A 72,089-nucleotide genomic window follows, 5' to 3' on the forward strand; every position below is an offset into this window, starting at 1 on the left:
CATGACCCTCCGATGATTGGTTTACACCATTTATGTTTTCTTTAGAGAGAAAAGAGAGGAGACTATTGCTCATCTTCAATCAAGGAAAAAACTTTTTAAAATAAATGTGTTATTTGATAAGCTTTCAACTAGGGTCCTTTCAGCACGTTACACTTAGTAGGTGAACAACTCATGGAAAAGAGACAATGATTACCAAGTTAAGAAGTGTTAGGTCTACAATGAAGTCTTACGAAATGGAGTTTACAAACTAATATAGTATAATATGATACGTTAGACTTGTTTTACAAGTAAAAGAGTTTTACAATCTAACAGTCATATCAAGTCCAATCTAACAATCATATCAAGTCATATAAATTTGTAAGTTTGATCATTTTTTTTCTTTGTTTTTCTCTAAACTCATCTCATATAATCTAATAATTATAATTTTTTTTTAAATTTCTATATAAAATATAATAAATAATTCAATTTTTTTAAATTTTAAAATAAAAATAATATTAAAAAATAATATTTTATTAACTTTCAACTTTTATCTTATGTTATCTCAATTTACATGCACAAAATTTTCGAACGGAGTTACCAAAGTTTTGGATACGTCTACAGACTTCCCTGTCTATTCACATGATGATTTGGTCAGCAATATTAAAACACTGCAATAAAATGGGTGAATTTTCCAAGAAAGGAGATAAGCTGAATAGGAAAGAAACAATGACCAAATCTTCTAAGAGCATTCACATTGGTTTCATCAAAGTTATCTTTAAAATTTGATGAAAAATACAAGTTTTCCATAAATCTAAAACCTTCCTATCCATAATCCCACATTGGATTAGCTATTAAATTCATCAAAATAATAATATAATATTATTTTTTTAATAATAATATTATTATTTTTTTTCATTTTTAGCAATTAAACTAACTATAGGTACATTAATAATTTAATTTTATATTTGGGGCTGACCATAAATCCAAAACTGAAATGAAATTAACATTGTAGGAGAAAAAAAAAGAGAGGAAAAATAAAGTACAACAATTGGAAATTAAAATGTAGTACAATAATTGGTTGATGAGTGTATAGTAACCCTTCAAATTTAAAGGAAGCTATAGATTTACTGTAACTCAAAACTCCTCATTTCTCATTTGATGAATCCAATGCAGCTATGATTTACACATATTCATCATTTTATACATTTGGCTTGACTTTTGATAAAGCCATACCAATGCTCTAAGGAGCTAGTTGGATTTTTATTTAAATCTTGTATCTATTTATTTTTTTAAAAATAATTACATAATATTTATAAATATAATTATTATTTTTCTATAAATAATAAGCTCGTAACGTGCATTTCTCTAGTGTTTTTTCAGTAATATATCCTCTTTAAAATGTGTGGTAATGAAACGGATCGGGTTATGGGTATGCATAAATGGGAAACGGGCTTTGAGTCCTCTCCATTTCCATTTCCCAGTTTGACCCCAAACCCAACAAGAGCCCTCCCACAACCCCTCCCTAGGGTTTTAGAAAAAGTAGAGCTTTCAGAATCTTAGATCCTCTGCGGGGTTTAGAGAGAAACTGACGCTCTCGGATTCAGATATTTGTTTAATTACTTAATTGGATACAATGGCGACGGCCCTGAACGTTCCTCCAGCTACCACCACCACTACGCTGCCGCAGATGAAGAAAGAGGAAGAGAAAGTGGATTACTTGAACCTCCCTTGTCCTATTCCCTACGAGGAGATCCACCGCGAAGCTCTCAGTTTGTCTCTATTCTATTTCTCTTTCTTTATCATTTTTTTGTTAAACTTCAATCTTTCTGTTTCTTAATTATTTTCTTGCTCTTGCCGTGCTTTAAATTTCAGTGGATGTCAGCTTCCGCGGGTAGTTTTGGAAGATTTATTTGGTTTCGTATGAATTTCGATCCGTTTAAGTAAATATTTTACTGTTTGGACGTATTGAATATCATTTTTTTGGGAGAGGGGGGGACTTCATGTTTATTTGTTTGTATGAATGAATTCAGATGGACTTAATCTCGTATTATGGTCATTTATAATCAGGAGGCATAGTTGTATAATCTGTTGAATGCGCTTTATATTTTTCTTTGTTTTTGTTTTTATTCTTAACATATGCAAAGTGAGAGGGATATGGAGTTTGTGACAATATGCATTTGTTTCGGCAGTGTCTTTGAAGCCAGAACTATTTGAAGGAATGCGGTTTGATTTTACCAAAGGTCTCAATCAGAAGTTTTCATTAAGTCATAGGTAGCTTTGGCTTGATCGTTTTGATTTCAGTTTTCTGTGCACCTTTTCATTTTTTTTTAATATCTATTTTTTATGTTAACGGCTTATTGTTGACCACCAAGCAGTGTGTTCATGGGACCAATGGAGATTCCCTCACAATCTTCTGAAACAATCAAAATTCCTACCGCTCACTATGAATTTGGTGCCAACTTTATAGACCCAAAGGTAACTGATCTCATATTCAAGGAAATTATTTATTTCATCATGGATTCTGATTAAGAATATGCTGTTGGCCTGGATGTATTTTATGCAGTTGATGCTTTTCGGGAGAATTCTGACTGATGGGAGGCTCAATGCGAGAGTGAAGGGTGATTTAACTGAAAATCTTTCTTTGAAGGCTAATGCTCAGGTAAAATTCCAGTGTCGGATGAGCTATTATTAACCTTTTCTCATATTTTTTTCCTCCTTTTCAAAAAAAGAGAAAACAATCTCCGACAGCATCCCTTATAAAGTCTAAGTCATTTGTTTATCTTTTCTTGTGCCCTTCCAGCTTACAAATGAGCCACATATGTCACATGGCATGGTTTCTTTTGATTACAAGGTTAACTTCTCTTACTTAAAACATTCTAATATTTTTTCATTGTGCTAAATTGGCATATACTTTATTTATTTAGTATTGTTTCCTGATATGTCATATGAGTGTTTTAGACTGCAGTGGCACCTTATTCACCCAAAATGTCTGTTAACTGCATAAGTACTAAGAGAGCTAGGCTTTCTCATTTCCTGAAATTCATAAATGGGCATAAACTTATAGTAGAGCTTGTGTACTTTTCATGAAAGGTTCATTAAGGGGTTAAAGATGCAGATTTTCTTGATTATGCTTAATTAACTATTCAGTTTAGCATGATCTTCCATGAAAAAGCTTTTAGCATGATGTTTATCTAAATTTATTTGGACTAATATAGATACCTAGTTTTTTTCTTCTTCCAAGAAGTGATAAAAAATATATTGGAAAATTTTTTGATGGCTATTGATTCCACTAGATATTCATGTGCTAATAATGAGGAAACTCTGCATTGAAGTGTCACGGGGTACACACACTGTTCGAATACTGTTATCTTAACTTTTGTTTTACTTTGAGCTGTACACACACATTGATATTCTAATAATTGGTAATTGAAGGTGTGAACTAATTTGATCGGTAAAGTATCTTGGCATCATACCAAAGGCTAGGATCAGATCCTGCATTCACTCAAGTTTGGGAAGTTTAAGGGTAGGGAGGGCTATTCCCCCTTGTGTAGTCCTGTAACACCCCCTTTTGTGTAGGTTAGGACTGTTACATACTTTTGTAATTATGCCCGATAAAGAGACAACTTGATAAAAAAATCTCTAATTTATTGAAAAAATAATCTGGAAAAGATGCAATAAAACTGTCTTGAAAAATGTTTAAATAAAAATTCTCTTGTAGCAAGAAAATTTAAAGCTGTTCTTTTTATGTAAAACCACTTATTAACTAGTATGAAAATCCCTTGAAACATGATCTATGCCTGGCTGTATGCTCGTCAACGCTATCTTTTTGACCTGAACATTTACAAAACATAAAAAAGCTTACAGACAAGCAAAATGAGTTGAATACTCAATGAGCAGTACATCATATAGTTATACTAACATGATGTACTGCTTACAGACAAGCAAAATGTGTTTATTGAAAAAGTGCATACCATATATTCATACTCATACTAACATAAACATGTAACATGTACTATGCTTAACTCATTAAACTTGTCTTTACCTTTCTTTCATGGTCAGCACACCTTAACCCCCGTGTGCAGTTGTGCACCAGTTCCACTGCCTATGCCCACTAGGGGAATTGCTTAACTTATCATAATATACTTTGGTGGACCACGCTTAGGTCCTTGGCTTGCACATCCACCCACGATTGCATTGGTATCATGCATCTCTTATGGTCATTCTTAAAGCTTCTTTCATAACTTGTTTTTTTATCTTTCTTACCATGTGCATATAGAACACGTAATGACATAGCTCATCGTGATCATAAATGATAACATATCATGATGCATGTAAGACACATAGTAATGTGACATTCAAAAATCACTTTCATTATAACTTGATACATAAAAAGGGGCTTTCAATAAAGGGCCATGCACACATAATACTTTACAAACATTGTTTACCATACACATAAGGTTATGATCATGCTACTTACCTCTTTGCTTCAATTAATAAAAAACACGTCAATAATCACCTACTTGAAGTTGCTGAAAAGGGTTGGGCTTGATAGGGTGAGACTGGTTTTGTCAATCTCATAAAATTGCAGCAACTTTCCTACGGTTTTCTTTAAAAAGATCAAGCAAGAACCTCAAGACAAGAACCTCAAGAAAACAAGGCTGACATCTTCCTTGGTATTTGCAGCAATTATCTAGGGTTTGGGATTGGTTTTCTTGAAGAACATTCACATGGTATTGCCATAAAAACTTTCCAGACTCACAGCAGCCTCTGTTTTTCTAGTTTTCAGTCCATACAGTCCTTTTAATGAGACCTGAAAAACCTAGTAACTCATAGTTTATTTAAAAGAGTTCTATGAATCCTAATGGCTAGGATTTATGGGGAAATATGTTTCTAGTACTTGGATCCATTTAGGAGTCAGCTGATTTCTACTTCTCCAGATCTGGAACAGCTCAAATCCTATATCAAGAGAGTCATAGCAGGCTGTAACAGACTCCATTAGTGCAAGAATTCTTCTAAAACAACCTAAGTGGGTATAGCCTTCATCTAGAGGGTTTCTTGGCACCTAGTCTGGATCTAACTTATCCAAAATGGGCTGGTTTCCAATTAGCACGAATTTAACTGCCAAAACTCAAATGGGCTTTAGCTAGAAAATACTTGAGCTTATCCTCCCATATAACGGCCTAATGGGACAAACCTAATCCATTTTGAATCTAGGTCCATAATTTCATATGCAATCGTAGCTCCTCAATACTAGATCCTCAAATAATACGTACTGGCTAATGGTCCCAATAAAATAATCTTCCTTATAGCCTTAACAAAATTGGACCCATGGTCCAAACTTATAAAATCTTTATCCAAACCTGTAAATTTTGGTCCTGGATGTTACAAGTTCATTCTTTAGAGAGAGAGAGAGAGAGAGAGAGAGAGAGAGAGAGAGAGAAGGAAAAGAACAATGACCGATAATTGACTTTCTTTAAGAATTTAGGAAGACTTTTTCCTCTTGGTTGTTAGGGTAGGTGGTGAAGGAGCAGATGAAGTTGGTGTAGTCATAGGGTTAAATATTTTTAGACCAAGATGAGTACTGCCCCAGATCTCTAAACTCAAAAGACACTGCCTCCCTGTATAGGAACAAGATTGAGGATGATTTTGGATTAAAGACCTACTAATTGTGTGTGACTTACTAATTTATTAGAACTTACTTGCAAACAATATCCTATTATCCCTTGTGAATCAGGTACTTTTGAAGCTCCTCCAAATTAGTTGATCTTGGATTGAAAATTTGGAATCTTTCAATTTATTGAACCCCTTGTGTTCTGTGCAGGGCAAAGACTACAGGACCCAGTTTCAACTGGGAAATGGTGCCTTATTTGGAGCAAATTATATTCAGGTATAAGATCTTCTGGAATCATGTGATGTTTTTATTTTTTTTTTATTTTAAAAAAACCTTTTTGTGATGGAGTATGATCAATTTTGTGATGTCTATGCGTATTTTTATCCTCAATAGCATCCTTGTTTATAATTCTATTTGAAGGTCTTTACATCACACACCATCCACATAAAACATAATTTGATTTGTAAAATAAATTTTAAAATTTGAATCCTACAAATCAAATTATGCCATGGGGATAGTGTGTGGTATAAAGGTCTTCAAATAGCACTTCTCGTCATAAGTAGCATATTGTATAGAATTTCTTGATCTATGGAAAGGCCAGCCTGAAATAAAATGATCCATGCAAGATATCCCTTACTGCTGAAATGAGGTTATGGAATTTGCAAATATTTCACTATCCTATTGAGATCATTCTTGGTCCTCCCCAAAATGGTTCCGGCAAAAGATCACTCAACTTAAAATATTGTCAATCATACAGAGGCAGGTCACATAATTGACACTTAACCGACCTAATCCAACATGCTTAGAATGTTATACACACATCCTTTCAAGTTTAATGGTGTCTGACCTTCATTAATTGGGTCTATTTTGTTCCTTTATTTTCAAATTTGAATTGTTTTAATTTGTTTTAAATGTTGTTTTTGATAAGTGATAAGAATTTAATTTATTAGTGCTAATAAAATCTCTTTTACCTATCAAACCATTTCTGTCATTGATCTGTAGGTTAATTAACTAAGGTTCAAACAACAAGACGGTTGTCTTATTGGAAACCTATGACATTTGGTTTCCGAATTTAGGAAACTATCTGATTTGCTTGTACCAGTTTGCAAAAAATATTGAACATACGAATGTAGATAATGGTGAGTGTTTTTTTGTCTAATCTAGACGAATTGAGTTGTCCTAGTTTGCAGTGGGTTGTATGTGTAGGAAGCCCATGCTTCTACTTTTGCATGCTCCTCCAATTTGTTGACTAGAAAAATTAACTCAAAAGTTTTCCTTTTTAATTCTTCTGGATATAACAAACTTGTAAGAAAGAAAGGACTATCGTTTAAAGATCAGGGCAGTGGAAGGCTGATCTATATACTATTGTCATGATCCTCCTGGAACAACCACATAATACACAGGTATACTTACAGGCTACTGAGAATATGCTTGGGGAAAAAAGGTCATATTATTTTCTAGACATCGAGTTATAAACTTTTTGCCAATTTACGTTTGTGATTTTCAATTTAGCAGCTTCATAGTTTGTTAATTGTGGTGGTTTACCGTTCTGTGAATTCAATTCAAATAAGAAAAAATGATTTATTTTGGAACAATATAATACCATTATTTTATTATTGACCTTCACCTCAAAAAATTTATTTTATTATTGACTTTGATTCTAGGAATTGCAGATATGCTGTATGCTATTGTTTGTAATTGATCTGCTTTTGATAGTAGGTAGATCTCTCGTATACTTCCTGTGTACTGGGGTAACACCCTTTTTCATCATCAATAAAATATATATCTTACTCATAAAAAGTAATTGATATGTTTTTGTAATTCTCTTTTTATTGCCACTCATAAATCTCTCATGGTGAGAGAGAGAGAGAGAAAGTGAAGACGAAGTATTTTACTTAATGAACTTAATTATTTCAGAGTGTGACCCCCCATTTGTCTTTTGGTGGTGAAGTATTTTGGGCTGGTCAGCATCGGAAGTCTGGTATTGGTTATGCTGCTCGATACAACACGGACAAGATGGTATGCTGGCTACAGTTTGTTTTGTTGGTCTTTTGTTTTGAAATGTACAGATTCTTGATATATTTATAGTAATTTAGTTATCTTGCTATTTTAAGATTACTTAGCTGCTCTTTCTCTCCAACTAAGAGTTAATTCCTTCTTGTTTATGTTGGAAAGTTCTTTACAATAAAATGCCATAATTGCTTACTCGCCTAAAGAGCTAGGTATAAGATTGCATGGAGAACCCTTTGAGTCAAGTCTTGGTAACAAAAGTGTTCGGTACCAAAAATATTGCATGGGTTTTGCATGATTATCTTTTTGCTCATACATTTCCAATTTTATCATTTTACTATTGGGTTTGTAATTTTTTCCATAAGAATACTTGTAAAAAATCTCCATAAGCATTCTGTGTCAGACTTTTTTTAATTGACATGTAGCGATATGCCACTACAACATGACAAAAAGATATAAAAATATTTAAAAAATAAAGATATGTAAAAACATAAAGATTATTTTTCAAAAATTAAAAGAATTAAAACTCTACAAAATTAATTTTAAAAAGGTGAATTTAGAAACCAAGAAATACAATTTTTAAGGTTTTTATTTTTGTATATATTTTTAAATGATTTATGTTTTATACTGTTTTTAGATTTTGTTAAAGGTTTTTATATTTTTATATTATTTTTTTTCCACATGACATGTCACACCAGATTTTGATTAAATTATCTATTAGAAATCTGACAGGATTATTACTGAAAAAATTTACTAACCCATGAGTGAAATTATAAAATCTGAAACCCTAGAAGAAAAAAATATCATGCAAAACCCAAAGACCGTTTTTGTACTTAATCCAAACAAAAAATTATGTGACTTCAGATGTACTGTAATGGTTTGCATTATTAAAGGGTTGGTAATCTTACTTTATTGTGGATTCTTTGAAACTGTTGTTTTCAACCTTTCCTTGCTGATATGTGATATTTGGGCCTTTTTTTCTTAATCCTGAAAATACAGTTTCCCAGTAGCTGCCTAGATTTTGGAGTTACTTCAGCAGGCTAAATTTCTTGGTCGTCTTTTTCCTTTTCCTTTCCTTTCCTTTACTTTTTTTTTTCTTTTTTTTTTTTAATTTTTAATTTTTTTCTGGTGGGGAAATGTGGAGCTTCTATATTCCCATATTCTGGCATGGAAAATTCATGTGCGGTAGTGGGAATATATAAACAGAAGCTGCGGTAAATACGTTTTATTTTTCTACAGACATCTATAGTCATAAAACTCTTGTTGTAGGGCTGACTTCATCTTACTGGGAACTGGAAAAATTCACGTTTATTAAACTCACATTCCTGTTCATACTTCTTTGTGACCACATGTTTGTATATACATTATTGCTTGATGGCCAAACATTTTTCATTTCTTGCAATCTATTCCATAGTGCTCTATTCTACCTCCTTTTTATCTGTTTGTCCTAATAAGCTCTATAAGTGGGAGTAAAATTCTTTTAACATTTCTTTCAAAAAGATTTTATATATATATATATATAATTTTTATAACTGGGGAATGTGGAGAAAAGTTTGTTCCTTCTGAGGGCAGCAGATTAAGTTCAGGATTTTTTTTCCTGGGTTGTATTTACCAATTTCCCTGCAGGTTGCCACAGGGCAAGTTGCTAGTACAGGATTGGTTGCTCTGAGCTATGTTCAGAAGGTATCTGAGAAGGTGAGCAAAGATTTAGCTGTAGAGGAATGTGTTATTATTGTTGCCAAGTTTTATTTCTTACAGTACTTATCAAAAAAGTTTTATTTCTTACAGTGTTATCTTTCTTTTAGGTTTCTCTAGCCTCAGATTTGATGTACAACTACATGTCAAAAGATGTCACGGCAAGCTTTGGTTATGATTACATCCTTCGACAGGTAGTTTCATCTCTTGTGAAAATGCTCTGACATCCTGGAGTTGGTATTGTCCTTTCATTCATTGATTAGATGTTTTATATTCCATGTGTTGGGTTATCAAATATGACTCATTATTACCATTAAGATGTGAGAACTAAGACTAACAGATTTATTCAGCTTCCACTTTATAATGGATATTTTTCATGTCAGTATGACTCTAGGCCTAGGTCATGGGCTGGTTATCGAAGTTCTCAAACCAAATTGCTCTTAATTGTGATGATGGCCTCATAGGATATATTTGCTTATTATGCTTTAATTAGGTGGATACAAATACCACCATACCATCTGTGAATGATAAAAGCTGGATTCTGTGCCTTAACTCAAGTCGTCATTCTGCTTGACTGATTGATATGGTTCTTACAGTGCCGCCTTAGAGGGAAGATTGATTCCAATGGCTGTGTAGCTGCCTTTCTCGAGGAACGATTGAATATGGGGCTAAATTTTATTCTTTCGTCGGAGGTGAGGAACAATTATCACTGATTTTTCCTTACCTGAACATCATCCGCTTATACCTGCCTGCATATTGACAATTTTTTGGAATGATTGTCTATCTTGCAGCTAGACCACAGGAAGAAAGATTATAAATTTGGGTTTGGTCTGACAGTTGGCGAGTAGATTCGAGCAAAACTTGGTGCTGTTTTATATCCCTCATTTGTCGGTGGCAACCTTGCGGGCTCTTGCTTTGTTTCTCCTATTGTCGCAGATCATAGAATCAGTTTTGTACTTCTTCTATTTCAGGCAAAGTTATTGTGGGGTAGCTTCAGATGCTGCCACAATTCAACAGATCATCATATTGATTGATTTGGAGTTGCACTCTTTGTTACCCTTCAGGTCTTCGGAATGAGATCGAATAACGAACATGAAGATATTTTAGCACTTTTAATGACGTGCTTATTTTGCTTCTTTATTTTTCTTGCTCAGGATATGGAAGAAAAATATTTAGGAATATTTATACTGTATTGATGAGTTATCATAAACTGAAAACAACCTCGATACATCAGAATGGATACAATCCGAAACAAAAACCCAAAGTTAAAAAATTATGCATAAACAATGAGATTATCATGGTTTTTTCGAGACAAATTCTCGTAGAATCCAAGGTATTCCAATTGTTTGAGGAAGGTAGTCGATGGATTCGCTTGACTTTGGAGATGTCCACGGTGAACTAGTTCAGTAGACCCTGGAGTAATGCTTGACTGGAGATAAAATGGAGTCTTTTGCAACCTCACGGGATGGTAATAGAAGATACATTGCATAAAGAGGTTCCAATTCTCAAGGTCGACATATAGCATTGGTGGAATATAGCGTTGGTACTAGAAGGAATTTTGTTTTCATACCTGAAGAAATGGATGGTAAATGGTGGAAAAAAATGGTGGTTGCTATGAGGGAAGCTTATGGCAGCTTGGAAAATGGGAGAAAGATTAGTTTGTTAAGGTATCAAAGTCCTACCTAGAAAGTGTCTATGAATGCTCTGCCTAAGTTCTATGCAGAGGCGGTTAAGTCATCGAGGCTTGATGCCGTGGTAACAAAATGAAAACATGTGCTCAGGGAAATACAACAGATGAAGTATATAAAAACTTAACCTAGTTACAAGTGAATTAGAAAATGAAATAAGGAAATCATACACTAGTTCCATTCAACACAATTGCCGAAGCCCATAGAAATAAGGTATTAAAAAAAAAGGTGTCTAAGTTCATCCACTAAACATTTCTTATCTTGAAAGCATCGACCATTTCTTTCATCCCAAATACACCCCATAAGGCATAAAGGGATCATATTCGAAACAGTAGCAATTTGCAAATTACCCCTTCAACCTCTCCAGCAAGCAAAAAGATTTGTCACCCTCCTTAACAATACTTAAGCCAATGTTTTGAATTTCGTACGGTACCAGCCGGTACAGTTAGTATTTCTCGTATTAGAATAGTGACCGATACAAAAAATGCATACGTTTCATACAGGGTCAAATACTGGTCGTACATATACATTTCGGTCAATATCGGCCGGTTTTCGGTGTACCGGCCGAAATTAGTGGATTTTTGTAATTAATGTAAAAATTTTGATTATTTTCATAATTTTTACTCAAATTCTCACATCTAAAGACTATTTTCTTAATTTAGAAGTATTATTTAGTTTTATAAATATGTGTTTTAACTTTTTAAGACTTGCAATGATATTATTTTGAAATATAATTTATACATATATAATTAATTTCTTATATATAGATTATTCCGAAACGGTACTGATACTAAAATATTTTCGTTCCAGTGCCTTAACTAAAACGGCCACCGAAATGGTATTCAAAATATTGATCTAAGCCATTCCACTTCTTTTAAACACTCCGTACCATAACATCCTATTCACCTCACAATGTAATAATAAATGATCTCTTTATTCACCAACTTTCTTACATAAGAAGCACAAATTCAAAACAATTCATCCAAGCTTCTTGAGATTTTCCAAAATCAAAATCTTTCCAAAAAAGGCAAATGCTAAAGAATTCAACCTTTAAAGGCACCTTATTCTTCCAAGGAAAAGAGTGTACCCCATCCGGCTTAGACAACAAATTGTAAAAAGAAAGAACTAAAAACTTCTTATTAGTGTACCTCCAAACTATTTTATCACTTTCATCACGCCCAGGCTATGTAGCATACAATAAGCCAAACAATTAAAAAACCTCTATTTCCTAGTCTTTAATGGCTTTAGAAAATTGAATATTCCAATGGGATGAGCCACTAGAAGAGTCCAAAATCTTAGCCACTAAAGCATTCGAATGTTGAGAAATATGATAGAGACATGGAAAAAGAACACTAAGAACCCTGTCTCCATGATAAATCATGCCAAAATGGAAGTTTGGATCCATCTCCAACCACACAAAAAAATAGTTATAAAAAATCATCCCAACTACTCCTAATACTTTTCCATCACACCATGAGTACCTTTTACCTCATTAAAAATCCATCCCCCCCCTCCAAAAAAAAAAAAGCACTCCCATATTTTGAATCAATCATAGCCATCTATAAAGATTCACAACCCTGATAATACCTCCATAACCACTTGCCAAGTAATATTTTATTAGGTTTCGTTTGGTTACACAAACTATTTCATCCCATCTCATCATTACAACTTTTCTAAACTCATACACAAAATACAATAAACAACTCAACTTTTAAAATCTCAAAACAAAAATAATATTAAAAATAATAACCAAATAATATTTTATTCAATTTTCAGTTCATCTTATCTCATCTGTGTAACTAAACAAGGAAAATATACTTAGCTATCTAAACCCCAGCCCACCATACGACAAAGAAGTACAAATTTTATCTCAACTAATCAAATGAAACTTAGCTTCCTCCCCTAAACCTCCCCACAAGAAGTCTCGAAATAACTTCTCCAATCAATTTGCAACACCATGATAAATAGGAAATAAAGATAGAAAATAAGTAGGAAAATTAAACAAAATATTTTTAATAAGATTGATTCTTCCCTTTTTGATAATTACAACCTTTTCCATCCCACTGACCTTCTCTCTACCTTCTCCAACACTTCATCTCATACCGTATTGGCCTTGAATGTTGCTCTCAAAGGAAGTCCAAGGTATCTAATTGGCAAAGAGGAAACCTAAAAATCCAAAATGCTTGCCAATCTTCTTATATTTCTCACCTAGCCCACTGGTGTCATCTCAAACTTACTCAAATTTACCTTAAGGCTAGACACAACCTTAAAACAAAAGCAAAAGTGCTCTCAAAGATTGCAAATGACCAAGATTCACGTTGCAAAATAACAAAGTATTATCTACTAACAAAATATGAGAAACCATATTCAGAACATCCTAATGCCCTCACATCATAAAACCTAATAACAATCCACCACCAACCACTGCCCCCAATATACGACTAAGAGCATCCATCATAATGAAAAACAAAGAAAGGGATAGTAAATGTTAAAAAACCCTTTAAAAGAACCATTGACTAATACTAAAGAACAGACAATCAAAATACAATATTTTATCCATTCATGCCACTTCCCTCCAAATCCACATCTCCTTAAAAGATAAAACAGAAAATTCCAATTAACATGATCATAAGCTTTCTCCATATCAAGCTTACATAAAATATCTAGCTCACCCAATTTCATTCTACTATCCAAACATTCATTTGCTATTACCACAAAATCCATAATTTGTCACCCTTTAACGAACGCATTATTAGATTTTAAAATAATAATCCTCATAACATTACTCAAATTGCCCAAGACTTTAGAATTGATATAAACCCCAATAACTAGACTAATGGGGCGAATTTCCTTCACATCAAAAGCTCCTTCCCTTTTTGGGATTAAGTGCAATAAAAGTTGGGTTAAGACTCTATTCAAACTTACCAAAAGAGTATAGTTCATGAACTACACTCATCACATCCTCCGTCACAATGTCCCAACAATCTTGAAAGAAAGCCATGGTAAAACCATCCGGATTAGGAGCCTTATCTCTGAGCAAAGAAATTCATCATCTTCAAAAGGATGTTCAAGCCATTGAGAATTCAAAGGATCAATGATATAGAATGCCAAGCCATCCAATTTAGGTCTCCAAACATGTTACTGCCTGAAAAGCTTCTCATTGAAAAGGAAAATAAGCTCATTAATGTTAGACTAATCACAAAAAATAGCATCATCAGCTGCAATACACTCAATAGCATTGTTTCTTCAATGAAAATTTGCCACCCTATGGAAAAATTTTGTACATTTATCCACTTCTTTTAACCAAAGAGCCATTGATTTCTATCTCCACAAAATCTCATCCATCAAGATCACCTTTTTAAGTTCAACCCCAACTATTCTTTTTCTCAAAATCTCATCCTCTAAAAGAATACTACCCTTAGCTTGACCCTCCAAACCCTACAATTCCTCAATAAAAGACTCCTTATGTCTATCAACGTTCTCAAAAACTTGCTCATTTCATTCCTTCAAATCATTTTTCAAAGCCTTTAACTTTCTGGCCATTACGAAACTAGGGGTATCAAACAGTTGATAGGAAAATCACCATTGTTTTACCATATCTTTGAAACCACTAGCCTTAAGCCATATGTTTTCAAACTTGAAATATTTGCAGATCCCACGAATACCACAATCCAAGAGAATAGGAAAATGATTTGAGCAAATACAAAACAAGCGCTTTTGCTATACCTCAAGAAAGTGAGACTCCCAAGAAGAAGAAACCAAAAACCTGTCCAAATGGGACCAAGTCCAATTGTTGGACCACGTAAAAGAACCCCTCCCCCCCAAAGAGGTAAATCAACAAAATCAGCCTAAAAATATACTCAGAGAACTCCCTCATCTCCAGGGTAAAGCTAGAATCCATCAAATTCTCACTCAGAAATCGAATGACATTAAAATCCTCACCAACACACCAATGCACGTCCCCCCAACTAATTAAACCAACAAGCTCTTCCCCCAACAAACTTATACTATGGTCCACATTTGGGTCGTAAATTCCAAAAAAGGCCCACTCTAACCATCGACTACATTTTTAAAATGACGAGCCATGAAAAATTTCTCCAAACATTCCTCCTAATTCTCCACTACCTTTCTATCCCACATTACCAACACACCACCCGAAGTCCCACTTGAAGGGAGAAAGGCCCATCCCTCACATAAACTTCTGATAAGACTTCTATCCACCCAACGAAGCTTGGTTTCCTACAAATATGCAATGTTAACCTTTCACAACCTCAACAAGTTCTTAATATTAAAGCATTTGTTAAGACCATTTAGCCCTCGAAAATTCCATGATAAGATCTTTGGCTTCATAAAAAAAAAAAAAAAAAATCCCCCTACCCTTGGATCTACCACGACTAACACTACCTTCCTTCAAGTCATAATTAATAGAACATGTTAATCTCTTTAACTCTCTGTCTCGTTTTGAAGCTGATTTTGTAGTCGAAGAACAGTTCGACTTGATCATAATAAGCAAAGCCCGAAAATTGCTCTTCACCTTCACATGAAATACCGACACAATTTTGAATTTGTTTTACTTTTCTTAATACCCATTTTAAGGATTTGGAACCCAAATCAAACATCAGGGCAAGAAGCATAAAGGTATTGGATTGAGACCTTCTCTCAATTGTTGGTCCCAATCTTCTTAACAATCCCCATCACCTAAAATGATACGAGATCCTCCTAGCACCTTATATCCCTTAGTCCCTCCTGTTTCACCACTCTAGAAAGAAAAGAAAGATTAACTATTGCCTGAAAATACTCCTTGCCTTCCTTATCAAAAGACGAAATATCTCATTTTTGAAAACTACTCCTTACTCAAGGTTTTCTTCTAACAAAACCACTATTGTTGCTCTCGACTCTTGGCTATAGCTACTTTACTATAGTAGCACCAACAAGTGATCAATCATCACTAATAGACCCAGAAACAGCAAACAAGAGAGTCTGGGGAGGCGATGGCACTTGAACAAGGACAAACAACTCCTAGAAGCCATAGATAACAACGACTCCAACATCCCTGTGCAACTATTCATCCCAGCATTCATCACCATCATTGGTGATAAGTTCTGTGGTGGATCTATTAGGGGAGGAGGAGTAGACGATAGTTTCTGGAGAATTATCGAAGACGAAGCTCCATGACCCATTAAACTAAACCCACTATAAGCTTAGCTTGCCACTATAAAACTTGTTGGGCCAATTTCATAATAGGCCTAATTTTATCTATTCCTTTAAATAGAAGTTTAGTTACCTTGTAATTAGGACCAGTCAATTGAGAAGGCCTAGGGGCCTCAGAAATGTAGCCTTTCATTGATGACTCTTTGTCTTCTCCACCAAGCGTACCACCCTCGGGAACAAGCTCTGGGTCAAAATTTGCATCATCTAGGGATTTTAAATTCTAAAGTTCCTGGTGTCTCAAAGTTTGTCAATTGCTTAGAGTGTCATTTAATTGATTTTCTTCTATTTCATTATCAGTTTTTATATGTTTGAATTCAATTGTTTAATTGTCACAATCGAATCAATTGTTTGTGAATGAATTAGTGAGAAAAGAAGAGAAATAAAAAGAAATGAAAAGAAAGGAAAAGAAAGAAAAAAAAATTCAAAAAAAAAATCGAAAAAAATGAGTATAGAAAAAAAAATATTTTTTGATTGAGTCTTATCATCAAAGGGGTTGAATACATATCATTATAATTGGTATTTTGTCTTGTATATTTTTTAGTCTTGTGTCATTTTATTCCTTCCTTGTTTCTTACTCTTTTATTTTTTATTTTTATCTAATTACTAGTAAGAATAACACAGGGTTGTATTGTCTTGATTGAATTCAATTAGTTCTTAAAGAACTTGAGTGGAAAAACTCTTAAGGTAAAAGGCAAGAGAGTGTGAGATTATTATCAGGAAAAAAATCAATTAAGAGTGAAATACGAGTGAAGTGACATTATTTGAATGTAAACACATATGAGAGTGTGTGGGGTTTTTACCACTAATATTATTTTGTGCAGAGCATTATAATATGTCACAAGAGTAACTCACCACTGAAGAAGATGACAGACAATTCATACTTTGTGTTGCAGGTTATGTAACAAAAGTTTGAACGATTGAATTTGGTGTTAGGGGAAGTGAGAGATAGGATGGATTAACGAGGTGCAGTGATTAGAAATCTATAAGATGGGAAAGATAATAGGAGACATAAGCCTAGTATTGAGAATGAATATGACTATGAAGAGTATAGTGAGTCTCTTATTGCCAGACGTGCTCTTAATACACAAATCAAAGTAGATGAAACATAGTGGCAGAAAGAGAATATTTTTCATACTAGATGCCACATCAATAATAAGATATGTATTATGATAATTGATGGAGAGAGTTGTACTAATGTAGCTATCACTACTTTAGTTGAGAAATTGAATTTACCTATCTTGAAACACTCTAGACCATATAAATTGTAGTGGTTGAATGATTGTAGAGATGTTAGGGTAAATAAGCAAGTGCTAATTTCTTTTTTAATTAAAAAGTATAAGGATGAGGTGCTGTGTGATGTAGTGTCTATGCATGCTAGCCATATTTTGTTGGGGAGGCTGTGGTAGTGTGATCGAAGAGTGATCCATGATAGATTCATAAATATGTACAGTTTTGAAAATGATGGAAAACCAATTAGACTTGCTCCTTTAACTCCAGCACAGGTCCATGAGGATCAATTGAAGTTGAAAAGTAAGGTTGATAAAAAAAAAAGAGTGAAAGTAAAGTTGATCAAAAAGGAAAGAAAAAAAAGAAAGGTTAATAAAAAAAAAAAAAAGAGAAAATGAGATTGATCAAAAAAGAAAGTTCGAAAGTGAGGTTGATCAAAAAAAGAAGAAGAAGAGAAACTAAGATTGATAAAAAAAGAGAGAATAAAAATGAGGTTGAGCGAAAAGGAAAGAGTGTGAGTGAGATTGAAAAAGAAAGAAATAGTGAGGCAAAAAATGAGAGAGAGATATATGAGAGAGAAAAAAATGAGAGTGAGGCTGAAACCTCAAAAAAAAAAAAAAAAGAGAATGAAAGGAAATAGAAGAGTGAAAAGAAAAGCGAGAGTGAAAAAATTAAGAAAAAAACAAAGAGAGAAGTGAGTTTTTATGCTAAGACAAATTTTAATACTAAGAAATTTAACGAATCTTTACGTAGTGTTGTTATCTCTTTATTGTAGGGATATGAGGTCGCATTGCCTAATGATGTTCTTAGTGGATTGTCACTTATTAGAAGAATAAAGTATTAAATTGATTTTGTGACAATATTGGAGAATTGGCAACATTACCTTTGCCCAAAAAAATTTGTCCTATATACCTAACATAAATCCTTGATACACTTGAAAGGATAAGATAAGTTGTTGACTAGAATGTATACTAGGTGGGAGGAATGTATTGAGACTTTTGCTCATGTAATTAAACACACACATGGTCAGAAAACTGTCGTGGTTGTTGCAATATCAAAGAGGTATGTCATTGTCTTCATTTTAGAAGCAAAGTTTTTGAGATTTGAATATGATAAGAAATTTCATGCTAATGATTATGATTTCGCTGGTGTGTATGAAATACATGAGAAAGCATTATTTAGTAAATGCTATAGATTATATTAGTATTTGTTTAGATAGAATAGACTTTGTAAGCCTACTAGTATTATGCGCGAGTTGTTTGTGCATGAGTGTGATTTGTTGGGACATTTTGGTGTAAAGAAGATTTTACGCATATTGCATGAACACTTTTAGGATATGATTTGCCATTCATTGAGGTCGCATATAATTGGAGTGTTCATTTTGCTAAAAAGAAGAATTTAGATGTGCTTTATGAATACTTGTGGAAGTATCATTTGCCATTCATTGACTTGTTGCATGAATATTTATTTTGGCCTAAGATGAAAAAAGACTTCAATCATAATTGTGGCAGATAAATTATATGTAGAAAAGCCAAATCTAAAATTTAGCCATATGGATTGTATACACCCCTATCCGTTCCTAGTGAGGCATTGGTAGACATATTTATGGACTTTATTTTGGGGCTACCTAGAACAAAAAGGGATAGATATTCTACTTTTGTGGTTGTGGATAGATTTAGCAAAATGACATATTTCATTATATGTCATAAAAATGATGATGCCACAAACATAATTGACTTGTTTTTCAGAAAGATAGTGCGATTTCATGTTGTGCTTAGAAGTATTGTTTCTGATAGGGATGTTATATTTCTTAGTTACTTTTGAAAGGTTTTGTGGGAAAAATTGAGTACTAAGTTTTTATTTTCTATTACTTGTCATCTACAGATGAAAGGCTAGACTGAAGTTGTTAATAAGACCTTAACTTAGCTATTACGTATTGTTGTTCATAAGAATTTAAAAACTTGGGAGGATTGTTTGCCATTTATAGAGTTTACATTTAATAGGACCATGTATACTACTACTTCATATTCCCATTCTGAATTGTTTATAGATTTAATCCACTTACTCCTTTAATTTGGATACTTTTGGTTGATGACAAAAGTAGTTTGGATGGACTTTTTCAAATTCTTGATAAAATTAATGATAATTTATATCAAATAAATATTCTAGGTAAATATCATGTTTCTGCTATTTTCAATGTTACTGATCTTTTTCTCTTTGATGCAGGTAGAGATTCGAGGTTGAATCCTTTTAAAGAGAGGGAAAATGATGGGCCCCAAGGTGGACCAAGTTTTAAAGATCCTTTGCAAGTTTCAGATGGGGCAATTACAAGATCAAGAGTTAGAAAGATCAAGAAAACTATGTAAGGATAAGTGAAATCTACTTGAGATGAGTCTAGCAAGAGTCCAATATTTAAGATGAGTTTGAGAGAATGAGATCTAGTTCTCATCTACGTGATACAAGCAAAGGAAGAGTACAATATAAATTATGACCTATTATTATATTTATGTGATTGAAGGCCTTAGACTTGTTTATCTCATTAAAATGACTTATTTTATTAGTTATAGGAATTAGTCTAGAATAATTGGGCTTGAGGATGCTTGGTCTGCATATATTTTATTTTGTTGAACTAGGGTTTCAAGAGGATTTCGGTGGCCGAATTATTGTAGCGGCACTTTAGCCACGCACTATTCACTTAGAGGTATTTTTGGAAGATGGAGATTTATTTTAGTTTAGAGTTTTAATTAGGTTTTAGTTTAAATACTCTTTGTTGCCTCATTTTAAAAAGTTTATGAAAATTGATGAATTTTATTCATTGTGAATTAACCTTATTTCCTTTTATTCTTGAAAGAGTTTTTGAATTTATCAAAAGTAAATCACAATATTTGTGTCATTCCTCCTTTGTAATCCGAGTTTTTGAGACATGTTCTCCAACGGATCTATATTTTAATGTAATCTAGGGTTTTAAAACAAGTTTCTCAATGGGTCTAGATTTTTTCATCCATTAACTTGATTTTGATTTTCTTGGATGAGTTTTTAAATTAACTGTGGGTTTAAGAGATTCAAATTCCGTGAATTCACATCATTTATGGTGTGGAGATTGGATCCTTAAGTAAGCCTAGCCAACAATATACATCATCGTACGAAGATAGGAGGCTTCAGGAATAGAACTCATGGATTTATCTAGTGGCTCTCTTCAATGGAATATCATTTTCCTTAGAGCTACCCAAGACTAGGAAATTGACACATTTATATATTTCGTGTATAATTGTAGAGTGAATAGATAAACTGATATAATTTTGTAGTCATTGTCCAAGAAGGGGAGATTAGAACATTCCCATGGAAGACTAAGGCTCACCTTAGATAATCTAAGGAAACCCCGACTCATTATGTTGGATTGGTGTTACATGTGCAAGAAAAGTAGGGAGTCTGTAAATCACTTATTATTTCATTGCGATGTAGGCATGAGTTTGTGGAATGATATCTTTGCTAGAGCGGGTAGGGCTTCATTGGGTGATGCCATGAAGGGTTGATTTTTTGGTCAGCTGGTAAGGCATCTAGGGTAACTCTTAAATTGCAGCTATGTGGAAAATGATACAAATCTGTCTATAGTGGTGCCTATTGATGTAGATGAATGGTCGAGGTTCTGAAGATCATGAATGGACAATGGACAAGATTAGAACTTTTTTTTCTTCATTCTTTATTTCGTTGGTCAATTGTAATAGATTTTAATATCAAGAATGTACATGATTTCGTTGTATCTTACTCATATATAGGTGTTGCCCTTGTATATGTCTTATATACTTGATTTTGACTTTTTAATAAAATTCCTATTTACTAATAAAAAAAATTTATGCATATAGCTAAACCTTACCATTTTTTTTAATGGGCAAAATAAATTATTTAATTTGAAAAATATATAGCAACTTAGCAATAGTGGGAGGTGGAAACTTTATCAAACATTAAGAACAAACCTTATTGTTAAAAAAGCAAATTGGGATCTGGAATTGAATAATTTGGATCATATAAAGGTCATAAAGGTAGTTTTTTACATTGCAGAAGAATCTATCGACATTAGTATTTGAACTATTCATAGTTGGGGTAGTTGTTGAGGATCTCATCTCTTGCATCGTTGGATGATGGACATGGAGTTGGACACCAAGAGCCTCCCGATAAGACCTCCTGGTAGGGCATGTGTATGGAGGTGGATGATGATTAGGCACATATCCGAGCCTAAAAGCCTAAGAAAAAAAGAAAAGAAAAGAAAAACGATGTTACTTTAAAATGGCTAGAAAGCTAATTGATAGTTACTTTAAAATGGCTAACATAAAAAAGATGTTGAGATTCAAGTTGGTCAGGCAGTTGGAAGGTAAAGCCAATAGAGGCAAAAAATATTGGTAGTCATGGGAGGATGAAGATGGGGCAACACCTCCAAAGATGGTGATGGTATGATGAGTTGGTGGACTAAGTACTCTAGATCAAGGCTTAATGGCTTGAAGAATAGGGAAAAACTAAGGAAAAATAGGAAGATAAAAATGAAGAAAATGGAGAGATGGAGGGGAGAAGGGGAAGATATATGGTTTATTAGAGAAAAAGAAAGAGTGAAGGGGTAGAAGTCGGCTTAGTATTTTTTATTTATTTATTTATTTTGGGATGGGAAGAGTTGTTATGGGTACGTGTATGGAACGTACCACGTATACATTTTGATAAAGAAAATTCTATACATCATATTACCATTCTACTTACATCCCATTAAGTAAGATGTAACATATTTACCATCATTGAATAATCATTTATTAAATACTTATATCATCAAATGGTGATAAATGAGCCACATCATATATAGTGAGATGCAAGTGAGATGGTGATGTGATGTATAACATTACTTTTTTGATAAATAAGAGATTGATGTATAAGATTTAAAACTTGAACATCTTAAAAGATCCATTCTATATTTTTTAAACTTTAGTGAGCAATTGACACTACAACAATAGTGACTTTTCCCGACACAAATTTTTGCTAGGAAAAGTCTTATAAATCGTTGCTAAAACCTTTTACTAGCGATTTATACATCACTGGTTGTTCACCGGTATTATTCCTTCACTTCTAATTTACTACAATAGAAGTTCAAAATTGACACTAAAAGGTAAGATTTTCCAACGATTTTATTTGTCGCAAATAGTCTTGAATATCGCGTAGAGAGGATCTACCATTCAGTTCAAAATCATTGGAAAATACTAATTCCGACGATTTTTGTGATACAGTAGCTCCAACCTTATGAAAAGAAATATATGTTGCATTTCCTTATAGGATATTTATGCATGAATGTAACATGAGCCGAGTAGTAGATGCCATTACAAATGAAGTAATATTTTCATGGAGGGAGAGCAGCATGGTTAAACCAGAACACAATGAGAGTTGAATCAGATTCGACAATAACAGATGAAAATCCATGTATAAACAGAATTCAAGAGTTTGTTCCAAAGCATTTAATCATGTGGAAGTGTACGTTCTATTTCAAGAGCTGGTCGGTCCTAATAATGAATTCAACACATTAGGGGAAGAACCAACTACAACAACGTATGGACGAACTCTAGGAGCTATCGAAGGTAGAGGAGCCTTAAATGTATAAGATCAGATATTTAATGATTGTTGTAAATTCTCCATGAACCCTTCTATTGTGCCTCTTATTGGTGGGCGTGCCTTCTAGTGTAATTGTAAGTGTACGAGATGCAATCATTTTAAAAAATATATTTATGGATTTATATAAAAATAAATTAATTTTTTAATAATGACTTCATCTTTTTTTAAAATAATTACACGACGCTGGTGTACTTCATAATTCTATATATACTCATTCATTAATAGTAACTTTTGTGATATTATAAAAAAAAAATAGTAACTTTTGTGGAGTCTTTTCAATAACAAAAATTTTATGTGCAGTCATTTTTGTGCATTCTTTTGTGCACTCTAGTGATATGATTGGTTGGATATTAAAACAAAATTAATCCAGCCAATCATATCAATGGAGTACGCAGAGAGTACACAAAAGTGATTATATGTAGCATTACTCTTTCAATAAATAGACTAATTGCATACCATAAAAGAATCAACTTCATATCTCAATTAAAGTGATGTGCATTCATTCATCTTATAATTATCTTTTGTCGCTAACAAATTGGTTGTTATATTCTCTTAACACATTAATAGTTTAATAATGAGAAAGGTCCTCTCATCTTCCACTAAAAAATCCCATTTTAAAAAGGTATGTAAATAAAAACCTGCAACGAAAGCAATGGGCTGGGGTGGTTTCTTCCGGTTTCGTCAAACGTTGATTCTTCCATCGCCAGACTCCGCGACTCGTTCTCTCTCTCTTCCTCCAAAACAGTATCTCTGTCTCTTCCTCCAGAACAACCAGAGTTTGGAAAGAAAACGAAAGACTGAGCCATGACTGTGGCCCCGATGAAGCTTGTGTTCGGCCTTCTAACACTCGTCACTGTAGGAATGATTATTGGTACAGAATCGAACCCCTTCTTTCATTTCTCACATACATTATGCTTTATTTGCCAAAATCCTGGTATCTGTTCTCCCAAGTAACCTTTACTTTTACGGTCAAGTTCTTATGTTCTTTTCCTTTTTTATTATTTTTTTGTTTGAAGAGTGGAAAGGATTCGGTTTAATCTTCAGCTTGGTTGTTTGTAAACGTTCGTTTTCTTTTCTGAGCGTAAATTAAGAGTAAACAAAGAAGAGATTTCATCTATGCTTTCCCTCCATTTTTATTACCACAAGCATACCTTTCAGCTCTAATACGAGTTATTAGGTTTCTATAGCTTAGAGTGAGTGAGTTTAACATATTAAGTGGATTATACTATTTTTGTTGCCTTCCGGGTTTATTCCATGAATTTCTTGGCCAGCATTAGTTGTTTGATAGATTTCCGATAAAGATCAACGATCTTGATCACTCGTCTACGGCCATCCAAGTGATTCTTCATAAACAAACTCGGAAAGTAAAAGCCGCTGGAGGGAATTCAACAAAGTTTGAAGGGAATTTCACTGAGTTTCATTGGTTTCCTGTAACCCTGCTCCCCAATAAAATCTTTTTTTAGAATTTTCGGGAACCAGTGTGCTCATAACCTAAATAGTCTTGGCCTCTGCCTTGCCTCCCTGGGCTAAGTCCTGTCCTGCGGTCCCATCCTCATAAAGATCACCACTTGGGGTGGTTAAGACAAAAACATACAAAAGTGAGTCGAATACTCAATAAACAACACACATCATATAGTAAACATAATAAACAAAGGTTTCTTGAAAAATATGCATACTCATAAATACATACGTAAATATCATGAGCTTGTCTTTCACTTGTCATAGGCTGATATTCACTGTTGACTCCCGTGAGTTAGGATTAGCGAATTTAAGTAGATTCCATTTTTGCATGTGGCCGCGGGTTGTGGAATTCATACATAAGGAAGATACACTGGGTGCACTACCAACATGTATAACTTGGCAATGCATTAAGCCCATAACATATAATACTGTCTTCATATCATAACATAGGCCATTACATATCTTATCATTCATACTTTATCATAATCATATTTGCATACTTGTCATCATAGATTTCAAATGAAATTGCATCCTTTCATAAAATGTCATGATATATATTTCCTCACATAAAACCATGAATTTTCATAACTAATTTAATGCATGAATTTTCACATTAATCATGGATTTTCATAAAATATTTAATGCATGTTTTGCAACTAACGTGAAACTTATGCATAAATCATGGCATTTACAAATTAATCATGACTTGGGTACATAAAAAGTGGCTTCCAATGAAGGGCATACATGCATAATACTTTTATAAAAATATGTTGCTTACCGTTCATACGTGTAAGGGTATGATCATGCTATTTACCTCGTAGCTTTAATCTAGTATTTCCAGGGCGAAGCTGATTACCTATAAAATAGGTACGTAACTTACATAAATTTCTAATCAAACACATACTTCGTAATTAAAACCTGAAATACTAAACTAATTTGTATTTCCTTAAAGCCTAAGATCCTTGAATCTCTAAAATAGCGTCACTCTCCAAATATTCTGTTTTTCACATCATTTCTCCAAAATCATGTGATTAACCCCAAAATTATTTTTTTTTGATAAGTAATAATTTTATTGAAGAAATAGGCATAAGCCCAAGTACACAGGAAGTATACAAAGGATAAACCTACAACTTCCTGAAAACAAAAAGAAAGAAAAAAAACCAAAAAAACTAAAACAGATTCAGGAAATTATCCACCATTACATAAACTTTCGCCCAAAAACCCAAAGTACCCATGAAAAAAACCCTAAGATCTTCCAAAGTGCGTTCATTATCATCAAAACATCTCCTATTTCTTTCTATCCACAAGCACCACATGAGACAAGGAGGAATCATCTTCCAAACAGACGCTGCCTTCTTACAGCCCTTCAAACCCTTCCATCCTACCAATAAATCCACCACATCTTTGGGCATCACCCAATGCAAACCTGTCCAACTCAGAACCTCATCCCACAAGAATCTAGCCACTTCACAGTGAAGGAAAAGATGATTTACAGATTCTCCATCCTTTTTACACATAACACACCAATCAGAAATAAACAGTCCTCTCCTTCTAAGATTATCAGTTGTCAAAACTTTGCCCATAGAAGCCACCCAACAGAAAAAAGCAACCTTGGGAGGAACTTTCACTTTCCATATACTTTTCCATGGGAAAACGCAACTACCATGACTTGACATAACTCTATAATAAGAAGAAACTGAAAACTTAGCATTTCCAGCAGAAGACCATGCCATGCTATCCTCCCTTTCAGTTACCAGCTTAAAACTGTAAAGTTTAACCAACAAAGCCTGAACTTCATCCGCTTCCCAATCATTAATATCCCTTTTGAAAAAAACATTCCAAACAACCTTATTATTGCTGACACAGTAGGAATCAAAAACAGCAGCATTTTGATCCCTTGCAATTCTGAACAGGGCAGGAAATTCCAGCTTGAGAGCAGCATCCCCACACCACAAATCATGCCAAAAGAGGACTCTTTGACCATTTCCAACCTTCAACCTAATATTACTGGAGAAAAAATCCCATCCTTTTCTAATAAATTTCCACAAACTCACCCCATATGCTCCACTAGAGGCTTTTGAACACCAACCTCCCCTCAAACTTCCATACTTTGCATCTATCACATTTTTCCATAGGGCTTCACTTTCCAAATGATATCTCCAAAGCCATTTGCCTAGTAAAGCTTTATTGAAAACCTTCAAATCTTTAATCCCCAAGCCACCGCCATCCAAAGGTTGACAAACTTTCTTCCAACTAACCAAATGAAACTTCTTTTCCTCACCAACACCACCCCATAAAAAATTCCGAAATAAACTCCCAATTCTCTTTTCAACCCTTGCAGGAAGAGGAAAAAGAGAAAGGAAATACGTAGGCAGATTAGACAAAGTACTTTTAATAAGAGATAATCTACCCCCCTTAGACAAATAAATCCTCTTCCAACCTGCTAACTTCCTTTCAATTTTTTCAATCACCCCATCCCAAATGTCCACAGCTTTAAAAGAAGCCCCCAAAGGAAGCCCAAGATATCTCAAAGGCAAAGAAGAGATCCTACACCCCAATAAATTTGCCAAATCTGATTAACCCCAAAATTATTATCAAGTTTGAACCTTAAATTCCTCTCTATTTTCATCATCACATATCACCATGAATTAATGAACCCTACAATGGTTCCTTGGTACCATTTACGTTAAAACCCTAGTGTTGGTGACCTGACTACAATTTTCTTACGTTTCATCAATTCCCAAAAATACTCCAATTTTCGTTGGGCCCCAACTCTCACTAATTCATATACTTCATTAGATCCCTAGTACTGAAGCTCGACTCATGGCCTGTTTATAACCCATTCGTATCACCTATGGGGTCCACCACTTATATATCCTCAACCCATATATCCAACCGAGTGAGAGTCATGCTGTATGGACACAGAGATACCGAGTGTCTCATGGAGAGGGAGAGAGAGAGAGAGATTACGAAGGTGTTTTGGTGACTTACAATGCCGTCTGACGGAGCTGGGGATGGAATTGGGTTGTCTCCGACGTTGTCTCTAACGATGGAAAAGCCAGGGTTACGTGGTCTCCAAGTGCTCTATTTTGTTTTAGTGAAAGTGGGCTTCGGGGTGGTAAGGTTTAGGAATTTTAATGTGAAGATGACTTGTAGAATTGTAAGAGAGTTCTATTGGGGCATGAATCCTAGTGGAAGGTGGAGAAGTGCATAGCTTAGAGTTTGAGAAAGCAATCGGTCAAAGAGTTTTAACGTGAAGATGACTAGTAGAGTTGTAACCTTGTTGGGAGAGAATTCCATTGGGCGTAATGGGTTTGGGTTCACTTCATGGGCTAAAAATTCGGTAATTGTTATTGGGTTTCTAAAATATTGACCCATTAATTTTCTCAAAAAATTTCTTGTATACTTCCTGTGTACTCGGGCTTTGCCTATTTATGAGGATCAATAAAACTTCTTTTACCTATCGAAAAAAAAAAAAAAAAAAATTTCTCTAAAATTTTCAACTAACCTTATCGACTTTAATATAAAATTTTGGGCCTTTGGCCTAACTAAATCCCAATCAATAAAAGCTCATGGCTTATCCAATATGGCCCATAAAATCCAATAACTTCAAAAATCTTAATAGCTTGTGGGCTATTCCAATACAGCCCATTAAACTTATTTTAGGCCCATTAGATTTCTCATATTTCATCCCTTATAATATTGGGTCGGGTCGTTACACAGGTCTAGCTGGAAATGTCATAGTGAGGGGTGGATTATATTATTGTTAGTTCTTTTGCTAAGGATATCAAGTATATTTCTTTCGTTTGTTTCTTTATTTTAATAGACTGAAAACTCAATTCCTTCCCTAAAATGATGTTTTACATTGATTATGCTCCCAATGGTTTATAAACCACCAATAGAGATCTTTCTATTAGTATATTCGTGCTGACATGTTGTATGGGAATCGTAGGTGCTTTGTTCCAATTAGCATTCATACGGAGGTTGGAAGACTCCTATGGTATATTTCTCGGGATTTCATCTTTCAGATGATATTGAACAATTGTTTTATCTGTCCTTTCCTTGCATATCATACTTATGTTATATCTTTTAAATGATTGGTAAAATAATTTCTTTATCTTTGTCTACTGAATTACTACTTCTTCTTAAATTACTTCTTGACATATGTTTTCTATCCTATTATTATATGGTACCTTGAAGAGTCTGCACCCAATGTAGGTTAGGGAAATCTTGAATCATATATTTTAGGTTTGCTGGCAATTACAAGGTATTAGGTGGTAGGGAGGAAATTTGACTCTTGAAATTACTCTGAATTATAATCAAGAATTTTGGGGCATATTTTGGAAGATTGTATACTCTCATACTTGTAGAAGGATTACTTCTTTATTTGGGCAGTACAGATGATTGGAAGATAAGAAATTTAAACATTAAATGAAGGGAGAAGTAGACATGATGAAATTTGTAGGAGATTAGATGATATATGATTATTTATTTATGTTTTTGTGGGGTTTCTGATATCTTTACTTCCAGGAAGCTAGCAGCCATTTTAAGGTATAGGTTTGTGGTTTTAGAATTGATTGATGGTCAATACAACAGCAGATTTTGTATCTCCTCCCCAGATGAAACTTAATTTGTGACCTCAAAATGAGCATTAGTGTCTTTATTTGTTTTTTGTAAGAGCATTATAGTTATATAATCAACTCTATAAAAGGTTTGTCATGGAACTCAGTTTCAACATTATGATATTCTTTTATTCCCAAGATTTTGATTGTTTATTGATGTTGCTCGTGCTAAAAAGTAGTTTTGTCTGCGGATATATATGCTTCCTTAGTCATATTTTGTTTATCACTACTTTATTGAATGAAATTTAAGAATGATATCCTTTATGGGCACAGAAGTTCCATCATTTAGAAGATTGCAGGGAAATCAGAATGATGGCTATCTTCAACTGCCTAAAGGTCAGTATGCTACCTAACCAATTTTTTCCCAAAATTGAGTTTTGCATAAGAATTTTTGATTTCGTTGTACTCTAAATTGGTTGCATCTGTGAACCATAAAGTGGACCATGTGATGAGTTGCTTATTTAGATTGGCACATACTGACTTGGATTTATGGCATCAACAGTTTACGTAGTCTGAGTTTGAAACATGTAAACACAATGATTCATTGGTTATTATTGTGACCATTATTTTGTTCGGTAAAATTTTTTTGATAAATATTTTGTTCAGTAAAAATTTAATAAGTATGTTTTCAACATTATAGCATTTTCAATTGTTCCCATGGAGAAGATGGCTGATACAGCATCATTTTGGTGAACTAGTGTACGTGTCAAAAAGAATTTAGTGGAGTCTGGGAGTACTTTTTCTCTGATCTCTTATCTGTTTACTATTGTCAGGTATTCCCCACTGGGATAATGACAAGGAAGCAAGAATTTTACGTCTTGGATATGTATGTTCATGATTGGTTATCTATTTTGAATCCTATGGCCTCTGTATCTCATGCGCAAAGATGGTTGTTTTTGTTGGGGGGGGGGGGGGGGGGGGATGGGTTTATAAAGGAAGAAAAGTTCACTTATAATTTTAGTGGCTTGCATTTTGAAGTAGTACATTTTTTTATAGGTAATTTTTCAATCATGAATAGTTAAATTAGAAATATTCAAGCATTCTTTTAAGCATAATTGATGCTACTATCAGACCAAGATGGAAATTCTGGCTCCATATGATTATTACGTTCCACTGGGGAGAAATATACACACACACACACACGCACAATGTATTTTGTTCAAAAAAAAAAAAATATCTATTATATTTTCGGTAAATGTATATTTATAAAAGAGTTATAGATGAATTAGGTAAGGATTTTTAGAGCAAGTTAATTGTATATACTTATTAGGACAGGTAAGAGATGTGTATTTACAAGTAGTGTGGTTATTTATTTTGTGCTGATGGTTGTTTCTTACTTCTCTCTCTCTCTCTCTCTCTCTCTCTCTCTCTCTCTCTTCTCTCTCTCTCTTTCTTTTTTTATATTTTCTTCTTTCATTAGCTTATACTAAAGGAAATGGGGTGGGATATGGAGAAAATATAAACGGAGGGTATTGATGGTTTCGTTTGATGTTGTCCCAAATCTTGGATTTGTTCTAAGTTCCTGTGAAGCATAGCCAATGCATCACAGATTACTCTCTCTCTCTCTCTCTCTCTCTCTCTCTCTCTCTCTGTGCCCCCTCCACAGAAATCAATGCAGAATACCCTTTATCTCATTTTGTGTATAACCGGTATATATTCGATTTTAATATGTAACATTCTCCTGCATCTCTTGAATTTTTTTCCCAATCTGTTTTTTCTGGAAAACAGTACTTATGTTTCATTTTGGTGTTTCTTTTGTATACATCCTGTGCACATGGGCTTCGCATATTGCATTTGATGAATAAAATTTATACTTATATAAAAAAAAAATGTTTCATTTTGGAAACTTTGATGCTTAATGTTCTTTTTTTCTTTATGTAGGTCAAACCTGAAGTAATTAGCTGGTCACCTCGAATAATTGTACTTCATAATTTTTTGAGCATGGAGGTAAGTGTATGCTCTATTTTATAGCGTCTTCCGATGTTGACATGCTACCCTGGCTCTTGATTATTAAATATGCTGGCTCTGGGGTGCTAAGGTACTTTTGAGCAACTGGAAATCTGGAGCTGTATTATTTACTGAATCTTTTGAATATGACAATTATAAATGTTAAAGCTTGTAACTGTATAATTCACAGTATCATTCTTAATGACATTCTTTAGAACCGAGTTTTTCTGGTGTCTTTGACCTGCAGTGTATATTATATATGACCCCAAAATCTATAGCAAGGATTTAAACTTTTTTTCCAAAGCATTTTATGTCAAAATACCAGGGAAACCAGAAAAATAACAAGGAAGCTTTGGAAAAACTTGTCTCTGATTCATTCACGTAACCAACCCTATACAAGAAAAGTTGATAATATACTATACATGGGAACACTAACTGATTCCTAATATTCAGCCTATATACACGGCAATATATTTGTACAGCTAGAGAAGTCCTAAATTGTATAACTTCCTAAATAGTAAACATTAACAAATATATGTCTAATAGCCAAACATGCCTAAAGTGTATACGTTAACATTTTAAACTAACAAAAAGCAACTAATATAAAGTGTAGATGTTAAGCCTTCCTCTGCTCATCTGCTTCCAAACATCCACACAATTACGAGCTAGGCCACATCTTTCTATTGCGTAGTACATTCTGCCCTTTGCTACCTTGTAATCTATGTTTATTCGAAAGTTATTTTCCAAAGCTTGAATAGTAAAATCTATCACTAAAAATTGTCTTCCTATACATGGGTAGAAGCTCCCAAATGGGATGATTGATCTCAAACCAGCAGGGACTGACTGCATCAATGTAATTTGGCAACATATGCTGGATTTTAAACTTTGGTAGAAATTGAAGATTCTCTGCTTGATTCTTGAATAGTTTAAAGATGTTCTTTTGCAATCTGTTGAATTTCAATTTTTTTCCTTCTAAAAAAAATTACAGATAAATCTACAAAATTAGTTATTCAAAGTGGAAAATATGTTTGTTTTACAGGAATGTGACTACCTTAGGGCTCTAGCCCTCCCCCGACTTCATATTTCCACTGTAGTGGATACAAAAACTGGGAAGGTAGAGACAATGGCCTTCCTTTTAATTAATCTTTTTATTGGCCCTTAATGTTAAATTTAACTAGTATCTCTCTTGCAAAGTTTTGGTAGATTTTCTGTTGCGTGATTTCATTTCAAGATATGTTCTCCTCTTCTCTCTGTTTTTTATCTTTAACTTTAATAAAAGAGTTAGCGTTGGGAAATGTTTTCTTCCTAGATGCTTCATAATATCCGTATGCTCCAATCTGCCTAACATGTAGCTTCTTTGACTTATCAAAAAAACATGTGGCTTCTTGTCTTAGCATTAGAGGCTCATATGGGGGGCGTATTTCCCTAATTATTAGTTTTTGTCATTTATGTTTTACGAACAGATAACTTGTTTAATGTGGTAGATGCATATCAGCTGTAGATGATATTTGTATTGGTTTGCTTTCAGATTTATTTCATTGACTACCAAGTGCATGCATATTTACTAGAAATCCCAGAGAGAGAGAGAGAGAGAGAGAGGGAGGATGATGAAGAAAAATTTTTCTGGGAAAAAAAAAAAATTCTGTGCTTTCCAATTGATTTGGGAAACTAAATGGTTACAGATGTTAACTAACAGAATACTAAGTAATTTTGGGAAAACCAAGCTTGATTTACTTAATGATAAAGGGGAAAATATATGTTGAAATATATCTTGTTGTGATGCACTTATAAAAAAAAAATCTGGTTGTGTTGCAAAAGCTGTCACATATGTTTAGAGTCACCTGGTTCTTTTGAATTCCATTTACTTCTGAATGGTATTTTGAATTCACATATTAGCAGCATGAGCCATGAGACTGATCATGCATGTCATTACCTAGATCCTATAGGGTAGGGAGGTAAGTCAGCTGATTCTCTTATTTAAGTGGTTAAGTATTGAAAATACTGCTGATATGCAGCAAACGTCCAATCCTTTCTAGTATATTTTAGGTTCTGGGTCTCAAACCTGATTGACTTAATTCACTCTTACAAGTTGTTTATCTTTGTTTCACCTAATAAAGATCCGATAATCTACAATAATGTTGGTAGTCAATGAAATAAATCTGAAAGCATCATCCCCACACACACTCACTTAAAACTGAGATGAGGTTGTCCTAATTTGTTAGACTTGGAAATGAGCATAATTTAGTAATTTATCTGATACTGGCACATTCCCATGCTGTGGTAATGTGGGATGCCTGAACCCTTTCATGCCAGAAATATTTCATAAAGCAAAATTCTCCGTATGAGTTTTGTCATCATTGCAATAGAGCTCTTGATGCTAAAATTTTTCTTGCCGTTAAAATAACCTTATTTTTTTAAGTTGCAATGACTGAAGTGTTCCTGCCTATTTCAGGGAATCAAAAGTGGTGTTAGGACTAGCTCTGGTATGTTTTTAAGTCCTGAAGAAAAGAAGTATCCAATGATACAGGTTAGTTTGCTGTCTAGTTTGATTATCGCTTTCTTTACTTATCATCAAAGTTTACTGTCTAGTTTACTTTTGAACTTCTACGACAATATTAAGATATGGAATTTAGCCTGAAATGCAAACTTCATGGAAGACTGCATTTTGTTTAACAATTGGGGTTCAGGAGCATGTACTGAGTATTTTATTTAATTTTTTGAAAAAATAACGATGTTTCTCTTAAATTTTTCTGTTTGATTTCTTAAACTTGTTCAACATGAACAGGAGCATGTACTGAGTATTTTATTTAATTTTTTGAAAAAAAAATGATGTTTTCTGAAAATTTTCTGTTTGATTTTTTAAACTTGTTCAACATGAAGCAACTCAAAACTATCAAATAGAATCATTACAACTTCTTGGCCAGGGACAATCTGCCCTGTTGGAGGTATGCTTTTTGAGTGATTGCCATCTGTCCTTGGAGACACTCTATGCCCATGGCCAGCTTGAGATGTCTTCTAGTGGAGCTTATATATGTGTGTGCGCATGCATCATGTAACAACTGGAGAATTAGTTTTCTACTCCTATGGCAACGTGAGCTTTAGCTTAAATGGTACCCTTGGGGCAAAGTGGACAATGAGGTAGTGGGCTCAGGGAAACAATATCCACCCTTGTGGTAGCTGTTTAGCATGGCTACAGCTGTAAGTTGAGCGGTAACTCTTGATGTTTCACCTTTGCATTTAATATTTGGGCCTGATTCATTGAGAAATGTTACTTCATTTGAGTGGTGAGCAAAAGTAAGTTATGAGTAAGGAATATTAAAGTATGATTAAGATTAAAATCTCACTTTTAGCCATACTCTCTACAAAATGCCTCGTTTCTTGTATTGGTTCTTTATTTTCCTTTACTCTTTTTATTTTGGGACGTGGGAGGGAGTAATATTCACAGATGTGGTGCCCAAAAATGATAGCAGGGAGAGATTTTCAAGAATATAATTTGCACGTACTATGATGTACTGAACATTCATATAATTTTATTTTTTAGTTTGTATTGATTGGGGGCAGGCCTTCTTTTTGTTGTTGACTTGTAATTGAATTCTCTGCTGAAACGGTCTTTTCTTGCACAATCAGGCAATTGAAAAACGAATATCTGTCTATTCTCAAGTACCAGTAGAAAATGGTGAGCTCATACAAGTATTAAGGTGGGAATCTAATTTGCATACTAGTAATGTATTCTTTGCGAACAGGAAGACATGTTTTAGTACCAAGGCTAACAGCTGCAGCAGCGCAGGTACGAAAAGAGTCAGTATTACAAACCCCATCATGACTACTTTTCTGATACTGTAAGTTTTTTACCCTGGATTTTATTTGCATTTATATCCTTTGTAGTCATTGCTCATACATGTTGTCTTTAACTCCTTTACTTTGTGTTGTGAAAAGGAATCAAAATCTTCCCTTGTTTTTATTTTTTTCTTGGTCAGTTCAATGTGAAGCGAGGTGGTCAGCGAATAGCAACAATCCTTATGTATTTAAGTGACAATGTTGAAGGAGGAGAAACATATTTCCCTATGGTAATTACCTTTTAAATTTTGACGCTTAATTCTTATTATGGTTCTCTAGATAGATGAAGGTTAGAACCATAGGTGCTTCAAGTTATTTTACATTTTTTTTTCCTGTGTACTTGGGCTATGCCTATTCTATATCAATAAAATAAGAATAAGAAATTTTTCCTTGGACCTGCACAGGGAACAAGAAATTTTCAGTTCGCTTGTACCACAAAGCCTTATCGACCTATTCCTCCACTAGCTTCCCTTGGAAGAGCATTTGGAGGAGCAATTTTTCTCTCAAAAATGCTTTCTTTGGTTGGGTGGCTTAACATGGTAAAATCTTAACAATTGACAAGTTACGAAATCGCGGACTTTACTTAATGGATTGGTGCTACATGTGCAAACAAAACAGTGAATCAGCGGACCACCTTCTTCTTCATTGCAAAGTAGTTAAGGCTTTGTGGTATGCAATCTTCTTGAGGCTTGGTATCGCATGGGCCATGCCTAGGAGGGTGATAGATTTATTGTCTTGTTGGCGAGGGATTAGGGGCAGATTGCAGCTGTATGGAAGATAGTACCTTTATGTCTAATGTGGTGTACATGAGACGAAAGAAATGGCTGCTGTTTTGAGGATAGGGAACGCTCCTCGGATAGTTTTAGGGCTTTTTCTTTCATACTTTGTTGCTTTGGGCCTCTTCTATTGTTTTGAACGGAACAAGTCTTAATGACTTGTATGCTACTATCAGTAGAACGTAGTTTTGTAATTAGGCTCTTTCTTGTATACTTCCTGTGTACTCGGGCTTTGCCTATTTACATGGATCAATAAAACTTCTTTTACCTATAAAATATATATATATATATATATATTTATATCTTATTACTTATAAAAAAAAGTTATTTTACACTTTTTTCATGCTTTTCATTTTTAAGAAAATGTATAACATTTTATTATAGTTTTCACATTCGAGCTATTTTCCGATTTGAGCATCTTTTATTCACCACCCCATCTCACTCGAAGAGATTACAACCAAGCATAGAATGAGGTAAAGAGGTCCACCTCCCAGTTCTCTGCCACTCTAATAAAATCCACTTCCCCTTAAGGAGAGCCATTTGAAAGCTGTAACATGTTTGATAGATCCTTAACCCGAGCAATGCTGAATAGATTTGGCAAAGCCCCTTAAAGTTGTTGATATTGATGCCATTAATAATACAAGAATTTTATCTTAGATCCATCTCCCATCTTATATCTAGTGTATCGGTAAAACTCCTCCCAACCCCTTTAGATGTTATTCCATAGCCCGACCCACCCCTCACACTGCCACATGTGATCTATATAGGCTGTCTATTCATTGGTATAGCTCCATAGACACTTCTTTAGTAAGCTCTATTGAATCTAATCAATTTCCGGATGCCCAATATCTTCAGAGATATGGTACAAACCTTGGCCCAAATAACTAAATGGAATTTCAGCTCTTCTCCCTTACTACCCCATAATTAGCCCCTCTGCAACTTTATAATACAGCTGGCATTGCCAACAGGGAGGGATGATATAGCAATAAAGTAGGTGGGTAGGTTTTAGAGTATTCTTTATCGATGTTGCAACCCCTTGTAGAACTGTACAATATGGTCACTAGTCTCTTGATGATTGGATAATTTTATGTCATTACTTTCGAGGAGTCTGGAATTTTTTTGTCCTGTGTGGATTTTCCATTTGGTGAAAAAACTTTGTACACATATCCCCTTCCCTTAACCACGAGAACCTTGAATTTTATCTCCTAAAAAACCTCTTTATTGGAGAGTAAGCCTTTTCGAAATCCTTTGTTTTCTCTTCAACATCTTGCATCCTGTTAACTTTGATGACTTCAAAGATGCACAATTCATCTAGATGGAGCTTTTTCTGTCTCCCCACATTTTCAAAGGCTTCATCATTTCAAGATTTGAAGTCTGCTTTTAAAGCTTTGAGTTTATGTTTCAGAACATAACTAGAAGAACCTTGGAAGCTATGCAAAGTCCACCATTCTTTCACCTCATCCACAAAATCCTCAGATTTCAGCCACATATTCTCAAACTTAAAGTATCTTTAGCCCTTCCGAAAGTGCCCTTGATCAACTTATCATTTTTCTTGAGCACACATACTTACTACTTGCTGCTTACTAGTTTGGTTTTCACATTTCTCCAATCTAGGGAAATTGCCACCATGAGCAAAAGGAGGGACAGGAGGCATGTAAGACAAAGTTTCTGGTTATTTGTTGTGCACTTGATAAGATGAGTGACTATGGGTGGGGAAGAGATCAGGAGCTGGAGAAGGTGTTACTAACGGAGGAAATCTCGTGGAGACAAAAGTGAAGGGAAGGGGACTGCTGCATGAAAAATTTCCACCGGATGGCTAATTCTCACCATAGGAATAATGCTATCGAGGTGCTTTAGGTTGAGGGACAGGTTTACTCTAATTATGATGCTATTAAGAACCATATTGTCAATTTCTATGAAGACCTACTTGCTGAAAAATCCACATGGAGAACGAAACTAGATGGAGAGACCTTTTGAAGCAAAGGAGGTTCTTCAGGTGGGCCAAGGATAAAGCCCCAGGGTCGGATGGGTTTTCGATGGCCTTTTATCATGATTGTTGGGATGTGGCGGGGGAGGATATTATGCAGGTTTTTCAGGAGTTATACGCCTTTGGCAAATTCGAAAAAGCATTAATGCGTCTCTTATCCCTAAGAAAGTTGGGGCAGTGGAGGTGAAAGATTTTTGGCCGATTAGTCTCATTAATAGGGCGTATAAGGTTATCTCAAAGGTGCTTGCCGATTGCATGAGTAAGGTTATGAGTAGTATTATATCAAAATCTCAAAACGCGTTTGTGAAGGGGAGATAAATCTTGGATTTGGTGTTGATTGCCAATAAATGCCTAGATTGTAGAATCAAGGAGTACACCCGAACTCTTGTGCAAGCTGGACATGGAGAAGGCCTATGACCATGTTAATTTGGATTTTCCTTGTTATTTACTTGGGAGGTGCGGTTTCGGGGATGGATGGATTTCATGGATTATGCATTGTATAACTACAGTTCGTTATTCGGTTTTGGTGAATGTAGCACTCTGGAAGGATTCTTTAACAGTTCTAGGGGATTAAGACAAGGGGATCCCCTCTCCCTTTGCTGTTCGTCATTGTTATGGAAGCATTGAGTCATATGTTGAGTGTAGCTGTTAATGGAGGCTTTATTGCTGGGTTTTCTGTGGGAGGTGTTATCATATCTATCTCACCTAATATTTGCTGATGACACGCTACTTTTTTGCGAGCCAAACAGTAATCATGTGCAATTCTTGAGGGCTGTATTACTTTGCTTTGAAGCGGTTTCAAGCCTGAAGGTAAATCTTGCGAAGTCTGAAATGGTTCCTATGTGTGATGTGAACAATATTCAGGGCTTGGCAACTATCTTGGGTTTTAAGATTGTTTCACCGCCCCTGAACTACCTCAGTCTTCCATTAGGGGCTGCTTTCAAGACAAAATCTATTTGGGATGGGATGTTAGAAAAAATCAAAAGATGATTGGCTTGGTGGAAACATATATATTTGTCCAAGGGTGGTAGATTAACTCTTATTAGGAGCACTTTATCTAACCTCCCTACTTATTTTCTGTCCTTATTTCTGCTATGCAAGTGTGACCTCTCGTATTGAGAAAACTTGTCGTAACTTTCTTTGGGGAGGCATGGGGGAGGGTGCTAAGTTCCATCTTGTGGGTTGAGATAAAGTTTGCTCACCAATATCATGTGGTGGGTTGGGGGTGCATAAAATAAGGGTCCTCAACAAAGTATTTCCGGGTTCATGGTTGTGGAGGTTAGAGGGTAGGAGAGGGCTTATGGAGAGAATTCATAGATTCTAAGTATGGGGGTATTTATTTATTTTTTGGGTTTTTTAGTTTTGTGTTTGGGGGGGTGGGGGAGAACATAAGAGTTGGATGGAGAAAAACATAAGAGCCGGATGGGGAAGATTCTCTCAGTTTTTCAGATTTGCAATTGGAGGAAGCAATAGTGTTTACTTTTGGCATGATATGGTGCGGTGAAAGGGCTCTAAAGCAGGTGTTTCTGCGCAACCAAATTTCTTGCGGCAAAGAGGCTGATGTGGGAGGGATAGGCTATTGTGGAATCCGAGTGGAAATAAAAACTTCTCGGTGTGCTCCTTCTATAAGGCTCTCTTGGGATTTTCTAATGATCATAGCTATCCTTGGAAGGCTATCTGGAAGTGCAAGGTACCTCCCAAGATTATTTTCTTCGTTTGGACTGCATCTCTTGGGCGGACTCTCGCCTTGGATAATCTGAGAAAATATGGTCTCATTTTTCAGATTGGTGCTTTATTTACAAGAGTGATGGGGAATCAGTGGTTCATCTTTTGTTAAATTGTTAGGTGGCCCGGTGTTTTTGGAATGAGAATCTTTAATAGGACAGGCCGGGGTGGCATGGGTTATGCCTGGAAGAGTTAGGTATATTAAGTGCTGCTGGACGGGTATCGGGGGAAATGCCCACATTGCCGCTGTGTGGAGAATGATCCCTCATTGCATTATGTGGTGCTTGTGGCTGGAGAGGAACAAGATCTGCTTTGAAGACATGGAACATTCTTTGGATGAGCTGAAGCGATTGTTTTACAGTACTTTAGTCTCCTGGGCTTCTGCCATTATTTGTAATACGGACAATCTTCATGATTTGCATGTATCTCTCCTAGTGCTTTTAGATGTAATTAGGCATGTTCGTTGTATACTACCAGTGGACTTGGGTGATATCTCTTATATCAATAAAACTTTACTTTTACCTATCAAAAAAGAGTTCAGGGCTGCTTGATAATTCTAGAGTCAAGTAAGTTATAAAATGAGCTGAGAAAAGTTTACCATGATCTTGATGTTTGAATTTCTGTTTCTTTCTATAGAAGTTCAGGGTCTAAGGGTTTTGCATCTTGGTGATTCCTTTGTTATTTTGTTTAAATAACTAGATTTTATTATCGATATCATCTCCTTTGATACATTTCATGTGTGTGGTGTCTATTTGACAAATTAACAGCTGGACATTATCCAGGCACCTAGATAGGCACATATGGTTTCTTGAGGATTCATCACCCTGATACTTCTATATTTTTGGGTTTGGGCATGCCTATGGAAGTAAAAAGAAATGAAAGATGCTCTGGTAAGTGGATCATTTATGGGAATCATAAATGCTGGAATTGGCCAGTGTATATTAGAGACAGAAAAATTAATTGCTTGCAGCGTTTAGAAAAATACCAAAGAGATATGAATGGCTTAATTTGAGTTATTTCCTAATATCAGTCCTTGGTAATGCCGAGCAGATTTTTGTGTTATTACAGTTGATGAGGCAGTTTTTGGTGATGTAAACTGTGGAAGTTGATATTGTGCTTCAAAATAGTTATGGACTGCTAATTGCTGAGAAAGAAGACATCACCTGTATAATTATCTATTGATCTAGTGGTAGCAATCCCTTCCTGCCTGGATTTTGCATCGGTTAAAAATCCTTAAATTTTGTTTTTGAGAGCACATTGCCAGTTATTCATCTTAGAGACTTCAGATCAGATCCTGCCTTCATCATGCTTTTTTGGGTCGGAGTTTGTGTGCCAGGGAGGGGAGGTGGGAAGTTTGTAGGAGACGGGTTGGGGATAGCACTGAGTATTAGAAGTATCTCCAATTGGACAGGCGGGAACAAGTATGCTCTAAATGTTAATGATTTATGTTGTGAATTGGGAGAATTATCAGAATGCAAAATTCTCATCATAATTGGCATCTTTTTCTCTCCGTACATGTGCAAAAAAGTTAATGTAGAAAAAATCAGTTTTTCTGTATTTTTGCTTGTTGCCGATCGTGGTCTTTAGTTAGTATTAAGCTTGTTAGTGTTTTCACGATGTTTTTCACACGGGAGCTAGTGATTGAATCCAAACTTTTTTTTATCGTGAGAGAAGGTGGTCTGGTTTGCATCACTGAGAGAGTTAGAAGGTTTAAACAGGAGTTACTATTGGGTTTGGGTACTGCACGATGGTTAGGGAGGGCGTTGGAGGACTGTGCGAAGGGAGAAAGTAAGGACTTTTATGCTTCCATGAGGGAGGGTTTTTGGAGTTTCATAGTTCAGAGATGTCATAATAGTCGTGGGAGATTCTTGGAGGTGGCAGTTTATGGTGACGGGGGATGACAAAGTATTGTTATTATTCTGGAAGAAGAGGGGGGAGGAGGATGGTGGAGACTGAAGGAGGTGGTCATGGAGGCAACCAAGGAGGTAAGAGAGGGGTCTGATGGGGTTGTTTTGAGGCAGCCATGGAAGGAAACCGAAGTGGGAGGGAAGTTGTACAAAGAGGCTCTCATTCTGGCAGAGTCATGGCGTTTCGAGATATGGGGTTGGTGAGGGGTACTGTGATGGCGACGTGCATCGAGCCCCTCGTGGTCTGTCACGGGAGAGGGACTATGGAAGAGACGTTTACTGTATGGTCAGGGAGCTGCAGGTGCAAATGGAGTATTTGCAGAGGGAGTTGGAAAAGATGGCGTGGAGGGTTGGGGTTAATAAGGAAAGGGATGAAAGGGGGAGAGCTAGGGAATACAGTGCGTTTCAGGAGGAAAATAATAAGTCCTCACATGGGAGGTAGGAGATGGGTTGGGCCTTCAAGCCCGTGAGATTTCTAAAGGGCATAAGCCCGTTTCAGACAAAGGCCTCCATACTGGCCTTGGCAGGCCTGTCATCAAGCAGAAATCAGCCCGGCAAGAGTGGAAGGCTCGGGCTTGTCTTATGCTTGAAGGGGCGAGGCCCTCTACGCCAATGTTGAAGCCGAGACCTCATTAGAGTGCGGCGGATTCGCCGGAGTCTTTGCATCGGCAATAGACAACGCTGATGATGGTGGAGGTCTCACTGGTGGCTCGAGTTGATCTGACGGAGAAGTCGAAATTGCTGACAGAGTTGATTTTAGCCCCTTTTTCAACATAGAATGATACTTATCCCCTGGGAAGTGTGCAAAAGTTTCCGATGGTGTGTTTGGGGGGGGGGGGGGGGGCGAGAGATGGTGGCTCGGCGAGTACCAATGAGCTGAAACGTGGGGCCTCAGCGATGGGGGTCAGCGAGAAAATGGCGTGTCCACCTCAGCTATGGGGGTCAGCGAGAAAATGGCCCCATGGGACATGACAGAGTTGATTTTAGCCCCTTGTTCAATGCAGAACGACGCTTCTCCTCTAGGAAGTGTACAAAAGTTGCCGATGGTGTTTTTTTTTTGTTGGGGGGGGGGGGGGGGTGGGGAAGATGGTGGCTTGGTGAGTATCAATGAGCTGAAAAGTTGGGCCTCAGTGAGAAAATGGCCCAGGGGACACGACCTATGATGTGGGGGCTAGCGAGAAACTGGTTTTAGGGGACTTAGCCAGTGATGATCTTTTCCTCTCAGATGAGAAAACCCAAGTGGGTTTTTTGATTGGGGAAGAGTGTTAGAGGAACAACTAGAGTTCAATTTACAAAACCCCATCCCTTTAAATTTTTTGTTTCCAAATTAGTCAAGAGTTTTGGATTGGGTGTTTGACATGGTGAGGGATATCCAGGATTTGGTGGGTTTGAAATCTGAAGGTTACGAAGAGCAATTCATGGCATTACTCACCACTATTAAAGCGGGACACCAACAACAAAGGAAAGCGGGTTCTAAGAGACAACGGGAACTCAAGAGATTAACCTAGTCAATGAACTTGGAAGGTGGTTCTAGTAGGGACATTTCTAAGGGGAATGGACTGGTCTATCCAAAGTGAAACAAAAAATTGTCTCGTGGAATGTCTGCAGGCTAAATGAGGCTAGTAAGCATCTTCAAATAAGAAACTTATTGCGAGGATGGAAGGCGGACATCGTTTGTCTGCTGGAGACGAAGCTGAAAGTTATAACTACAAAAATTCTACGAAGCATATGGAGTTGTGTACATGTGGATTGAGTTTATTTGGCTGTTGATGGGGCCTTAGGAGGCGTGTTGGTGATGTGGGATCAACGAGTAGTGGAAAAACGGGAGGAGTTCATTGGGTCATTTTCGGTAGCATGTTCTTTCAGTAGTGTGGCTGATGGTTTTTTGTGGGCCTTTGCAAGTGTTTATGGTCTCAACTCAGATTCTGATTGTAGATTATTGTGGGATGAACTAGTTGGTTTATACAGCTGGTGGGATCTTCCATGGTGCATTGGTGGAGATTTTAACATAATAAGATTTCCTAGTGAGTGCTTTGGCAACTGAAGAATGCGACCATCAATGTCAAAATTCTCAAAATACATCTTTGAGCTGAATTTAGTGGACTTACCAATGGTGGTGGGTTCAGGTACATAGGCGAATGATCAGACGTGGTCTCGTTTGGATTGATTCTTAATTTCCACGTAGTGGGAAATTCATTTTCCTGAGGTTTGGCAAAAGAGACTTCCTCAACTATGTTCTGATCATTGGTCTATCTTGCTGGATTGTAGGGGAATTCAAAGAAGACGAACCTACTTTAAGTTTGAAAACATGTGGTTGAAATCGGAAGGTTTTGTGGATAGGGTTAGACACTGGTGGTCTTCTTATCAGATACAAGGTACTTAGCTTCATGTTTGCTAGTAAATTGAAAGCTTGAAAACAATATTTGAAGCTGTGGAATAGACAGTCATTTGGCAATATAGGGCTACAAAAGGAAAGTAAGCTAAGAGAGATCCATGTGCTAGAAAGGTTACAAGAATCTAGGACCTTAACACAGGAGGAATTAGCTCAAAAGCTACTATTGGTTGCAGATCTTGAGAGGATCATCCTTTAAGAAGAAACTTCGTGGCGACAAAAATCTAGAACTTTATGGTTGAAGGAAGGAGACTGAAGCACCAAGTTTTGTTATAGGATAGCCAACTTGCATAAGAGATCCAATAATATTGAGACGCTGAAGATTGATGGAGTCTTTTGTATGGATGAGAATGCAATTAATTCTCATGTAGCTGGTTTTTTTGAATAGCCACTATCTGAGCAGGTGGGCTGGAGGCCTAAGCCTGATGGGTTGGTATTTGATTCTATTGGTCCCTTGGATGGTAACCGTTTGGAGAGGCCGTTCGAGGAGGTTGAGGTATTTGATGTGCTAAGGAAAATGGCTAAAGACAAGGTTCCGGGTCCTGGTGGGTTTTCTATGTGTTTCTTCCAAATGTGCTGGGATGTGTTAAAGGATGACCTCATGAAGGTATTACAGGAGTTCCACTCGGAAGGAAAATTTGAGAAAAGCCTTAACGCCACTTTCCTTGCTTTGATACCGAAGAAGGTTGGGGTTCAGCAAATTAAGGAGTTTCGACCCATTAGTCTAGTAAATGGGGTATACAAGATCCTTTCTAAGGTACTTGCTAATCTCCTTAGTGAGGTTGTGGGAAAGATAATCTCAAAGCCACAAAATGCCTTTGTAAAAGATAGATAGATTCTAGATGCGGTGCTTATTGCAAATGAATGTCTGAATAGTAGATTGAAAGCTGGCAAGGAAGGGATACTCTGCAAGTTGGATATGGAGAAGGTGTACGATCATGTTAATTGGGACTTCCTACTCGACCTTCTTAGGAGGTGGGTTTGGAGAAAAATGGCGATTATGGATCCGTTGGTGTATATCTACGGTAAAATACTCAATTCTGATAAATGGAAGTCCAACAAGTTTATTCGACAACACGAGGTCTAAGACAAGGAGATCCACTGTTCCCTCTACTCTTTGTTATAATGATGGAGGCTTTAAGCAGAATGATTTCAGTCTTGGTCCTCAACGGGTGGGTGTCAGGTTAATCGATTGGATCCCCGGGGAGGGGGTTCTATTAACATTTCCCACTTATTTTTTGCAGATGACACTCTTATTTTTCTGTGAGACAAACCATAACCGGATTTGAGTATTGAGGGCCCTCCTACTTTGTTTTGAAGCATCTTCGGGGTTGAAAGTGAATCTGGAAAAATCAGAGATGGTGCCTATCAGGAGTGTTTAGAATCTAAGACAGTTGGTTAATACACTGGGGTGCAAGACGGCCTTAGTTCCTGTAACATACCTTGGCCTTCCGTTAGGAGCCGCCTCGAGAGCGGCTTCTGTTTTGGATATAGTGATTGAGAAAGTAGAGCGTTGCTTAGCAAGTTGGAAGAAAATGTACTGTCAAAAGGCGGTAGGATTACTCTAATAAAGAGTACACTATCCAACCTACCAACTTATTTCTTGTCCTTGTTTCCTATTCCAGCAAGTGTGGCGCTTCGCATTGAGAAATTACAAGGAGATTTTTTGTGGGGTGGAATAGGCGAGGAATTTAAATTCCACCTAGTCAGGTGGGAGAAGGTATGTAGTCCCATATCTAATGGAGGTTTGGACATAAGAAACCTGAGATTTTTTAATCAGGCATTACTTGGAAAATGGTTGTGAAGACACCATAAAGAACCAGAAGCCCTATGGAAGATGGTGATAGAGAGTAAATACGGTGGTTTATGGGGAGGATGGTGCTCCAATGAAGTGAGAGGGGCTTATGGAGTGGGTTTGTGGAAACACATAAGGAAAGGATGGGGGGTTTTCTCTCGCCATTCAAGACTATGCCTAGGTGATGGAGCCAAAATTAAATTCTGGCATGACATTTGGTGTGGTAATGGTGCTTTAAAGGATCTATTTCTTGCTCTCTTCAGGATTGCTAATGCAAAAGACATTTCAGTGGAGGATGCTAGGGAAATAGCAGAGGGACAAATTCAGTGGAACATCTATTTTAGCCGGGCAGCAAATGATTGGGAAATGGACAGTATTGAAGCTCTTTTCAGCCTTTTGTATTCCCTCCAAAATAGCAATCAGCAGGCTGACTTATTGTGGTGGTTACCTACAAGTAAATGTATGTTCTCAGTTTGCTCGTTCTATAAGCGTTTATCACAAGAACCTCCTATTCAGTTCCTGTGGAAAAACTCTGGAGACATAAGGTGCCTCTCAAAGCTGCATTTTTTGCGTGGACTGCCTCTTTGGGTAAGATCCTCACAACAAATAATTTGAGGAAACGAAGGGTGATCATCGCAGATTGGTGTTGTATGTGCAAGAATTGGGGGGGGGGGGAATCGGTGGACAATCTCTTACTACACTATGATGTAACTCATGGGTTATGGAACGAGGTATTTAGTAGACTAGATTTGGGTTGGCTTATGGCTGAGACAGTTGTGGCAGCACTGGTTAGCTGGACAGATTTAAGCAGCAATCAACAGATCAAGGCCGTTTGGAAGATGGTTCCTATTTGCATCATGTGGTGCATATGGTAGGAGCGTAATGAATGGACTTTTGAGAACATAGAGATTGACGGAGGAACTAAAAGCTTTCTGTTTTAGAACTTTTTGTACTTGGACCATTGCTGTTAATTTTAATGGTCGAGCCTTTCATGACTTGTATCTATTGTCCTTACTTAGTTTAGGGCTTTCTTTGTAACACATGGCTTTCCCTATTCTTTTATTAATAAACTTTGATTTACTTATAAAAAAAAAAAAATGGGAGAATTTTTAAAGTGTTAAGAATATCCCATAGCTGAGCATCACGAATATCTTGTGATTAGAGATGTGATTTTGCTTCTCTTAGATTGGCATGCTCCCAATGTAAAAATTTGTGGTACAGACCTTAGGTAAAACTGAGTCCTTCCAAATTTAGTGAAACTGTTATCTTAAACGTGAAAGGAAGAGAGAGAGAGTTATGCATAACTTTGAATGAGAGATTTCTTATTCTTAGGTAAGAAACCCAATATGAATTAGGCTTTTTTTCTTTTTTAACTATGACACTACATTCTTTTAAACAAAAAGTACCCTTGTTTCATCATATTTTATATTGATGTTAATATTGTGGTTGTTACTTTACTGTTCCCCTGAAAGCCAGCAATGTTATTGGAAATACAGTGGATTGTTTTCTCGTTTTATTCATAAATCTACTGCAAATGATTTGTGGTTGAAGTTAAACATTCATCTATAGGATTATTATTGATTTTCTTTCAATCCTGTATCGGTTAGTGTTATATCTTCTTTAAAGTTCTATTGCATATTTACCAAGAAGGAAACAAAGAGATGTACATTTTTTAGCTTTTGACTGATAATTCTCAGGCTGGTTCGGGTGAATGTAGCTGTGGTGGGAAGATGGTCAAAGGGTTGTCTGTAAAGCCCAACAAGGGAGATGCTGTGCTTTTTTGGAGCATGGTTTGCTTTCTTAATGTTGCTTGCTAAATTTGTGCATCTTTATGGTTCTTGTGAAAGACTGTCAGATGACCCTTTTTATGGGGGTTCCAAGGCGGTGGCAGCACAAGCTAATATTTGTAAGGAAATGTTGGCCTGTGCTTAAAAGAAACGCACAGGGTGATGGATCAAAATAGGTCTAAGCACAAGGGTGACCCATCGAAATTTCTCAATTTGAATAGGGGGAATGGTGTATGGCTTGCATTGGTCAATGTGCCATTGAGAGTTAAAAGGGCCAGATTCATCAATTAGGCTTTGTCCCTGGATGTCTGATCTAATCTTGTCTTTTTAGCTTATTTAATTATTTACTTGCATCTTTCAGGGACTAGATGGAGAGTCGGATCCAAATAGCATACATGGAGGATGTGAGGTATTGGCAGGGGAAAAGTGGTCGGCCACAAAATGGATGAGGCAGAGAACTACGTATTAATTTCAGTTTTGCTAACCCATTTCTCACAAATACAGAAAGGGAACCCTCATCATGGGTTTTTCCTCAGCATATATCAGTGATTGTGAATAGTTTTTCAGATGTATTAAGTCATACCTTTAGCCGAAACTGTAATATTAATGTTGGGAAATTAACAAATACTCAAGTCAATGATTAGGCAGGATGAGCTAACGGCCTTGTGTTGACTCTGTGCTGAAGATGTGAGGCTTCTCGCTGATAATCGAACGCCCCCAACGGGTTGAATCTAATGGATTTGTGATAAAAACAAGTGCCAATTGCTATTAAAAATTATAATTTATATCCATAAAATGTGATGTAAATCAAGTTGGCAACGTGATTAACAATATGGATTTAAGATAAAATAACTCATTAATTTATTATTATTATTATTTTATAAAGAAGGTGGGAGGTTGGAATCTTGGTTCTCCTATTTGGAGATCAAGCCATATGCCATCTAATCCAAATTACCTAATAACATGAACTTGAAATAACATCACATAGAACTGAACATGGAATGAAATTTGAAATTGACTTTGGCTGATGTAAAAATCTTGGTTTTGAGACTCTATACTCGTGACATGATGTGATATGAAGTGAAAGGACATATCACTTGACATAAGGTAATGTAACATGTGAGATGAATGATATGACATAATATGAAACAGATAAATATTTAGTAACATGGCAGAACATTTAACAGATAAACGTTTCGTGACATGACATAACATGTAATAGATAAACATTTCGTGATATGATATAACATGTAATAAATAACATTACGTGATAAGTATATTGTATAACAGATAAATATTGAGTGATAGAATATATTATGTGAGATATATATATCGTGACAGAATATAATATGTATAACAAAAATACATGATGTAGCATGGCATATAGGATAACATAAGTACATAAATATTAGTTCACTTACCAACATACATATACCGTAATTTGACAGTAAGTTAGAAGCTAACTTACAATGAGTGTCGCATTTTACAAAGAAAAGCACGAAACACAAGAAACTATAAATAGGAGTTTTAAATGTTAGTAACTTTATCACTAATAACTTAGTAACATGAACAATGCTAACTTAGAGTAAAATTATAATTTTACCATCTATGTGAGAAAAGACCATATTACCCTTAATATAAGGATTTTATATTCTAACTACAAAAATAACCAAGATTTACATTTTTCATGTAAATTTTGTCCTAAACTCAAATATCAACTTAAAAAAAAAAATTAAAACCAAACACAACTATGAAAAACACCATATGGCCAAAACTTCCAAAGGCCATTTCTCTTTGATTTTTGTTGCAATTTTATCTAACTTCAACACTCATACTTAAACCAAAATATTGCAACATAGATCATCACATCCTATACTTAGAAGTATGCTTAAAAAAAAAAAAAAAAAAAAATCCACCTCACATAATCATAGAACTTTTTAGTAAAAAGATCTAAACTTTTTAACTAAAATACAAATCCTTGAATCTCAAGGTTTTGACCTTTTTTAAAACATGTCCAAAAACTTCCAAAAATTCAAGCAATTTTATTTAACATTCTCATAACACATTCTTAAGAACTAATATGCTTTGAATCAACATATAAAATTCATCAAAAATCACAAAATCTCACTTGAAGTACTCCAACACTTAGCCAAAAATAGAAATGTTTTCTCAACCTTGCTTTGATCAAGCACTTGATCCGAGGCATACCATGATGAGATCTTAAAACCAAAACATCATATGATTTAAAAATTTGTCTTAAATTAAATCCAAGCATTAAACATAGAATCACATGGCTAAAAATAAAACATGGATATAGCCGAAATCATCAAACCTTTGACCTAACTGAGTATTCTCTTGCATAAAAATCATATATTCACAAAAAAAAAAAAAAAAAAAAAAAATCTAAAATCTTCAAACCAACATCCTAAAATGTAGATAAAAGGCTTAGGATTATTGAGTAAAATTATCAAAGCCATTGAAGTAAGTTTAAACTACAAAAAATCCAAACTTTCTTAAAACAGATACTGTTTTTCTTTTTCCAATCTCTAAGTTTCTAGATCTAAGATCAAAAGTTTTAATCATGGAACCAATCTCCAAAAAATATTCATATAAAAATGTTGACAACACTCCATGAAATTTTTGGACCAAGATATGTACATTAGCTTGGTCAAAAACTCTAAAATGCAACATACTATCCATATTATAGCCCATATTGACATTTTTATGGTTAAAATAACTTTTTACCAACCATATTACCAGGAAATAAAACAAAAAATGTATCCATGGAAACTAGACTCAAAGGCGAACAATTTTCATGAAGGAATCATCGTGTAAAAATACTTACAAGGCTTTCAAAAACAGCACAAAAAATGGCTCAAAAAATTACCCGAGTGAAAGGATGACTTGCATGCCTAATACACTTATGAAAAGTGAAGTATGAGCTTGAGTGAAACCTTGATAGATGGTGATTAGGTCAGCAAAAGGTGCAAATAGTGAATGGTTTTTAGCCAAGGAAACTTCCAAGAGAAGGGTGGTGGTAAGGTGGCCTTTTCCTCTCACATAATCTACGACTTTGGGGCTGTCATGAGCAATGGATGGTCATCCTTGAGTGGGTGGAAAATTCCTCAAGAAGCTTTGCCAATGCAGGCAAAATTTGTGGGCCTTAATAGGTCTGAAATTAGTGGGCTTCATTTGAGGTTTAAAGAAGGTTTGGTTAGAGTTTCAGATGCTATCAAGTTCAAATCTAATTTTTCTTGGTCCAATCAAATTTTCAAGGTTTAAAGGGTTAGATTATAATGTCATAACATGAATTTTAAGAATTAATAGCTTGTGGAAGTGATTAAATCAAATGATTAAACACAATGCTAGAAATCAGATTAAATAGGATTTTGAAATCAAGTTTGGGGTTTGGGTAACCATTTAGGGTTTTGGTTTCCACCAAGTTTTTAGGGTTTTAATTGGATTTCAAATGCTTAGGCTTTCACTAGGGTTGAAACCCTTTTTGATTTGACATGATTTAAATGATTGGATGGAATAGGGTTTTTGCTTAGGTGGCATGATCTCATACATTAATTTCCTTCACATTTCCATCTCATGGTCCTCATGGTGCCAAGTGTCCAATACTATTCACCAAGTATGGCTAAGATCTTGTCAAGTATCTAAATAAAACTACTTTAACCTAATGTGGACATTGCACACTATGATTTTTAAAACACTACACTTGGTGCTACTATTGAGATTACTATTCACTCCAAGAAAACTGAAAATAAACTTTTCATTGTAAAATCCTAAACATACAGTCTAAACTAATTGTGCAATTCATTTGTTGAAATTCAACCTCGAAGTGCCTCAAAATAAACAAAACGCATTTTCAAACAAGAGTTTTATCAAAAACTAAAAATGAGATTATTGTGCCATAAAATTCTGAATAATCAACTGAGTCTTAGGGCTGAAAACCGATCGGCCGGTTTCGATTTTAGGCCTAAATCGAAACTGACCGGTCATTCAAAAAGGTCTGCACCAACTGGCCGAAACTGACCGTGCTAGGGGGAGAAAACCGGCCGGTTCCTTTGCCGGCCGGTTCCGGTCGGTTTGCCTGTTTGGGCCGTGGGTTTTGGGCCCTATTTTAGACCTTTTATCCAATATGTTTGGGCTTTTTTTGTTGTTGTTGTTATATATATATTTTTCCTGAATTCATCATCCAACATCTTTTTAATTTTTTGTTCTTAACTAATAATTCAATTCATCATCCAAGATCTTATAAATTCATCATTCATCATAATTCATATTATAAATAAAAAAATAATAAATAACCAAAGCATTCATCATATTAACTAACTAATTACTATATTACTTACTACATAATTAAAAATAAATAAAAACAACTTCACTAGATATTTAATATTACATATTACAAATTTGAAAAACAAGCCAAGTTGTCTTAAGCATAGCAAAAATGCAAGTAAAAAAATAACATGAATAAATGAAAACAAATTTTCTTAAAGACTTAAACATAGCAACAATGCAAAAAATTAAGAATATCAATTTTCAAGTTCACTCATTATTGTTCAAGCCTTCAATCTTCAATCGTCAATACTTATCACGTTCGATTGTGTAGTCAACTCTATAAGAATAAATAAGAATAAAATATCAAATGTCAGTGAATTCATATTATGAAAAATATTCAAAATTAAATTACAATGAAAATTTGAAAACATTACCCGATTCTACTACAAAACTCTCCACATTATCCATAGCCTGTCGGATATCAATGTGCGTTGCCGGATGCCTTAACCAATTTTGAGTGCAAATAAGTGCTTCAACAGTTCTCGGAGCCAACGAACTCCGAAAAGGATCAAGCACACGACGTTCCGTGCTAAATGCTGACTCAGATGCAACTGTGGAAATAGGCATGGTTAATAAGTCTCGTGCGATCCTCGCAAGTATAGGATAGTTAGCCTCATTTATTTTCCACCAAGTCAACAAGTCAAACGATTCGCTGAGTGCCTCACAACCATCTGATAAATATCGATCCACTTCAGTTTTGGTAATATTAGATCCCATGGTAGAAGATGTCCTATACCACTCCTTGAACCATTTGGTCTCATGTTTGGCATCACCTTCATTCATGGATCTAGATGTTGGAGGGGGTTGAGAAACTGGAGTACTCGTGGTGGAACCAAATGTAGCACCATACTCTGCATACAAATCTGCTAATACATGTCTCACATTCAAAACCAACTCCTCAGCACGAAACTCATCATGGATTTTCTTCAAATGGAAAGTAAGAAGTCCTAACTTGCTTCGTGGATCAAGCACAACAGCAATTAACATGAACAAGTTCATCCTATCTAATGACCCCCAATACTTATCATATTTGGTTCTCATGTTTATGGCCATACTCCTCAAACAAGTATTAATACTCTCACTCAGCACAATCAATTCAATTTGGAGATCACAAATCTCTAAAAAAATGGTGTTAGCTGTCACATATAAAGATCCAGAAAATCTAGTAGTGGCTTCATAAAACATCTCTAAAAACTTGACAAACACCCGCACTGTCTCACATTCTGTAGCTTTAGGAGGTCCCATGTGCCCATCATCAAAGTAAGAGAGGAAATTATAATCCTTACTCTCCATCCGTCTAAAAGCCTTCTCAAACTTCTCAGCTGCCTCTAACATCAAATAGGTTGAGTTCCATCGTGTCTGTACATTAAGACACAACATTTTCTTACAATCAATTTTTTATTTTCTGCACATCAATTAAACTTCTCTAATCTTGCGGGGGATGAACACACATATCTCACTGCATTTCTAACCATTGTAATTGCATCATTGCACTCCTTCTAATCCTCACTCACAATAAGATTCAATATATAAGCACACCATCTCATGTGCATATACTTACCCCCCAACAAATTCCCTGTCAAAAACTATTTCAAATAGAAAATTGCAGTATCATTCGAACTTGCATTATCAACAATTACAGTAAATATTCTATCAATACCCCAATCAAGCAAGTACGACTCAACATATCTTCCAATGGTATCCCCTCGATGATTAGGGATTAAACAAAAATTAATTATCTTTTTCTGCAATTTCCAATTCTTATCAATGAAATGTGCAGTCAGACACATATAATTCAAATTCTGTACTGATGTCCATGTATCTGTCGTCAAGGAAATCCTCATGCCACCATCTCTAAACACTTTTTTAAGTTTCCCCTTTTCTACTTCATACAACTTCATACAATCTTTTGCAACTGTGACAAGACATGGAACTTTAAACCAGGGTTCAAGAGACCAAGCAAATTTTCTAAATCCCTGTCCTTCAACAACCCTAAATGGCATTTCATCAACAATTACCATTTTTGCAATAGCCAACCTCGCAATCTCTTCACTAAATTTGTGGGTTAAAGAGTCCTTAATGTACTATCATCACTCTCTCTAACCCCCTCCTCAGGTGATGCCTCACCTGTCAATGTTTTTTAATACCTATCTAAAGGTCCACATTTATGAGGATTTTTACGACATGAAGGCAAATGATTTTGCATCGTTGAAGTTCCGTTCCTCTTTGAGTGGCAAGCATACATCTTGCCACAATAATTACATTTAGCTTTTGGATCATCTATAGGACAACCATCCGCCTTCGTAAAATGATCCCATACAATTGACTTGTCCGTCCCTTTCCGTTTCTTAGGTAATGGACAAGTACTACTAGTAGGGGCACTAGGGGGTTTTGAAACATTGGTCTCTCTCACATCTTCCAAATTAATGGTTAGTTGAGTTTCATTTGTATCAACATCAATAGGAGACGAAGAAGAATCCATCTAAATTATAAAACAAAATATAAATGTTATACAACATCACAAATTTGAAAATTGGCAAACATAACACAAAATATCCCAGCAGCTAGTTTGCAACATGGCAAACATCACAAGTCTAAGACTCTAATATAAGTTATTCACTCATCTTCTCTCAATTTATATAAATAATTAACAAGCCCTAACAGATTATATATTAACAAATTAATAATTATATATATATACACATTACACAACAGATTATATAAGTTAATCTATAACAAAGTATATATATATATAAAACAGATTATAACAGATTCACATTATATACACATTATACGCAACAGATTCAATATATATACACATTATACGAATTATAACAGATTATATATATATATATACATTATACGAATTATAACAGATTATATATATATATATACATTATACGATATATATATATACATTATAACAGATTCAATATTATATACGATTTATATATATATATATATGATATATATACATTATATATATAATATATATAACAGATTAAAATTTATAATTATATATCTATAAAACAGATTATATATAAAATATATATAACAGATTATAATTTATAATTATATATATATATAAAACAGATTATATATAGAATATATATAACAGAAAAAATATTATATAATATATATATATATATAATAGATTATATAATATATAGTATACACTATACACTAAGAAGTAAGAAGAAATGAAGAATACTCACAGAGGCCGGCTTGCGAGGGAGTCACGGAGTGAACTGGTTCAGCTCTGCAGTGGTTCACCAATTCAGCTCTGCGACGCCATTCAACGGAGACTCAGAGAGAGAGAGAGAATGGGGGGGGGGCGGCGGAAGAGAATAGGGAGAGGGAAGGGGGGAACTGGGAATGGGAAAGGTAATAACCCTAACCCGTTCCCAACCAAACGACGCCGTTTGGTTGAGACCAAACGGTGTCGTCCCACTTATTTTTTTTATTACTCACTTAAACAAAACGACGCCGTTTTTATATAAGATATATATTAAAAAATATATATATACAGTCGGTCGGTTTATCGATTTTCTGTGTGGGTGAATCGGGACCGAACCGACTGTGATCGGTTTCTATTTATTTCTACCACCAGCCGACTGGTTCTTCACCGGTTTCGGCGTCTGGCGGTCAGTTGCCATTCGTGGAGGTTGGTTCGCCGGTTTCTTGTACACCCCTACTGAGTCTAATGGCATAGACCATATTGTATTCTGACACTTCTAACGGTCTCAAATAAATCAAATCGCACTTTTAGTACCATAATGAGTGGTAACCCAGACTAAGCTAACTGACTAAAACTCATGCAATTGGTCGATTCATGAAAATTAAGGAGTTTTCATGAGGTTCTTAAAGCTTATAGAAATTTCATCATTGGATTTCTAGCACGCTGTTATAGTCAAAGTTTGGATACAAGAAAGTTACTTCACTGTAGACTAATTTGTGTTCGAATTGGTGGGATGTGATATGATTTTGGGAGTGTAGTGGCTGCAGTCTTTAGGCACTATGGCTTGGGACTTTAATAACCTTTCCATAGTTTTTTCAATTCAGGGGCAACCCTTTAGATTGTAGGGATTGGTATCTCCACAACTATGGGAAGAGAGCTCCCGTAAAGAAATAAATAAGTTACAAATAAAATATGTGATTTTAAAAATGATAAATGAAGGAGAGATTACATGTGAGTAGATGTATGCAGGACCCATAAAGGCAGTATTAGACAGGTATTTTGATGTGTTCCAGGAGCCCAAGGGAATTCCCTTATGAGAACCCAAGACCACTTCATTAATTTACTATTAGGGGCTAGGCTAGTATCTGTGAGACCCTACAGGTACCCATTTTTTTTTTTTTTTTTATAAAGATGAGAAAGCAAAAATCATTAAAAAATTACTGGGCTTTGGGTAATACTACCTAGTCAAAGTCCATATTCTTCCCCAGTTTTACTAGTTATGAAAATACATGGCACTTGGAAAATGTGTGTGGACAACAGGGCTTTAAACAAAGTCACAATCAAAGATAAATTCCCAATACCTATAGTTGAGGAGCTGCTAGATATTGAGGTAAGTGGGTCTAAACTATTTTCCAAGCTAGATCTTACACCAAATCAGAGTGAAGCCAAAGGATGTGCACAAAACAACCTTCTGCACTCATATAGGCATTACAAATTCTTGGTCATATCCTTTGGGCTAACTAATGCCCCATCCATGTTCCAAAGTCTGATAAACGAGGTTTTCAAACCTTTTTTTTAGGAAGTTTGTGTTGGAATTTTTTAACAACATCCTAGTATATAGGAAGGATGAGGGAGAGCATTTAGAACACATCAATCTGACTTTAGACATGCTGAGGAGACACCAACTATTTACAAATGGGTCAAATTGTAAATTTGGCTACCAAGAAGTGGGGTATTTAGGCCACATCATCTCTGACTAGGGGGTTAGAGCAAACCTGCTAAGCTGAGAGCAATGGTGGATTGGCTCAAGCCAAAGACCCTGAAAGCCCTAAAGGGTTTTTTAGGGCTTATGGGTTATTATAGGAGGTTTATTAAGAATTATGATATTATAGCTGCTGCTCTCATTGCATTATTAAGGAAGAATAAATTTCAGTGGAATGAGGTTGTGGATTTGGCATTTATAAAATAAAAAAAGCAGAGACAGAACCCCTAGTGCTGACCCTTCTAGATTTTTCTAAACCTTTTTGTGGTAGAATGTGATGCCTCCAAGAAGGGGGTTAGGGTAGTTTTGATGTAGTAGGGCAGACCCGTATCCTTTTTTAGTTAGGCACTTAAAGGCAAGGCGCTTTTATTATCTACCTACGAGAAGGTGTTGTATGCTCTAATTACAGTTGTTCAGAAATGGAGACCCTATTTATTGGCCTAAATTTGGTTGCCAAGAAATGGGGTATTTAGGCCACATCATCTCTCACCAGGGGTTAGAGCAAACCTTGATTGAGAGCAATGGTGAATTGGCCCAAGCCAAAGACCCTAAAGCCCTAAGGGATTTTCTAGGACTTACGGGTTATTATAGGAGATTTATCAAGAACTATGGTAATATAGTAGCTCCTCTCACCGCATTATTATGGAATAATAATTTTCAGTGGAATGAGGTTGCGGATTTGTCATTTATAAAATAAAAAAAGTAGAGATAGAACCCCTAGTGCTGACCCTTCTAGATTTTTCTAAACCCTTTTGTGGTTGAATGTGATGCCTTCGAGAAGGGGGTTAGGGCAGTTTTGATGCAGCAGGGCAGACTCGTATCCGTTTTTAGTTAGGCACTTAAAGGCAGGGCCCTTTTATTATCTACCTGCGAGAAGATGTTGTATTCTCTAATTACAGTTGTTTAGAAATGGAGACCCTATCTACTGGCCTAAATTTGGCTACCAAGAAGTGAGGTATTCAGGCCACATCATCTCCAACTAGGGGGTTAGAGCAAACTCTGATAAGCTAAGAGCAATGGTGGATTGGCCCAAGCCAAAGATCCTGAAAGCCCTAAGGGGTTTGCTCGGACTTACGGATTATTATAGGAAGTTTATCAAGAAATATGGTATTATAGCTACTGCTCTCATTGCATTATTAAGGAAGAATAATTTTCAATGGAATAAGGGTGCAGATTTGGCATTTATAAAATAATAAAAAAAGCATGACACAACCCCTATTGCTGACCCTTTTAGATTTTTCTAAACCCTTTTGTGGTAGAATGTGATGCCTCTGAGAAGGGGTTAAGGCAGTTCTGATGTAGCAGGGAAGATCCGTATCCTTTTTCAGTTAGGCAATTAAAGGTAGGGCCCTTTTATTATCTACCTACGAGAAGGTGTTGTATGCTTTAATTACAGTTGTTAAAAAATGGAGACCCTATTTACTAGGAATATCCTTTGTGGTTAAAACTAATCACCACAACCTAAATTACCTTCTAGACCAGAAGATTAGGACACCCACACAACATAAGTGTTTGAGCAAGCTACTAGGTTATGATTTTTTAGTGGAATATAAAAATGATCCAGAAAACAAAGTGGCAGATGCTTTGTCCAGGAAAATGGAAGAAGAGGAGATTTCCTTACCACTAATACCAGTCCCTTCCTTACAGTGGCTAGAGGAAATCAAACAAGGGTATGAAGGGGATCTTGACCTACAGAACCTGATTGATAAATACCTAAAAGTACAATTGTCGTCTTAGTATTTAGTGAGGGATGGGGTACTGTTTTACAAGGGAAGAATCTACATTGCCAAGATTCCTGATTTGAAGGCCAAATTACTACAATTTCTGCATAGCAGTACGTGGGAGGACATTCAAGGGGTGATAAAACTATTCAAAGAGCCTAAAATGAATTCTACTGATCAGGAATGAAATCTAAAGTAATGGCTTTTATAAGGAATTGTGAGGTATGTCGGTAGCAGAAATCAGACCACTCTTTTCCCAGCGGGTTGTTGTAACCCTTGCTAATTCCCTCTTAGCCATGGACCCATATTACCATGGACTTCATAGAGGGGTTACCTAGCTCTATTGGGTTTAGTACCCTATGGGTGGTAGTGGATTGTTTAATTAAGTACTTCCATTTTATAGCTTTGGGCACCCCTACACTGTTAATTCAGTAGCTTAGTTGTCTATTAAACATGCATTTGATTGCATGAATTGCCAATATACATTGTCTTGGATAGGGACAATATGTTTACCAGTGTTTTCTAGAGAGAACTATTCAAGGCCAAAGGGGTACAACTAGAATTCAATACTGAATACCACCAATAGACTGACGAGCAATATGAGGTGGTGAGTAAATGTCTGTAGACTTATCTACTGTGTTTCATGGGGTATAGGCCTAAGGATTGGGTGAAATAGGTGCATTTAGTAGAATGGTGGTACAACACCACTCAACACTCAGCAATAGAGCTCACTCCTTCCGAGGGTTTGTATGGGTATCCCCAGCCTGAACTCACATCCTACATACCAAGGACTACAAGAACGAGGAAGTGGAAATAGAACTAAGATCTAGGGACTACATTGCCAAACTCCATCGTCACAATCTTAACAAAGCACATGAAAGGATTATAAGATATGCAAATTTAAAAAGGAAATAACAGGAATTTAAGGTTGGAGATTAGGTCTACTTTAAGCTTTAGCCTTACCGACATACCTCGATTGCTCGTCAACAGGATCTGAAGTTAGCCCTTTGGTTCTAGAAATCATTTCTAGTTGAGCAGTGTGTAGGGGAGGTAGCTTATAGACTACATCTGCCACCATTCTCGTAGATCCATCATGTGCTCCATATTTCTCAACTCGAGTGTTAGTTACAAGAGAGGGTAATGACAACGATGATATTGCCTCTGGTAAAACCCCAAGGGATCCTAAAGCTAGAACCCGAGGAAGTGTTGAACCAAAGGATGTAGCACCTAAATAATAGGTCAAAGACAGAGTTATTGGTGCAATGACAAGGAAAAAGGGAATGAAGATGCGACTTGGAAGAACTACTATAAACTGAAAAACACTTTCCACACCTTGTGGGCAAGGTTTTTTAAGGGAGGGGCATTGTTACACTCTAAGCCACCATCAATGGAGGTTACTAGGGTGCTGCTTGAGGGGGAAAGACTTAGGGTTGAAGAAGGATGAACTAAAGTGGTATCGAGAGGATATGTTTAGGTTAAGTAGTTGTGGGCTTATGGGCTTCCATCTATTGGGCCCTTTTCTATTTGAGTCTATTAGAAATAAAGAGTCAGATTATTTGGTTGTGAATGTAAGGGCTTAGGCCCAAGTTTAAATTCAGTCCATATTGTAGTGTAGGCCCTTTAGAGGGTGTCTGTCATTTTTATTTGGTACCTAGCACAATAACCTTGTCTTCACTTTATAGAGTTTGTAACAATCAAAGCATATAGTGGGAATTATTCCCTTATGCAAAATATACAAAAAACCAATTTCTCTCTATATCTCTTCCCTCTTTCTTTCTAGAGGTACTCACCCTCAAAGTGAGATATGAAATTTCATCACTCAATCGTCATGTAACAAACTCGGGGGCAAAGGTAGATTGGACTCCCAAACATTTGAAAAAAAAAAAAAGAAACAAAGAAAAAGAAAGGGGATGTGGACAAAAACCCTCAACAATTATTGTATGTCGTCATCACCTACCCATCCTCCTCCATTCCCCTCCCTACCCCAAATCTCGACTACCAACACTCCTTGCCTTCTTTGAACTCTGTAGTCCATTTGTTTCAATAGATGAGAGATCACTTCATATCATTAGGGCTTCGTTTGAATAATCAAATGATATGATATGTGAATAGTAGTGAAAGGATTTGTGAATAGTAGTAAAATATTTTAAGTTAAGATATTTTATATGGTTTTGATAAAGGAGAGAAAAAGTTGAATATAAAATATTATAAGCTAAAATATTGTTAGAATATTATTTTTTAATATTATTTTTGTTTTGGGATTTGAAAATGTTAAATTGATTTTTGTATTATGTTTGAAAGTTTTGTGTTTTGTTTATGGTATGTGGATGTTGGATGAGATGTGATGAGATGAAATGAGATGAGAGAATCTTGCAATTCAAACGGGGCCTAAAGGGATGTGTTTTAGTTGTTTGACTCCCTTGATCGAATGGTCAGTCATTGAAATCGACCTTCAACCAATGTTGGCTTTAAATCGGAAAATCGACCTATAAGTCTATTGTCCTATGATTTGAGTTTTTATTTATTTTTTTCCAAAATACCCATTGGGTTTCGCTTTGCAATCTCGTGGTTTTGCACTTCATCAAATAGATCCTATCCATCTACAATCAAGAAAACTAACTGAAGCTTTGTTGTGAAGTGAGATTTCTTTAATAAAATTGTAAATCTCAAAATCTCAAATAACAAAATTGTAACAAACCTAGTTAACTTGGGTCTTGTAATAGTCCTTTAGAAATTCAATGGTGAAATTTCTATAGGGTTTAGAAAACTCTTGAAAACTCCATAAGTTTTCACGAATCGACCAATCACATAAATTTTAGTCTGTGAACATAGTTAGTGTTATCATTTACTATTGTGCCCAAATTCAATTTTTAATTATTTGAGGTAGTTAGAAGTGTCAGAATGCGTAATGGTTGGTGCCATTAGACTCAGTTGATTATTTAGGATTTTATGGTGCAATAACCAATTTTCATATTTTCAGACGAAATGCTTGTTCGAAACTGTGAATTTATTTTAGGGGCACTTTAGAGTTGAATTTTGGTAAACGATTTTCATTGTAGGTTCATTTGAATATTTAGAAATTTTCAGTACTAATTTTATTATTCATTTGTTTGGAGTGAACAGTAATCTCAATAAGCGCACCAAGTGCAGTGTCTTTAAAATCACAGTATGGAATGTCCAAATTAGGTTAGAGAAGTTTTATTTGGATACTTGGCAAGATCTTAGCTATACATAATGAGTGGTACTAGACACAATTGGCACCATAAGGAACGTTTGATGGATTTGAAGGAATCAAGGTGTGAGATCATGCCACCTAAGCAAGAACCCTATTCCATTTGACTAATCAAATTGTGTCAAACCAAAGAGTATTTATACTCTAGTAAAACTCTATATAGTTGGAATCCAACTAAGAATCCAAAATTATAGTTGAAACCGAAGTCCTAACAGAATCGGTTTATAGCATTGTGTTTAATCGCTTGATTAAATTACTTTCACATGCTATTAATCTTTCAAATTTATGTTAGAGCATCATTATCCAACCTTTTCAACCTTGGATATTTGATTGGATCAAGGAAAATTAGATATGGGCTTGATAGCAACCCAAACCCTCTTAAAATCCCAAATTGAGGACCATTCGGTTTAGGACCATGAATTTGGCCTCATTAGCATTGATTTTTGGCTTAGTTTTGCACCCTCTCTTGGTAGACCAGATCTTTCAAAAAGGGGCCTAGAAGGTTCTAGATGGGATATGCTAAAGGGGCCACCTCACTTTTTCAACTCAATACTCCACCATGAGGAAATATCTTAGGATAGTTTTGTCCACTTTTTTGGGTTATCAAGAGTAACACTCAAGCTCACTCTCAACCCTCTCTTCATCCCTCACTTATCCAAGAAGTCTTCCAGCTCATTTCACAATCATCCCACCTCTTTTTCCCGCACTCTTTAGAAAGAAAACCAAAGTCTCTCTTGGACAGCTTTTAGGAGTTCTCTTGTATGACCATTTTGAAGTTTTTTTTAAGTATTTACTCACAAATTTTCCTCCTAAAAGTTTTTCCTTTTTGAGTCTAGTTTATGTGTATATCTTATTTTTTCCATTTGAAGATTATTTGGTCAGTCAAATGTTGTTTAAACCCCAAAAAGGTCATTCCGGGCAATAAATTGGAGAATATGTTATATGTTGGAGTTTTTGACCAAGCTAATAGATAGATATTGGCCCAAAATTTTCATGGAGTATTTTTAACATGTGTATATGATTATTGGTTGACGTTTTGTTGCATGATTAAAGGTTTTGATGAAAGATTTTCTTAAATCTACAAATTTAGAAACTGGAAGAGGAAAAACAGTTTCTGTTTTGAGAAAGTTTAAATCTGTGGTGGTTTAAACCTATTCCAATGGCTTTGATAATTTTATTTGAGGATTCTAAGCCTCTTATATACATGTTATAATGTTACGATATTTGATGTTTTCAAAGATATGAAATTTTATGCAAAAAGATATTCAGATAGGTCAAGGTGTGGATGTTCTTGGCTAAATTTATGTTTTGGTTGATTTTAACCCTGTGATCTTGAATTAAAAGCTTAGATTTGTTTTAGGACACATTTTTAAACCATGTGATATTTTGATTTGAATATCACATCTTTATAAGTCATGGATCAAAAGGTTCATCAAAACAAGTTCGAAACAAAAATTTGTTTTTAGAACTTTGAAAAAAACCAAAAATTTCAAGTATTTTTTTAGTGATTTTGATGACTTTTATTGATGATTCAAACCATGATTATTCTTAGGAATATTTTAGAAGAAAGATTTAAATTTTTGAAGTTCTTGGAGATGCTTGGAAATAGATCAAATCATTTCATTCAATGGTTTGCCCTTTTAGTTAAAAAGTTTGAATCCTTTTTCTAAAAGTTCGGTATTGATGATTAGCATATTTTAGTAGCTGTTTCAAGTATGTTTTTAAAATTAGAATAGGAAGATCTTTGTTGCAAAAATTTGGTTTGATCATGAGTCTTGAAATTTGAAGAATTACAACAAAAGCCAAGGAAAAAGTCTATGCAAGTTTCGGCCTCTACAGATTTTTTATGTTTTTGTTAGTACTAAATTTTTCTGATTTGATATTTGAGTTTAGAACAAAATTTACATGAGGTATGTAAATTTGGGTGATTTTTGAAGTTAGGATGCAAAATCCTTAAGTTAGGGATAAAATTGTCATTTTTTTACATGTAGAGGGTAAAATGGTAATTTTGCTCTAAGTTAGTATTTTTTCCATATTTCAAAAAACTAGTGATTTTGTTCTAACTTTTAGAATAACTAATTACAATTCCTCATGATCACGCTTGAGCTTTCATAAGAAATGCAGAGATTAAGGTAAGTTAGCTTTTCACTTACTAACAGTTTATTGTGTATGAGTGATAAGTAAAAGAACTAAAGTATATTATGTATGAATGTTATCATATATGTCATGCCATGCCATGCCAAGTTATCACATATTTTTCTGTTACACATAATTTATTCTATCATGAGTTATTCATCTGTTACACAAGATATTCTGTCACGTATTGCTATACATTACAAGTACATCATGTTAAGTATGTTATCTATTATATTTATGTCAAGTCATGTAATATTTACTATCGCAAGTATGTCATGTTAAATGTTTGTATATGTTTATGTCATGTTACGAAATGTTTCTATCTCAAGTTAGTTATGTCTTTCGAGTTATGTTCAAATCATGTTATGTTATGTCAGGGCTTCTGTCCTTTCATATTCCAGTCACGTTTTGTCTCGAGTATAGTTTGTGCATTTCAAGAACAGTCAAGTAAAGTTATTCATGTCAATCACAACCCTAAGTGCTAGGATGAGGTAATATCCTAGTAAAACTTATTTGTTCATGCTGGAGTGTTTAAATAGGTATGAAATTTCCTAAGTTGACGAAATATTGTCAACGGGTAGCGGGCGGGGACCTAACTAGCTGGTCACTGAAGCGCACCAGGCACTAACGCCGATGGAGTCATATTTCATTTTAACAATTCATGGGGCTATAACAACTATGGAGCATGAAGTATGGGGTCATAACAATTGTGACGCATACACTACATAGGACACAACAATTATGACACGTAGAATACATAGGGCCACACCGATTGTGGAGTATGTATTAACGCACTCACAGTTGGTCCAGGTACTTGTATTGTGATGCGGTAATCGGTAGGGACACATGGCTCTAGGGGATCTATGTAGCACCCGAGAAGTTGAGTTTAAGTAGTTAAAGAGATAAAATTCCAAGTTCATGTTAAATTAAAGTTTTAGATCAAGTTCATGTTCAATTAAGTTTCAGATCAAGTTCATGTTAAGTCAAGTTTCACATCAAGTTCATGCCAAGTCAAGTCTCAGTTTAAGTCCAGTTCAGTTTAAGTAAGTTAGATTTAGTTCACGTTTCAATTTTAGTTATGTCAGATATGTTATATTGTATGTCAGAAAAGTAGGTGATATGGAGATAGAGAGGGATGGATTTTGGATACGATATGGAGAGGAAAACAAAATAGAGTGGGAGAAGGAGAGGACAGAGATTAAAATGGAGATGGAGGGAGGGAGGGAGAGGGCCAAATAATTAGGATGGAACACTAATACTTAAGATTGCTCTGATCTACAGGATGGCAAGCCACATGATGTTGATGTGTTAGTCGGTTGTATCACGAAAACTCAAGCTAGGGAAAGAGCTTATCATCTTGTCACCAACATGGTTGATGAAAATGGCAAATTGATGCTTTGCATATTGGTGTTAAAGATGAAGATCCTCATTCATGTATAGATGAGCATTTGTGTATAGATGAGGCTTAAAAAGAAGTGGAAGAAGAAGATGATGATGATGATGGGTGCTCTCTACAACCATTTTTTAAAGATAAAAAATATATATAAATAAGAGAGATACTTCCACACAAAGAAGGATTATTATGCATCATGAAGTTATGCTTTGCATTGAACCCCCACTTAGCGAAACAAAAATTTTTACCCCAGAGTTAGTAGTAGTCTCATACTTGAACTAATGATTCTAAAGGAAAATAAAAAGTTACTATTTAGACATAATAATCAAGATGTTGACATGAGCTTTATTAGCTAGCATGTTATGGCCTTGTGCTATTCTCAGTTTCATGAGTGTATTTAAAAATAAACCAAATTCTCATAGATAGCGACCCCGCTCCTACACTCATATAGGTGAAATCTGTCAAGGGTGCTCCTGTAACTCTGGCACCCTACTCATAAGAGTTACAAACTTTCATTAAGAGTACTTAAAAAAATAACTCATCCCCTCAATCATTACAGGTTGGGGTGCTGCCCACACCATACAGTGCGGGGTAACCCCCTCCCCACACCTCGCCCCGCCACCTACTCAACCCATGGGTCATTGGGTTAAGAAATGTGGGACTTATTGTTGAGTCCCATATTGCTTAAATAGTAAGTCCCGCATTGCTTAAATGTGACTATTGTATTACATTGACCTCCAATATAAAGGTTGGCCTAGGAGGCCAAAGCAATCCATTAACTTGAATTCAATTTCTAGTTTTTAACAACTTGTGTATATCTATATGCAATATATTTATTGAAATTATTTATATAAATATTAAAAATATAATTTTTTATATTAAATAGGGGAGGGGTGCAGAGCAGGAGTGGGGCGGACGAGGTCGATGCTGCCCACCCCTAATTAGAGGATGAATGCACTTACATCATATGAATGGAAAAACTGTCAAATAAAGTAAATATTGCATTTCTTAAGATCACCAAAGGATTCATTCTTCCCATTGAAGCAAATTCTCAGGATCTTTGATCTCTGAGTTGGGTATCCTCATATGTGGTTCATGATTGTAAGGACTTTAATCACATTCCCCTTGATGTATTCTAGACTCTTTCTCTTGTTAAGGCCTTGGTCAGTAGATCTACTAGATTACCACATGATTTAACATAATCCACGTTAATGACACCATTACTCAAATAGGATCTCACAGTACTATGCTTTCTTCTTATTAGTTATTGGTCTAGATTTTCCATTGTAATAGCAATTTTGTACTCTACCAATAGCAGCAATATTATCACAATGAATTAATATAGGTGGAACAGGTTTTTCCGACAATGGATTCTCATGTTGTAGATCTCTCAACCAGTTTGCTTCCTTACCCGTTAAAGCCAAAGTCATAAGCTCACCTTCCATAGTTGAGTTAGTAATAATAGTTTTTTCCCTCAACTAGTCTGCTTTCCGACTCACTAAAGTCAAAGCTATAAGATCATAAACAGTAGTTGAAAGAAAATCACCTAACAAAGTATTCCAATTGGCATCACTAAAGCCTTCAAATGCAACAATATATTTTCTATAAAACAAGCCATAATATTTTGTACCAGATAAATATTTCATTATCTGATAAAACAATATAGTTTGTACAAATGATCTCTTCACTACAAAAAAAAAAAAAAAGCAAATTTGGCGGCGCTTGTTTATGCGCCGGTAGTTATATAAATTTACCGGTGCTTAATGTTTCCACCGGTAAATTTTTGAGATTCCCGGTGTTTAAAATTTTACGCCAGTAATAATATATAGGTTTAGTAGCATTTATAATAACGCCGCCAAAATAGCAATTATGGGCAAGGAAATTAGTAGTTTCCTGGCATTTAGATTGTTATGCCAGTAGTAATATATGTTTTTGGTGGCATTTAAACAAACGCCAATACATTATTAATTATACTCCGTTATATTAATCGTGTTTGCCAGCGTGTTTAATCTACCTCTGATAATAATATATAGCATCAACGGAGTTTCACAAAACGCTGACAATTGATAGAATTTACGCCAATAAAGTACTGAGTTTTTTGGCGTTTATATCGTTTGAACAAATGCCGGCCATTGATTAACTTTACATTGATAAATAAGTAGTTTTCTGGCGTTTATATTGTTACGCAGGTAATAATTATATAGCATTGGCGGCGTTTACCAAATGCTAAAAATTGATCAATGAAACGCCGGTAATTGATAAATGCGCCAAAGTATTTATTCTGATGCTGGTAATAATATATAGCGTCAGTTATGAAAGCTATTATAAATTTATTGATAGTAAAATAAATAATAAAAAAAATTATTTAAATGATACCAAAATACCCACAAAATCTTAGTTGAATTTCTAGGATGCCCTACCTATAAATGCTATATATTGCATTCCAGTTCTGGAGGGAGGGAAGTTAAATAGAACTAAAGATGAGAGTTCGTGCGTCGAGATCTTAATGTGATGCCGTTTAATTTCTTTCCTTTAATATTTAATAAGTAATGTACAATATAGTAATGTAAGTATTGTGCATTCCTTTTAAAAATTGTGCAAGTGTCGTACAATATTCCTTTTGAAAAAAAATAGTCTATTATTAAAAATTTAATCTTTTAATATGGATCTCATATTTATTATTTTTTCAAAAAGAACGTGGCATTTGCAAACTTTATAACGAAATGTGTGAAACATCATACTAAGATTCACAACTTCCAAAAAGAGTAGTAAAACATATGCATAATCCAGCACTTATCCTTTTATAATCTGTCATAATTCCAACTTAGGAAAACAGAGCAAACGTCGATATATGGCATAACCATAAATTTAGTTTTAATTAAGGAAAGTTGCAAATACCATTAAACAGAGTAAACGTCGATATATGACAAATACCATAAATATAGTCTCAATTATAGTCTAACTTGTAATCCTGACCCTCAATCATTGTCCTCATCATTCTCTTCCTCTTCTTCATCTTCCTCTTGATCTTCCTCCTTTTCAGCATTTTCCTCTTATTCATCTTTCTCTTCCTCTTCATTCTCATTTTGATTTGGTCCTGCCTAAATATAAATTCAAAATTAGGGTCCAAAAATTCCAAAATAGGGTTGACTGATATCAACTAAACATATGTGGGGTGCTCACCTGTGCATGCATGAATGTGTTTACTAAGTTCCACAACTTAATTAATTCGATCTGCATTTTATCAAACTCTTCATTTGATATACCATTTTCTTAGTTTGAAGTTGGTAGTGAATGTTGACAAGTTTTCCTTGTAGGGGTTGGCCCAAACCCCAAGCCGCGCACATGTCCAGGCCGTTCTAGGCCCATAACTTTCGAATAAACATCATCTGATTTCCAAGTCATGGTTCCTCCAAACCCCATTTCTATACAATTTGTGTCCTGTGTTAAAAGTTCCTCCATCTCAACTTGTAATAGACAATAAAAAATACACATTATTCTCCATCTTATAAATCCATTAAAATTAAAAAGTAATAAATTTGAAAATAAACATACCACTTTCTTTCTCGTTTCATCATTGTAGTGTGTGCCATCCTTTTTCTTATGGGTCTTGACAAACAACTGGGCTCGACTTGGCAATGCCCCAGTTGATTTTTTCTGCTTCCAATATTTTAGATTAAACACATATATCGAAAGTAAAGAACTAACAAATATTCAACAATAAATAAATATTAATTAAATAGATGCCACATCATGGGCATATCTTGCTAAAATTTTCGATCTTCCGCTGCGAACAATCACTTGGTTCTTACGACACTTCTTGTTTTTATTACATTTTGACTACAACATCTGTGACGCCCCCAAATCCCCATGCACGGACACGGGGAAATCGAGACGTCTGGATGATGACATCACGGGTCACCACCCTATCGACATGTGCCAAGTGTGTGTATAAGCAACGAATGTGCACGGGAAACACGCAGCGAATAGCAAAGTCAATAACTAAGTATCAGAATTTTTCTTAACTTAATACAAAGCTGTTTAAAAACAACATAATAAAATATTAAAAAACACAAATATATTTTTAAACTAAACAACAAAGCTTAAACTTTAAGTTAGAACTCCGGCGGATCCGCATCCTCGGGCTCAGCCTCCTCCTCTTCCTCGAACTCTACACCAAAATCTACGGAATCAAAAATGGTGCTGTAGGTAAGTAAAATCTAAACACCACATGATAAAAACATATAAAACTCAAACAATGTGCATGAAAGAAAAACCAATACACACGTCCCGTAAAATCATTTTTTCCATGCACGCCAAAAAAACCTATTTGGCCCACAAAAACATAACGCTTAAAACCAAGTCTCGCCATTATCCTAGATAATGGCCCAAACCACCATTTTCCCAGAAAATGGATCAAAAACCTTAAAACCAAACTTCGTCATTTTCCCAAAAAATGGCCCGCACCTGAAAACCATAAAAACGATCTAATTATGCATGCACCATGATCTCCCCTAGGGATCATGCGCACACCCTGGCTCTGTGCCACACCGCAGGTAACGACTACGCATGTGACACCTAAATGAGCGATGCCCAGACTCGCGCCCAGCGCGTACCTGGCCAGGCCATCCTCTAGTCCCCGCCACTCTAGGGACCACGGAGTCGACACGACAGCGTTACCGTATCGTGCGATCCGGTCGTCATCCTACGACAACCCAGGGGATGTCACTCAGTATTATCCACCCTCGAGTGACCAGAGGAGCTCCACCGAGATAATAACCCATCTCGGCTTGGGCTCGTGAGACACATGCACCCGAAAACCATTTATGCCAACAAAACATGATTTTCTCACTTAAAATAAAATGTACATGTATGCAATATGTAACGCACGCCTCATGACTCAAATAATCAAGCAATCACAAACAACCAAAACCAAGCACTCCGTCCTCAAACCATCCGACCCCCGAACTCCTCGGACTCAGTCCGGAATCAGCCAACCAACAGCAAATAATTATTGTATGAGCAAAATATATTTAAATCTAAAAGTAGAGTTTAGAAAATACTTACAGTGCTATATGGTATTTTTTGAAAGCTCGGGCGTTGCAAACGGCAGAAGAAAAGCAACGTAACAGTGAAATTTCACTGTGGCCGTGGGTTGTAAAATACCCACTTTTGAACGGGGACAAACCAAAGCTCAGGATTAATAGGGAATGGTCTAGGGATGTTTATGAAGCTAAGGAAAGTGAGGGTTGGCCGTGGGTGGTGGCGAAAACGGCGGAGGAAGGCCAAAATACCCAAATCGAAAAGCTAGCTCGTGGGAATTGTTTTGGCGACGTATTGAGGCTGGAAATGGGTGGGTTAGGACGGCAAGGAGTCGGTGATGAAGTGGTGAAGAGGTGGTGGCCGAAGGTGAAGCGACGGCGGCAAATCAGAGCTAAAACCGTGCGGCTTGATTATGGTTTTCTGGCTAAACGGCGGCACGGTTGGGGATGAAAGTTGGTGGGGTGGTTCACCGGAGGGAGGGGAAGAGATTGGTGGTGGTGGTGGTGTGCTGCACGGTGGCCGGCGGCGGTGGGTCTGGGCAGTTGGACGGAACGGTGTGAGGGAGAGGAGAGAGAGTGTCGCGCGGGAGAGAACCAGGGAGGAAGAGAAAAAAGAAAGAAAAAGAAGAAAAAGAAAAAGAAAAAAAAGAAAAGAGAAAAAGAAAAGAGAAAAAGAAAAGATGAGGGAAAATAAATGAGGTCCAGTCCTCACTCCGAAAACCAAAACAGGTTCGCCGAAAATGATATAAAAAACCGTAAAATGACTAAATAAATAAAACACAACATCAAATAAATTAAAAACTAATTTAAAACACAATAATTTAAAATAAATAAACCACTATATTAATTAAATTAAAAACAACCCTTCAGTGAAAATACACGCAAAAGCGGGTCATCACATCCTCCCCCTTTAAAAATAAATTTCGTCCTCGAAATTTGCAAGATCAAACACCAACTTGAAACAAGCCACATAATATCACATAAACCACCTGTGACCAAGATTAAGAAACGTACTGTCATTACTGAAACAAGTATGGGTACTGCTCTCTCATGTCCACTGCTCGCTCCCAAGAGAAATCTTGAGCTAACGAATCTCCCCATGCCACCTTAACCAAAGGTATCGTCTTGGACCTCAACTGTTGCTTCTTCCAATCCATGATCTGCGACGGAACAACCTCATAAGTAAGGTCCGGTTGCAACTGAATACTCTCTGGGTCGACAAAGCGTGGCTCTTGTTGTCTAAAGCTCTTCTTCAAGGATGATACGTGGAAGACATCATGAATATCCCCAAAATATTCGGGCAAAGCAACCCTATAGGCGACGGACCCTACCTTCTCCAAGATCTGAAAAGGGCCGACATACCTCGGATCCAGTTTCCTCTTCTTACCAAAATGCTTAACTCCTCTCATGGGAGAGACTTTGAGATAAACCCAATCACCTTCTTCAAAAGATAACTCTCTCCTCCTGGTATCAGCGTAGCTTTTCTGGCGACTCTGAGCTACCACCATTTTATCCCTGATGATCCGAACTTGGCTTTGCATCTCTTGAATTATTTCGGGTCCAATTATCCTACTCTCCCCGACTTCATCCCAACACCAAGGCGATCTGCACTTCCTCCCATAAAGAGCTTCATAGGGAGCCATCTGAATGGTCGCATGGAAGCTATTATTATACGCAAACTCTATGAGCGGCAAGTGGTTTTCCCAAGGGAAATTCCATGACACATGTTCGCAACATGTCTTCAAGGGTCTGAATGGTGCGCTCTGATTGGCCGTCCGTCTGCGGGTGATATGCAGTATTGAACTTCAACTTAGTACCCAATGCTGCCTGCAAACTCTTCCAGAACTGAGACGTGAACCTTGGGTCTCGATCTGACACTATACTCTTCGTTATGCCGTGCAACCGTACTATCTCCTTGACATACAAGCGGGTGAACTTACCCAAGGAATCGGTGTTATTAACAGGCAAGAAATGAGCA

At 35.7% G+C, this 72,089-nt stretch overlaps 2 protein-coding genes across 5 annotated transcripts; both read left to right on the top strand.

Annotated features, from left to right (window-relative positions):
• Nucleotides 1–1,434: 1,434 nt before the first annotated feature.
• Nucleotides 1,435–10,435, top strand: LOC122314914 (mitochondrial import receptor subunit TOM40-1-like). The gene is made up of 11 exons (XM_043130565.1): nucleotides 1,435–1,748; nucleotides 2,169–2,250; nucleotides 2,355–2,454; nucleotides 2,543–2,638; nucleotides 2,780–2,830; nucleotides 5,801–5,866; nucleotides 7,508–7,609; nucleotides 9,227–9,295; nucleotides 9,406–9,489; nucleotides 9,892–9,987; nucleotides 10,087–10,435. Exons 1-11 carry the CDS (start codon nucleotides 1,613–1,615, stop codon nucleotides 10,141–10,143), a joined length of 939 nt encoding a protein of 312 aa, XP_042986499.1. The 5' UTR covers nucleotides 1,435–1,612; the 3' UTR covers nucleotides 10,144–10,435.
• Nucleotides 10,436–23,658: 13,223 nt separating this feature from the next.
• On the top strand, nucleotides 23,659–47,958 carry LOC122314922 (prolyl 4-hydroxylase 1-like). 4 transcript variants are annotated; one of them, XM_043130577.1, is made up of 12 exons: nucleotides 23,662–23,935; nucleotides 28,478–28,525; nucleotides 29,421–29,483; nucleotides 29,921–29,973; nucleotides 31,029–31,094; nucleotides 32,134–32,208; nucleotides 33,547–33,621; nucleotides 34,722–34,792; nucleotides 34,882–34,933; nucleotides 35,072–35,161; nucleotides 47,211–47,303; nucleotides 47,662–47,958. In XM_043130577.1, exons 1-12 carry the CDS (start codon nucleotides 23,869–23,871, stop codon nucleotides 47,767–47,769), a joined length of 861 nt encoding a protein of 286 aa, XP_042986511.1. In that variant the 5' UTR covers nucleotides 23,662–23,868; the 3' UTR covers nucleotides 47,770–47,958. The 4 variants fall into 4 exon arrangements, with proteins under 4 accessions (XP_042986519.1, XP_042986524.1, XP_042986511.1 ...); XM_043130585.1 differs by lacking the exons at nucleotides 47,211–47,303; nucleotides 47,662–47,958 and adding an exon at nucleotides 35,336–39,952 and having other exon boundaries at nucleotides 23,659–23,935; XM_043130590.1 differs by lacking the exon at nucleotides 47,211–47,303 and having other exon boundaries at nucleotides 23,661–23,935.
• The last annotated feature ends 24,131 nt before the right edge of the window (nucleotides 47,959–72,089 follow it).

Source organism: Carya illinoinensis, chromosome 1 (assembly GCF_018687715.1).
Source record: "Carya illinoinensis cultivar Pawnee chromosome 1, C.illinoinensisPawnee_v1, whole genome shotgun sequence".
Classification (NCBI taxonomy): Eukaryota; Viridiplantae; Streptophyta; class Magnoliopsida; order Fagales; family Juglandaceae; genus Carya; species Carya illinoinensis.

Coding starts and splice junctions, on each gene's coding strand:
- LOC122314914 (XM_043130565.1), top strand. CDS start 1,613: ATGGCGACGGCCCTGAACGTTCCTCCAGCTACCACCACCACTACGCTG. Junction 7,610..9,226: donor GATACAACACGGACAAGATG/GTATGCTGGCTA, acceptor ATTTCCCTGCAG/GTTGCCACAGGGCAAGTTGC. Junction 9,490..9,891: donor ATGATTACATCCTTCGACAG/GTAGTTTCATCT, acceptor TGGTTCTTACAG/TGCCGCCTTAGAGGGAAGAT.
- LOC122314922 (XM_043130577.1), top strand. CDS start 23,869: ATGACTGTGGCCCCGATGAAGCTTGTGTTCGGCCTTCTAACACTCGTC. Junction 29,974..31,028: donor GAATTTTACGTCTTGGATAT/GTATGTTCATGA, acceptor TTCTTTATGTAG/GTCAAACCTGAAGTAATTAG. Junction 33,622..34,721: donor AGAAGTATCCAATGATACAG/GTTAGTTTGCTG, acceptor TTGCACAATCAG/GCAATTGAAAAACGAATATC.